Raw genomic sequence first — 72,089 nt, 5'->3', positions numbered from 1 at the left:
CTCGTAACAAGAAACTATCAAGACAAGAACACTATACGACGGAGCATTGAGGTAACTTTAGTTGATTGCAGAGTTTCTTCCATGCATCTCTGCGGAGGGGTGAGGGGGGGGGGGGTCTCGTTTGAGATTCAATGTGATGCACAGTACCTATACACAGTGCTGGGAGTTGCGACCTCTGGTAAAGATTTTAAAGTGGTTTTTCTATTTGAGAGTTATCGTTCCTGAATGTCGATCACAAGACAAACGGCCGGTTACCGAAGCCCTATGAAGTAAATGTTTACCATCAGGATGAGCCCACGTGTTTTAAGTCTGCTGTACATGCTGACGTTAGGTGGGTGGGTGGGGGGATATTTGCTGACGTCGGCTGATTGAACTGTGTGTTATTTTTTTAATTAGACAATACGATAGAGATGTGTAAATGATTAATAATCATTTATCCAATTAAAGAAAAGTCATTAGTACTGATTGTATTTATAAGTGTAGCCTACTCAAAATACAAAGTGCATTCTACATTTTTGATTACCATAGGATGTCGTCAATTTTTACGCGAAACTTTTGAACTGGTTTTAATTGATTTTACCAGAGCCTAAACCCTAGAACTCGCATTATTCACAACCCTAATGGTATTCTAGAAGCCACCGTCCCATAAATCTCCAATCATTTCTTCTATTACTCCTCAGTCAGTCAAGTGGAGCAAAGAGCCATACAACCTTTGCTTCTCTCCCCCACCCCCGCCCATCCACATAAACACAGTAAATCAATTGTAGAAAATAACTTTGCAGTTCCTCTAAATTGCTTGCCTTTTCAACTACTTTCAATTTTGTAGTTTCCATAAAACACCACTCCCAAACGCTTCCAGCTAAAGCCCCTACCCCCATTAGACTCTAAGGTTCCCCTCCCCCACCCCGCACTCTCTCATATATCGTATGATACCACTGTGTTCTGCATATTGTTTGAACGATCACAAATGTAAACAAAAACACCTCCAACCCGCGACCGTTGCACCACGTGATGTTTGATTATAAACACGGGTAAACAAAGTCACGTGACTGCCATTTTTAGATCATTACAGGCCCCGAGTCGCTCTCGACGTTGAGAAGATACAAAGCTTTGGCCGTGGACTGTCTGCAATGAATGCTCATTTCTTGCAGGTGTTAGCTATCACTTTATCATAGTTTCTTTCAGGCATCTCTTCAGGGAGGTAACTCTCTTCCCCCGAAGAAAGTCTACTGCACCCCCCCCCCCCCCCCAACGAAATAGAATTTATATAGAACATATAGACTTTTACATATGTCCCCCCCCCCTCCCCAGAGGAAAAAGTCTTAAAGAAACACGGGTTAGCTATATTTCTTTCTCTTACTCTCCCCCACCCCACCACTTCCATATTTTTTACCCATTAAATCGAATATAACATTATACACAATTTCAAAATTTGTCGTGTATTTATTTTTCTTGCCTGTGAAATACTGAGCAGCAAAGTAGTAGTTTATGAAGAGACAAAACAAAAAGCCAAACATGTAGTGATATCTAAGTAAAGTGAAATCAAGCGTACACCACCTTCGTTCTTAAAACTCTTATATTACATCAAACAGTGGTGAGTTAAGAGTTGAGCAAGGGTTAGAATACGTAAAAACAGCATCAACAACAACGAAGTCTACTAAATGTGTTCAGTTTCGATTTACTTTACCGAGTTTGAATAAAATTTAAAATAAACCGGGAGTGATCTCCCCTAAACTTTCTCGAATATTTTTATATAAAATAACAGGGGATGGGAACTCGGGCTATAGACATGATTTTTAATCCATTTTAAATACTTAAAGTTTTAAAAATAGAATAAAATCTCGTAGACAAATTAGATGCACACCAAGTGAACGCGAAATAAAAAAGCGCATAATAGTGCGCAATATTATTAGTACTTTTAAAATTTACATTAGTTTTTTGAGAAATCGGAAGTAGCGTAAATTACTACTTCCGGTCAACGGAAATTACTCAAAATTTAACAGAAGGTAGAGAAATAGATCTTTTACTTACATGTGAAATTTCATTTATCTATCTGAAATAGTACTCAAGTTATAGGCTTTTGAAAAATTCAAAGTAGAAAAAGTACCACTTCTGGTTGTCGGAAATCGCTCAAAAGTTGATACGGATCTACGATTTTGATATAATACTTATATATGAAATTTCATCAACCTAGCTGTAACGGTACTCAAGTTATCGTGTTTACACACGGACAAACACACAGACACACAGACACACACACACACACAGACATACGGACAAGATTGCAAAATTATGTTTTTCCGTATCAGTGAGGTGTAAAACGTCGAGATTTGTAAAAATCTCGATTTTTTTTTTTGCACGATTACAATACTTTCTCTATACTACGTATATACGAGAAAGTAAAAAATTGAACAAAAAATGAAGCTTGCATTACTTTTTAGCGCAATTTCCATTCTGGAGAATTGCGTTTATTAACTCGTCATTTCTGGGAATGGATGGATGAATGGATGGATGGATGTATGTCCGGGCTTTAAGTCGTATCTCCTCCTCAACGAAGCAATATCGATGACTAGTTTCAAAAGCAATTATGTTAAGCAAGTTACGAGAATGAGCATAGGCCATAAAAATTCCGGGTTTCTTTCATGTATTTCCCGGAAAAGCCAAAAAACCTCGAAAAAATACAGTTTTTGGCCCATATCTCGGCGACCAGACCACTTAGCGACTTGAAACATGTACCAATCGATTCCTGCCATAATTTAGAACAATATTGCCGAAGAAAGTTTTCAAAAATATCCTCTCGTTCGGTCACAAATTTTAAAATTACATAAACACCTACAAACCGATCGTTCTTCTAGCTTGAACGCACCCCAGCAATATACGTCAGAGCTATTTTTAGATAACATAAGGAAATTGCGCATAAATGTCACTAGACTTTTTTAATTAACTTGTTTACTTTCTCGTATAGACAAAGTATTGTAATCGTGCAAAAAAAAAATCGAGATTTTTACAAATCTCGACGTTTTACACCTCACTGATACGGAAAAAACATAATTTTGGAAGTACTAATTTACGCTATTTCCGATTTCTCAAAAAACGCATGTAAATTTATAAAGTACTAATAATATCCCGCACTTTTATGCACATTTTATTAGGCGTTCACTTGGTGTGGACCGAGTGGTCTAGCGGTAGAGAGCTGGACTGCTAACCCGTTAGTCACGAGTTCGAATCCGGGTTCAAGTCAGTAGACCGTCCCAGAGTCCACCCAACTCTGATGGATACCTAACTCCTGTTAGGGAAAGTAAAGGCGGCTGGGCATAGTGCTGACCACACTATCTCTTCATATGCCGAGGCCACAGAAACAAGTGAACTCTACTTCACTTGCCCCATAGACCGTCAGGTTTGAAAGGGAAACTTTTCACATGGTGTGCAATTCTTTTTTTTTACGAGATTCTATTCTATTATAAAAAGTTTAAGTAATTAAAAATGGATAACAAATATTGTCTATGTCCTGAGTTGCCATCCCTCGTAATATTATATTAGAATATTCGAGAAAGTTTAGGGGAGATCACTACCGGTTTATTTTTTGTAAATTTTTCTCCGCAAGGGGGGGGGGGGGGGTATTTTATATTATTTTTTTGGGGGGGGGGGGGTGAGTTTTTCCCAATGAACAAAACTCACGTGAATATTGCGGTAAGAATAATGAGGTAGAAATTAGGACTTTTATTTTTCTCAAAAATTTGAAAAACATAAGTAGGTTACATTTTACACCCAGAATACGAGATCCCGTTTAATTATCCATTAATTATACTATGAGAAACTGTATTTGATGATTATTCGAATAAGTATATAATTGTAATTTTTTTGTAGGCCTATAATTTGAGGAACATTGCATGCACTTATGTTTTAGGATTAGTCAGAGACACTCGGCCTAGCTACTCCACTGGGTTTAGTCCAGTCCAATAGTCAGGTATGACTGAAAGCCTACAGAAAAAAAAAGACTTGAAAGGATAAAGGCGCCATATTGGTGGACAAGGAGAAAAAGCCAACTGACAAGAGTTTGACTATCTTGGGGAACTGCATAGAAAGTTGCTAGACTGGCAAAAGTGGAAAGCTTTCTGTGGTGGCCCCATTTGTCATGCGCACTGAATGAAAATATGATGTTTTATGAATTTAGAATAGTGTAAGATGGTGAATGGGTTTGCAATGTAATGCTAAATAATTTATTCATTAAATTATAGGCTAATATGTGTGGACATGAGTTTTAATGATATAAATTACAAAAATGTGTGATATAAATATGTGAAAATCTGAGTATAAATGATATAAATGTGTGAACATGAGTTTTAATGATACAAATATGTGAGGTGATCATACAGCCTAATTCAGCGACGCGTACTGGCTAAGAGAAAGTTATGTAAATAATAAAATGGCGGAACCGGAAGTGTCGACTGGGCTGCGATATATTGCTACAGTCTAAATGTCAATTCCTTCCCGCTTTCCCCGCGATTGTTGGAAGGTAACACGCCGACATTTCAATCAATTCACCGACTTACTCGCAGCGTGTAGCAGTAAGAAGGAAACAATAGAAGAGACTTTAAGGGAACAGGAAATTTACTTGGCGCCCTTTTTGTTGAGATTTTTTTTTGCTGACGTAACTAAATTTGTTATATTATGCAGCTGGTTCAAGTGTTTGAATTTATTTTTTAGTTTTGACTTGGCAAAAGACATAGAGACGTACTGAAAGGCAGAAAGTGAGGTTATTTATGCACGTCTTGCCATAACATAGCAAATTTATTTAATATTTATTTAATAGCCTTTTGGTAGTAGTGGTCAAATCTATAACCGCTAAAACTGCGGCTCGCGAGCCGCATGCGGCTCTTTTGATATCAAGATGCGGCGCTCCAGCTCGTTGAACAAATACTAATAATCTTAATAAAAAAATAAAATATTTGAAATAAAAATAGATGTTAGTGGCTCTTTAAAACCAGGGAAATTTTGAAAATTGTAGCTTTTGGCTCTTCCGCTTCAAAAGGTTGCCGACCCCTGGCTTAAGTCGATATAGCAGGCTATATTTTAGGATGAAACAGAAGGCCCACGCCATCAAACCAAGGGACAAGGAACATGTTGAGTAACACATAGATCAAGGAACATGTTGTGTAACACATAGATCAAGGAACATGTTGTGTAACACATAGATCAAGGAACATGTTGTGTAACACATAGATCAAGGAACATGTTGTGTAACACATAGATCAAGGACCATGTTGTGTAACACATAGATCAAGGACCATGTTGTGTAACACATAGATCAAGGAACATGTGTAACACATAGATCAAGGAACATGTGTAACACATAGATCAAGGAACATGTTGTGTAACACATAGATCAAGGAACATGTTGTGTAACACATAGATCAAGGAACATGTGTAACACATAGATGAAGGAACATGTGTAACACACAGATCAAGGAACATGTTGTGTAAAACATAGATCAAGGAACATGTTGTGTAAAACATAGATCAAGGAACAAGTTGTGTAACACATAGATCAAGGAACATGTTGTGTAAGACACAGATCACCTGGAACTGGTGGTGAAAACACGTGACATTCACGCATTCAGAGTCTCTTCCAGGCATCTCTAGCACCCCCCCCCCCCACTCCCGGAGAAAAAAAAGTCTGGAAGAAACACTGCACGCATTGAGGGACAAATAATTAAAAGCTATATTACTTGTTGTACGAAGGGAGATCATAAAGTCCCATTAACGGTCGTAAAAAATTGGAGCATTTATGGAACAGACTCGGGATCACGGGGGAACATACTAAACACGAGCTACGAATCATACGCAGCAAATATTCTGCGCTCAAATGACAATTTGCCCCATACTGTTAATAAATAATTACAAATAGTATGAACAAGGGGAAATAATAGGATAATACTGCGTTGACAAAACGATTTAAAAATTACCTCCCGTTGATTGAAATCTTTATCTCTTCTTAGCAGTCTTGTAGCCAAACGTTTTCCACCATGCCCCCCCCCCCCTTTGAAATAAATATAGGCCTATATCTAAGTGTGTTTTTTTTTTAAAAGGGGGGGGGCTTTATTGATTCGTAATAACCTTTGTCTTACACAACTATACCTTTGTCTTTAGCCTAAAAATTTTATTTTCGTAAAAGCGTCTATTCAAACGCAAAATTATTGTGTTTGCAAATTGTTCAAGCGGCTGTTAAGTAGTGTTAAGTAATAGTAATCTATATCAGTGGCGTAGCGAGGTCGGATGTCACCCGGTGCGGCACTTAATGGCGTCACCCCCAGAGGCGCCAGCGACCCTTACCGGGGATAAACTTTCCATTTTCGATTAGCACCCCACCACCCCCCTCAAACTTTCGATTTGCAACCCCCCCCCCCCCCCCCCTCCTCAAACTTTCGATTTCCACCTCTTAAAAGACTCGAATCAATCACTTAATTAAGTGGAATTATCATTTTTCTCTATATATTTTGATATTTTTTGCCTTGGTGTCACCCCCCTGAATGGTGTCACTCGGTGCGGTCCGCACCCCCGCCCCCCCCCCCCCACCACTCGCTACGCCTCTGATCTATACTATTCTGATAACATTGCATAAGACAATTGTAATCGAGCATGAGTTGGTAAACTTTAAACTTTGACCCGTGTGTGAACCGAAACCTGTTGGTTGTGTTAATAAAAGTAAAATGTAACTTGATATATAAAACAGATCTAGTCTAGACTAAACAATACATTACTAGACTAAGACTAGCGCGACTGTTGAAACTCGTGACGCAATGTGTAACTTGCCCTCCCCAGCTTATGTCTGATGGGAAAAAGCCTGTATACCACCCAGTATTGAAGTTGTTATTACTGTTGTTTTAGTGCCATGTATTTGTTTATATTTAAGACATTTTAATCAGGCTGTCTTTTACAAAGTTTTGGTGGTTTTAAATATTATACATGAGTATATTGTAAAAAAATAAATATGCCAGGTGGTAGATCATTCTATAGCAACATTGCTATTAAATTTGTAAGTTCATCATAAAATCAGTGACCTATTTTTTTCTAATACTAATACACCGGGGATCAGACAAAATGGAAGGATATGGTGGGGACCCTATGTTCCACAAGGACAGATTCGTAGCGAGGGGGGGGGGCGGGGGGGGGGGGCATATGTCCCCGGGCGCCGACCTTAGGGGGGGGGGGCAAATTGAAAGTTTGAGGGGGGGGGGTGCAAATGAAAAGTTCGAGGGGGGGGGGGGGGGGTGTGCAAATCGAAAGTTTGAGGGGGGGGGGGGGGTGCAAATGAAAAGTTCGAGAAGGGGTGCAAATCGAAAGTTTGTCCCCGGGCGCCGGGAGGGGTCGCTACGCCTCTGCACAAGGAGCGAAGAGGATAAATCAAGTAAGTCAAGTCACTATTAATAAACAATGTCTAACTTGAAGCTTTAGCAGCTGAAGTCCATTTGTTTAGCTAACAGATAGGCCTAATGGTGTAATTTTATAGGGGAACGGGTTCGGCGTGGTCGAGTCGGTAAAAGCTCATGGTTGCTAAACCGAAGAGTCTCGAGTTCGAACCTCGGGCAGATGAGGCTCGTTAGCTGGGGACAGCCACTCTTCTAGGAGAGACAACTCCAAAATTAAACAACTGCTGCCTTGTAGTTTGTTCTTGGTTGGACAAAGGCTATGGAAGCAAATCCAATAAAATACTTTAAAAAAAACTTTTTAAAAAACCACGTTTTTCTTGTGGACTAAAAAGTAGAAAATAAATTTTTCTTTTGTGCTTCCTCGAGCTGTGCAGGTTCTTGTGATGACTGACAAAAAACGTGGGTACGTTCACCATCAAATTTCCCGACCCATCTGCCGACCCACGTTTTTTGTCAGTCATCACAAGAATCTGCACAGCTCGAGGAAGCACAAAAGAAAATTTTATTTTCTACTTTTTAGTCCACAAGAAAAACGTGGTTTTTTAAAAAGTTTTTTTTAAGTATTTTATTTTCTCCTTTTTAGTCCGTTGCTACACATGAAAAACGTGGTTTTTAAAAAAAGTTTTTTATATAGTTTATTTTCTACTTTATCTAATGACTTGATTAAGTATGACTTGACTAAGTGTTTATAAATACACGGACTAAAAATCTTGAGCGACCAGGATTCGAACCTGGGTTGTCGCGGCCACAACGCGAAGTACTAACCACTATATGATCACGGCCAGCGCGCTCACATCGATTGGGGCCGAAGTAACTGTGTCAATAGGCCTCCAGTCTTGTCGGTATCTTTAGAAATCATGTCCTCAATTTTATGGTCCTTGGGGCGTAATTAAATTAAGCTAATTACGGTCTCTAATTGCTAGTTTTTATGATTGCATCTGAAATTGTTAGGCGAAAGTAGCCTGCATGCCAAATTTCAGATCTCTAGAGCAATCAGAAGTGGGCTAATTTTCGATGTCAATTTTAACAACAAACAAACAAACGCGAAGCTGAGTTAAGAAAAACGTGTTAATAAAATACTTTAAAAAAACTTTTTAAAAAACCACGTTTTTCTTGTGGACTAAAAAGTAGAAAATAAATTTTTCTTTTGTGCTTCCTCGAGCTGTGCAGGTTCTTGTGATGACTGACAAAAAACGTGGGTACGTTCACCATCAAATTTCCCGACCCATCTGCCCGACCCACGTTTTTTGTCAGTCATCACAAGAACCTGCACAGCTCGAGGAAGCACAAAAGAAAAATTTATTTTCTACTTTTTAGTCCACAAGAAAAACGTGGTTTTTTTAAAAGTTTTTTTAAAGTATTTTATTTTCTCCTTTTTAGTCCGTTGCTACACATGAAAAACGTGGTTTTTAAAAAAGTTTTTATATAGTTTATTTTCTACTTAATCTAATGACTTGATTAAGTATGACTTGACTAAGTGTTTATAAATACACGGACTAAAAATCTTGAGCGACCAGGATTCGAACCTGGGTTGTCGCGGCCACAACGCGAAGTACTAACCACTATACGATCACGGCCAGCGCGCTCACGTCGATTGGGGCCGAAGTAACTGTGTCAATAGGCCTCCAGTCTTGTCGGTATCTTTAGAAATCATGTCCTCAATTTTATGGTCCTTGGGGCGTAATTAAATTAAGCTAATTACGGTCTCTTATTGCTAGTTTTTATGATTGCATCTGAAATTGTTAGGCGAAAGTAGCCTGCATGCCAAATTTCAGATCTCTAGAGCAATCAGAAGTGGGCTAATTTTCGATGTCAATTTTAACAACAAACAAACAAATCCACAAACGCGAAGCTGAGTTAAGAAAAACGTGTTAAAAAGAAAAGCAGGCTGAAATCGGAGTCAATGGCCTCAATGGCGCATAACCAGTTGACACGTAACGCTTAATTGTGTTGGAGGCGTGGTCGAGTCGGCAAAAAGCTCATGGTTGATAAAATTCGAACAAAGTCTCGAGTTCAAACCCACTGGCAGATAAATCTCGATCCCCTTCAACACTAATACTTAAGAACGAAGAAGAAGAAGAAAAGATTGGGGAACAAAATCTCAATTGTATTTACTACTTTTTTTTTTTTTTAAATTGTCTCCATGAATTCAAAAGTAGAAACTTTGATAACTAATAAAGACTTAAGTCGTGATCAAGATTTATGTGTTTTTTTGTTTTTTTTTTGTTTTTTTTGCTGTTGAAAAAAAAACAACAACAATTTTCACTATTCTAGATATAAAGGAAAAGTGTGAGTCCAAAAATTCGAAGCCCTGGGTTGTCCAGTAGGCCTACTTACTGACACTAGTAACTTAGTCTTAGTAGTGTCTTCCCACTACGCCACAGTTATCTAACTTACTTTAACTTTAAACCAGTTTAAGAGTTAATGCGGTATCAACCTTTGTAGTATTTGAGCACAGTTGTATTTATATATGACATATGAGTAGATTATATAACTGTTGCTGTAAATTTGAACATGATGATATAGATCTAGTACATCTATAGATTAAATCTAGCTTAAATAAAATATTGTGAATGTAGTATGTAGTAATCGATAACCATACGGCGTAACACTGCTTTAGAGGCAGTTGTAAACGAGCATAAATTGCTAAACTTTAAACTTTGACCCTATGTGAACCGACACCTCCAGAGACTGCTAGATCATTGTTTATTTCAAGTAGAATTTGTAAACCAAATGCAGATTTACATTCTAATCTAGATTTAAACTATTCTTTTTATGACTTTATAAGTTACGCTGGTTAATGTCAATAAGTTAGCCTAACTGTCAATGTGTTAAACTTAGGGTTGCCAGATACCTTTTCCGAAAATACTGGACACCTTTCCATCCTTCCCTTCTCAGGTATGCCGCGCAAAGCAGAAGGGGGTAACAGAGTATTATTCATATACTTGTCCAGTATTTAGAATCTATATTTATTTTATCCTGGACAGTCTGCTCAAATACTGGACTGTCCACCTGGCAACCCTAGTTAAACTAGTAACGGACAACGCCACAAAAGTGATGTAACTTACTGACTATTACTATACTATTAGTATTACATTACTTATTATTACATTATTACAGTATACTGTTATGTTATATTAGTATTCAACTTTACTTTCCATATTACTGAATGTGTCAACATTCAACAAGCCGGACAAACACTTGAAACACTGTCACTTACTGACACTGTGTCCTGTGTTCAGGTTATTAAATATTATTAACAGTGTTTCTTCCAGGCATCTCTTTGGGGGGGGGGGGCAAAGAGAGCCTACCCCCCCCCCTCCCCCAAACGAAATAATTTAGATAGAAAATATATTATATTCTATACTTTTACTTTTAGCAGTGTCGTCGTCCCCCCCCCCCCCCCCCAAATTTCAAGTACCCCCACTGTCTGTAAGAAACACTGTTATTAACTAGATCTAGATCTAGAATCTAGTCCTCTTTTTTAACTACATTAGCCAGTGTAGTGTGTAGTAAGCTACTGACACTACTAATGTAAATAAAAGTGTAAAATTAGTAAATTACTGAAGTGTAAACTCAAGAAGTAATAAGAAGTCTAAGTCTGTAAAATCAATAAAACTTGAGATTAGTCAATCAACTTCAGTTAATTTGATAGTTATATTTATATTTATACAGATCTAGGTCTAGTGAATCGCTTGATAAATGTTTAGATCTAGAATCTAATATCTGTTCTTACTTAAGGAATACTTATAACTAATGGATAACTAGTATTTAATAATTAGATCTAGATTATTCTAGATCTAGACTAAATTTTAAGATTTAAGTTAGTTAGTCTGTTGGTGTTATTATGCAAGGCACTAACTATTTGTAATTGACTGTCAATAATAATAATTCACTGTAAATTTGTCAGATTACTGGCAGTGTTAGTTTAGTGTAGCAGGCCTAAACGAAATTGAAAATTCTAAACCAAATTTAAATAGTCAAAATGACGTCTTACCTACTTTTAGCAGTATTATTTTCTGTAGGCCTAATCAATGAATCATAGTCTACATATACAATATTGTAATTATACGTCAGATCATAAGGCCAACTCTGGTTTCGTTCCATTTCCTTCATTGCTCATTTATCATAGCAAATAGAGGTAAGGGCCTACTAATTTTATAAATATACATAGGCCTTTATAGCTGTGATTTATTACCTGCTATGGTGGGTTTTTAATTTTAAAAAATACAATGTCGCAATTTACGTTAATTTACAAGTTTAAAATTTTCTTTGTAGGCCTAGATTAAAATTTTTTTGTTAGTTGTGAGAATGTTATGCATTCAGTTTTACTAGTGATGTTATCACTAACCCTAAACCTAGAATTTTCTTTCACCAATGTTATATAGTATATATATATATATATATATATATATATATATATATATATATATATATATATATATATATATATATATATAGTATATTATTCTAGCTTCAGTTTTGCTTACTGTAGGTCTGTAACAACTATGGACTCAAATTTACCCAAAGTTTTTCTACCAAGGAAACACCCTCCAGCTGGGTTGGAGAGGTTAAAGAAATTTTGTGAAGTTGTTATATTAAATGAGGAAAGACGCATCACTCGTGATGAATTTCTCAAATCTATACCAGGATTTGATGCTTTATTTATAACTCCTATGGACCGTATTGATAAGGAGGCTCTTGATATTGCTGGCAAGTAAATTAGTTTTTTTTTAAATCTATTTCATTAGTTAGCCATATTCACACATTTGTTTACTGGTGATGACAATTTGATAGCTGATTCTTAAAATTAGTTTAGGTAATATTAAGACTAGGGATAATGATAGGGCTCTATGATCAAACCAGAAGGTGGGTTTAATTTTTTTTTTTAACTTTTACCAGTAAAAATTTATAACTATCTAGATCTTGCTGACTGACCAGTACCCTAAAAGAAGTTGTAAAAGTAAATAGTTTTTTTTGTAGATATCCACTCTTGTGTGCCCTGGAAACTAATATCTTGTATCAGTCATTTGAGTCATGTGGTAAAGCTTAGTCTTAGGGACCTAAACTGTATTTATTTTCAAGCAGTTAAAAATAAAAACTATCAATCTGGTCTATGTTTTAAAATTGTTCCATCGCCATCCATACAAATTATGTGAGTGTATATATATCATAATTTAAATTATGCAAGTTGAATTATATTTAAATCACAATACTAATTATTTAGGTTCAAAAGCCGTTTCTATCACAATAGTAATTATGTGAGTTTTAACGGTGTATCAATCATGTAAACTCTGCATGTCTAAAACTACTCTACCATTGAACCAGGTCCTACACTGAAAGTTGTGTGCACATTCTCCTCTGGCCTTGAGCACATTGACCTTGAGGAGTGTAGAAAACGGGGAATTCAAGTTGGATGTGTTCCAGATACATTAACCAAGGCTGTGGCGGAGATGGCGGTTGGGCTTTTGTTGGCTGCTGCCAGAAGATTCCAGGAGGGTTTGTTCCGTTTCTTTTTTTATTTGACTCAACTCTTCTGACATTAACCTAAATACCATTTTCTAAATATCTCTGAGCCTTGTTTGCGTAATTGAAAATAAACATTCTTGTACACCTGTGTAATTAAAACTTTTACAATTTCACTTATTTTTATCTTTATTTAATTTTTTAATTTTATATATTTTAACAACATAATATTTGAGATCAACAAACTTAAAAACACTTAATTTCATCTGATTAAATTTGCACATAATACAATGTTGACATTGCTGTTGCTTATATAACTCCAATAGTTTAAATAATTTTTTAATAATCCTATAAGTTTACACTTTAACATGGTTAAGTTTAATCAGTAATTGTTTGAATTATTGTCTAATTGGTTTTAAGTTTTAATTTATATAAAAATCCCATCCTAATTAAAGTAATTTTGGACCATAATCCGCTGTACTTAACACTTGTACCATAATCCAATGTACTTAAAATTAAAAAATTTGGACCATAATTCCATGTACTGTAAAAACTTGTTTCTTGCAGGAATTGAGAGTGTCCACAATGGAGTGTGGGGAACCAAGTGGGAAAATGCTCTATGGCTGGCTGGCAAACAAGTCTCTGGTTCTGTCATAGGCATCGTGGGTCTGGGCAGGATTGGTATGGCTGCAGCTAAACGTCTAGCTGTCTTTGAGCCAGCCAGAATTTTGTACTGTGGCAATAGAGATAAACCTGAAGCTAAAGAAGTGAAGGCTAAGTTTGTTAGTTTTCATGAATTACTGGAGACCTCAGATTTTGTTCTTGTGACATGCTCTCTAAACAAGTCTAACAGAGGTATGTTTGATGCTGATGCCTTTAAGAGGATGAAAAATGATGCAGTGTTTGTTAACGTAGCCCGTGGTGCTTTAGTAGACCAGGACGCCTTGTACGAAGCCTTGATGAACCACCAGATTGGTGCTGCTGCCATTGATGTGACAACACCAGAGCCCCTTCCTACAAATCATAAACTGTTGACCCTGAAGAATTTATTGGTCACCCCGCATCTAGCATGTGCAACTGTTGAAACTCGTAACGCAATGTGTAACTTGACAGTGGACAACATACTTGCAGGACTGAGCGGTCAACCACTGCCCTCCCCAGCTTATGTGTGATGGGAACCAACCTATAGATACCAATTATTGTTGAAGATGATATTACTGTTGCTTTAGCAATATTCAATTGTTAATTTTACAAAATGGTGATATTTTTATATTTAGTATATTTTTAATCAGACTGATGTACAAAGTTTTTGTGATTTTCAATATTTTTTACTCATGTAAGAACAAAGTTATCTTATTTTTACTTTACATAATTGTTTTTAAAAAATGCTGCACATAATTTTTTTGAAAACATTCCCATAATACTTTGAAGTTTATCATGAAATAATAATTTTAAAAAATATATAAATGGTTTGTTTCGCTGCCACCTGTAGCTGGAATCATCAAGGGAAGCTACTCTGTTTGAATATCCAGTGACTATTTACATGTGTATGTATCTTCCAATCTTTTTACCATTTTAAGTAATATTTGATTTTTACACTCCATAGAACTTTTTAGAACTAAATATTCTTTTTCAAATGCTGTTTTATTGTAGATTTTCTAATCTTGAAGTACAAATAATTATACTTTAACTCTTTGGACCATTTAAAAATACGAAACAAAATAATTTAAGAAGAATTACGCATAGTGCGAAACAAAAGTTAAAAAAAATATGTACTATGGAGTGAATTATTCAATATCCAACTGGGAATAAGAATCATATTAGTTCCTAAACTAGATTTATCCGCAGGGTATTGAAGGGTAGGATATTCTTTTTTCAAAAATTGTAATCAAACTACAGGGAGATATTTACATTGTATTTAATAATGAAAATGGTCATGATTTTTTATATTTTAACATGTGGTTACCTTTTTATGTCAATTAGCTTTGCTGCTAGTTGTTTGTTTATACAGATACTGTAAAAAAAATGTATACAGATTTTAAAACAATTAAATAGTTTGACAGTAATCAGTAATTAATTCTAAAATTAAATATATTTTATTTGGAAATGTGTTCTTTGAATAAATTTTCTTTTTAATGAAATGAGGAACTTTAATTTAACATGTATTTATTGATAGTATTATAAAATTTGTATCTGAAAACTCAAAAAAGAAACCTGAATTAGTGCCCTTTTAAAACATAAGGAGACTGTACTGTATTGGTAGAGAAATCTTTTGGTTGAATGCCATTATGCTTTTTCACTAATACAAATAACTATATATCAAAATGAGTAGTGGGGAGGGGGGGGGGGGGAGGAGCGCATGATTGATAGTTTGCTCCGTTTCTGTATTAAATACCTTTACTAGAATTTAAGAAGCAACCATTCTGCAATCGACCCTTTCATGAGGGTGGTGTATTTCTTTATGTTAAAATAATCATCATTTTGTAGGTAGGTAGTTAGCTTAGCAATAACCGCATTCGTAGTATACGATAACCGTGTGTAGTTTCGAAAGGTATCGGTTGGACAAAGGCTGTTGAACCAAATCGAAAAAGAAAAGCAGGCTAAAATCGGAGTCAATGGCCTCATTTGCGCATAACCAGTTGACACGTAACGCTTAATTGTGTTGGAGTCGGCAAAGCTCATGGTTGTTAAATTCGAAAAAGTTTCGAGTTCGAAACCTCTATAAGGCTCGATCCCTTCCAACACCAAAAATTAATAATGAAGAAGATGAAGAAGAGAATGATATCCGGCCAGTATGCTACATTTGAATTTGGTTTCGCACTCTGTACAGGTGGCTTCTGTTTAATGTTCTGTTTTTTTCTCTGTTCTTTGACTTTGTTGAAGACAGTAGGCAGTACCTGCACACTTCCTTTGAGGTGATTGTATTTTTGCTGTGTTTGTTTTCCTCTCTTCTGTCATATTTGTACTGATGTCTTGTTTCGTTTTAAACGGTGTGATGTCTGTATCCTTATTCGCCTGTGGCTTTATTGCTCAAGTAGCTCAATGAAACAATTGGCCCAAACCTTCTCCGATTCAACAACAGGAGCTCTAGATCTACCTGAAGAAGAATGCCCAGATGTTTTTCAACTGCAACAGTCTCGCCTACAATATAAGTCCTGATCACATCAAGAGGACAACCATTGCCAGCTAGCGAACCCAGACACACCACAGCAGGTGTTACCGACAACACTAATACCCTAGTTACATTACCTGCTACAAGTTACAGCAGCTGAAACACACAACAGCAAAATAATCATCAATTTAGAAAAGACAACAGTAACAACCGCTATATTTTTTTATTTTTGAAACAAATTTTCGTGATTTTTAGGGTTCCAAAATTTTTAGTTCAAAGTCTATGTAACAACCGCGATATCAACCACGTAATAAATATATGTAATATAGAGAACTCTAGACACTCTATCTAAATCAACCAATTAGGTAACTTATCGTATATCATGATATTGTAAAGGTAGACAACTATGGTTCGAAAAATGTATTTATTCATTGTCCGTAAACCAATACGTTTTTAATGTTTATATTTGGTCGTGATTCTTAATTGTAAAAATTTGCCATATATCTCAGTATAAGTAATTATAAACTACTTGTTACATTTATTTTCTTTGTGCTTTTATACTATAATTTTAATTTATTATAATTTGTTTCCCTTGACATACATGGAAATTCCACAAGGGCAGTAATTGAAAATTACTAAGAATCTTTAAATGCATGTAGATTATAATTTTTTGCTTAAAATGTATTGACAAAAAGTGCCGTGAATTTTTTATTACGATTTTGTCATCAAAAACATAATGCAAAATCATTTAAGAAACCTATTTATAAATATATCACTAATTATATACAATGGTTGAATATATAGGCTACATATGAGGCGAGTTTGAGGGATGATGTCAACTGAACATTGTATAAATCGTATTAAAACACGTTCGTTGGTAATTTTAAAGTTTGGTCTTTTACCTTATGGCTTTCCAGTGGCGTAGCCGGGATCGTCTCAAGGAGGGGGGGTCCAATTTTTACCTGGGGACAAACTTTCGATTTGCACCCCCCCTCAAACTTTCGATTTGCACCCCCCCCCCTCAAACTTTCGATTTGCACCCCCCCCCCCTCATACTTTTTCTATATACCGAGGGGTCTATGGGGGGTTATGACCCCCCCTAACCCCCCTGCCTACGCCACTGTGGCTTTCTCTCGCCCTTTCTTTCTGAGACAAGAGATTTGAATGGTGATGATGAATGCTTTTTTTCTGGGAGGTTTTTATTACAAAAGCAGCAACTGAAGTTGGTTTCGCTGTTGTGTTTTTCCGTGTAGTGTCGATGTAAGTCATTGTGAATTTTTGCATCATTACAGAAGTTGCATTGTTTGAGATAAGTGTGTTCTGTTCTTTCGTGATTTAGTACTTCCTAAACTGTTTGGTACGAGCTGGGGCAGAAGCTGCATGTTAGGTGATCGTGGATTAGTTTCTCGATTTTTTTGGATTTAGTTATTTTTTCTTGTTCTGTGGGACTCGTTTGATATTTCCTTTTTGTTGACGAGGCGGTTTCTATTTCTGAATCCGGGTCTGTTGCTTCTGTCTCTGCGTCTTTTGCTGCGTCCTTGGTTGGATGGTTTTGGATTTTGCTTGATGATGGAGCTTGTGGTGCAGTATTTTGCGCTGAAGATTGGTCCTTGGGCGTTAACTCTGGGTTGAAAGCTTGGCATTGGTTGGTCCAATGAAGAGTTGAGGAGCAGAATTGGCACGCCTGCCTTCTTCCAGCAACTGCTATAAGGATGTTCAGTGATTTATTTATGTAATTTAGTTGAATGTAATGTGGGATGGTTGTTGGGTTGTCGGTGTATACAGTGAAGCTGCGGTTACTAGTGTGGGGGATCGTAGTTATGGATGGTTCTTTGTTGCTGTAGGGTCGTAATGCTTGTATGAGAGTGGCGTTGTTGAGTGTGGGGGGTACCCATCTAAGGGTCCCATTGATCTTGTTTTTTTCGTGTAGTGTGAAGTGCAGTGTGTATGGGCCGTGAGTTTTGTGTGTGTTGTGTAGCGTGGTAACATCAAAGGCTTGAGAGGTGAAAAACCAAGTGTCTGCTCTGCCATAATTTAGAAGAAGGATCTGCTGGTTGCTGATTAGTTGTCTCAAGATGTGGCCCCTCAGGTTTGGTTGTCCTTTAGCGGTGATCAGAACTTGAATAGTGGGTGTTTCTGCTGTGTACAGGTCTGGGCACTCTTCCTCAGGTAGGTTCAGGATTGCTGTAGTTGAATTTGCTGGAACAGATTGGGCCCAGAATTTCATTAAACCACCCAAACCGTAGTCCGGTGGCTCCTCTCCAGGTCTCTCGACTCAGAGGGAACAATCAAGGGTGCAACCCCTCTTTCCTAGCTGGTAATTTTTGCATACGACATCGTAGAGGATTCTAATATATATATATACCTAATATATATATATATATATATTTTTTTTTTTTTTATATATAAAGCTCAGATAAAATCTTAAGTATGTGAAAGCCATCTAAATTTGACCAATTTTAACAATACTTAAATAATAATTAATAAAATAAAGTTAAGGTTTCTGCTTTTTACATTTAAATCAAAAACTGATTTATTTTTTTATAGATTTAAAATTATTTCACAATTGTATAATATATGTGTTATTTTATACGTTATTATATGAAAAATCTTAATAAATATAGTGTATGTTTGATTTCTTGTTCGATTCCCATTTATTTAATTTATTTTGTATAGTTATTGCCCTTGATGTGAACATTTTTTTTTAAAAACTACATGAGGGTGAACAAAAATACGACCAGCGCATTTAAAATAAAAAACAAAAAAAAACTATTAATAACATTTCCTTGATGTATAGATCTACCTGTGTAGCTCCTTTAACAATTCAACCACTATGAGGATAGCGGTGATGTGTTAGTTGTTACGTTTAGAGTATGACACTAGAAATTTGAAAATTGTTTTGTTATGATTATCATAATCACAAAATAGTTGAATGCATTTTGTAAATAATGTCGACTCCTGTACATAAGTAACCTCCTATATTTTTTAGCTAGTATTGTGTTAGACAGACTTAGAAAATTCTTTAATTAAGCACTGAAGAGGAAATACACTTGATTTAATTGTGTCCGTACAGTCAAAGGGAAACAACTGCGGATATACTATGTAATTGAAGAAAGTAGTGTTTCTCTCCCCTACTAATACAAGCCAGAATAATGCAGCTCCCAAATAATATCCACCCAATCACAAAGTTCTTTGATTCTCTTAAATATTTTCTTAGCAAAGTTTGTCTAAATACCTCAACTCACTGCAGTCATCAACGACATCAAATTATGTACCAACCATACTGATGACTTCATAACACCTTCCTTGTTTTGTGAATTAGATGCACCTAATACTATGCAAGTAAATTAATATGTGCTGACTAGTGCTGTCTAGGTTGCTGATGTAGTGAATGTACGGCTAGGAAGTAGTTCATAAACGATACATTTATCTACTCGATACGTGAGGGTTAAGAAAGAGGGTTGAGTTGGGGGTCGACTCGGGAAAAAACGTTTAAGAGACAACAAAACGCCTATGTACGTCAGCATCGCCCATTATAAAAAATTCTCAGGGGAGGTAATTCACAGTAAAGGCCCAACAAGTTTACTATTACATTTCTTGTAAAAGCAAAAACAAGTAACACAGACACAGACACAGACAGAGACAGACACATATACAGACACACACAAAAAAACTATGTTTTTTCCGACTCAGAGAGGTGTAAAACGTCGAGATATGCAATTATTTTTTTGAACGATTACAATACTTTCTTTATACTTCGTATACGAGAAAGTAAAAATGTCTGAAAGAACCCTGATTACAGAAGATTCGCATCCACACTACTAGCCTATTTGCTAAGTTTTTCTTTCAATACTTAATTAATGAGATGGCTTTACTCAACATAACTATTCGACATGTTCGACAAGATAGAGACACCTGACAGAACGACATCGACCCTTTAGCGCTAGAAAAGTTACGTTAACTTAATGACCTCGAACTCCCGAATAAATCTAGATCTATACTGATGTAACTCAACAACATTAACCTTACTTTAAAATCTCTTTTGTCCCATTTCTAAATATATATATATTTTTTTTTTCATTTTTTTCTTTTTTTTTTTTTCCATTTCTAAATTTTAAAGAAACGGTAGAAATGCCGGACGAAACTGGACTTTTAAACAATACTTGAATAATGGTTAATAAAATAAAATTGAGGTATCTACTTTTTGCATGTTAATGAGATTTTAGTTGCATTTTCTTTAAATTTAAAACTGGTTCAGATTTTCTATGAATAATATACAATTGTAATTGTTAAATATGATTAACTTTAATAACTATGGTGTAATTTTAATTGTTGTTTCGATTCGTATTTGTTTCATTTATTTGATGTAGTTATTATCCTTGCATGTGATCATTTTTTTTATATTTTTTTAAAATTTAGGCCTTCATGAGAGTGAACAAAATACGGCCAGCGCACTTTAAAAAATTAAACTATTGATAGCATGCCTTACTGTATACTTGTGTAGCTCCTTTAACAATTCAACCACTATGAGGATAGCGGTGATGTGTTAGTTGTTACGTTTAGAGTACGACACTAGTAGTTATAGCAATTTGGAAATTGTTTTGTTATGATTATCATGATAATAAAATAGTTGAATGCATTTTGTAAATAATGTCGACCCATGTACATAAGTAAGCTCCTGTATTTTTAGCTAGTATTGTGTTAGTCAGACCTAGAAAATTCTGTAAGCGCCGAAGAGGAGATAAACTTTATTTAATTGTGTCCATACAGTCAAAGGGAAACAACAGCGGATATACTATGTATTTCAAGAAGGTAGTGTTTCTCTCCCTTCACCTATGTACCCAATTCATCTCCCAAAGCATTATTATCCAATGTGTATTGTATTAGATCACACGTTCTAATCACTTATTTATTTTATTAATTTCTCTAATTATTTTTCCCATGCAGATACTTTTATTTTTATTTTTTACGCCTCAACAAATAAATAGAGTGAAAAGTTTTAAAATGTTAAAACAAAAGATGTGGAAGTAGGTTGATCAAAGGGGAAAAAATATGTTTTCTTTGTGATTTACCTAAAATTTTATTTTATCAGTCCCTCCCCCCCCCCCCCCTATATCATGTACTCCTTTCGATTACAGAAAAAAGTATATCCGGAATTATTTTAACCAGATTTTTAAAATTTGCACATTTTAATGCCCCCCCCCCCCCCCCACACACAATTATAAGTCTGAGGCGTTTTAAATTAATAAAAACAATCATTACTAATTCTGTCAACATTTCAAAGTGGAGATAAAAACAATCCATAATTTTGACTAAAAGTATATAAAAAAATATCTTTTGAAAATAGTTATCACTTTATGTTGGTTAATCAACCTCCTGAATTTACATGGCTTCATTCCATTCTATTAAAAAAATGTTCACCAATTAACGAAATCTTGACTATTTATAGACCCATACCCGTTAAATACAGATGCACGGAATATAAAGTAGCAAATTCCATCCTTATCATACCCAAAGAAATATTATACAACTTATAGACATATCATTAGCAGACAATTTACCCGATAAAATGTATGGGGCTGAATAATTTCAACCATCGGCTCGCCATAGCTGAATCACTCTCCCTAACAATCTGTGTGTTTTCAATAAGGCCTTAATAGTTAATTTTACCACGCTGTGAAATCAAGATATTATGTTGACAATACCCTGGCCACTATGTACGCCTGACTCGACATGATGGCCCAAACACATTGGGCCACAACATGGGCGGCCATAAGCAGTATAGCTCTCAACCTATTGGCCACGACATGATGGCCCAAACACATTGGGCCACAACATGGGCGGCCATAAGCAGTATAGCTCTCAACCTATGGGCCAAGATGAGGTGGCTTCTGACAAAGGTTTATGGAGGTTGTTGTAGTTTTGGTTGCACTAGACAAGGAGGCTCCTAAATGTATTTCTTTATCAGTTCATTGTCCCATGTATAGATACGATGTAACATTTTACTGTTGGCTTTGTCAACTACTCGCTCTAATAACAGGGGTAAACATAACTTATACATTGAAACTTAAATAAAATCAGCGTGTCTGATTTCATTGATATTGCAATAATTGACACTTTCTACTATCACACATAATGTATTCATATCATGAGATAGGATAACATATTAATTTTAACATCAACTATCACATGTTTCAACTTGAATACAACGATGAACAATTTGGGCATTTAACTTCTACAAACTAACCAACAGTCCTCGCACTAATGTATCGTGGACGAACTGCTGGCAGAAACACTTGGGTATAGCGAGCTATCCAACATACAAACACAGACACAAATAGACAGACAGAAGTGGCTCCATACACTTGCACTTAATATTTAATGTTGTTGTCCCATCGCTGGGATCCAAAATATAGAAAAAGTAAAGTTAAAATATGGTGCTAGAAGAGCTGCAATTAACACAAATGATGAAAAAAAATCTCTATAAAGTCTGCGTATCTCTATTGTAAGTGAAACATATATATAAAACTTATATTTACGAAAACATAATTTATTTTTGCATGTTCGAAAAACACAAATCAATTCGTATAATTAAATTAACAAAAATAATTAATTATTTATGGTCCTCTTTTTCGTGTGTACACGTTAATATTGTAATGTTAAATGAATCAACTTGTATTACTTCTCTCCCTTGTTGTTTGTTCTATACATGTAGGGGAGGTAATGGTAATTGCATCTTGTACTTGGTACTATTGGTTGAGGCCAAAATAGAGTAAAGAGTATCAAAAAATGTTTTTTTTAATATATATAACACAATACTGTCTAAAATATAGGAACTTACTTTATTACATGGATTGGCATCATTTTCAAATTGTATTCAGCCATTTTGTGATCATAATAATCATAAATCACATTACCATAACTCCCACCATATCTCTCCTCGCCATCTCTTATTCCTCACCAAAATACCACTTCTGTACTACCTTTGTCTTTCTCATGAACCAGTCACCAAAATACCGCTTCTGTTCTAAATTTGTCTTTATCGTTAGCCACTCACCAAAATACCACTTCTGTATTACCCCTGTCTTTCTCATGAACCAGTCACCAAAATACCGCTTCTGTTCTAATTTTGTCTTTATCGTGAGCCACTCACCAAAATACCACTTATGTACTACCACTGTCTTCATCATGAGCCACTCACCAAAATACCACTTCTGTACTACCCCTGTCTTCCTCATAAACCACTCACCAAAATACCACTTCTGTACTACCACTGTCGTCATCATGAGCCACTCACCAAAATACCACTTCTGTACTACCCCTGTCTTCCTCATAAACCACTCACCAAAATACCACTTCTGTACTACCCCTGTCTTCCTCATAAACCACTCACCAAAATACCACTTCTGTACTACCCCTGTCTATCTTATGAACCACCCACCAAAATACCTCTGTCTTCCTTATGAACCACTCACCAAAATACCACTTCTGTACTACCCCTGTCTTCATCATGAACCACTCACCAAAATACCACTTATGTACTACCTCTATCTTCCTTATGAACCACCCACCAAAATACCACTTCTGTACTACCCGTCTTCCTCATGAACCACTCACCAAAATACCACTTTTGCACTACCCCTGTCTTCCTCATAAACGACTCACCAAAATACCACTTCTGTACTACCCCTGTCTTCCTCTCTCCTTTATTTTTCTCACTCTTCTACTTGCACACCATAGTACACATACACACTGTTTACTAAACATACTTAAGTGGACTAGCTGTGTCAACACAAGTGATCTAACTACCAACTAAAGCGAACGCATCGTTTGACAGTTGAAACTTTACCCAACAAACCGTCTGTTCTCACCGGATAAGACCGACTTCCGGTAGAATTGTGTAAGGGTCAGCTGAAAGTTGAAATCTCAAACACATTCAAAGTCGCCTCTTGTTCTCGGGTACAGAGAACACCCCTTAATTAAACAATTACATTTTTAAATTATCAAACCTTAATTAATTAAAGTTTTAAAGGCTCTAAAGTTGCATTATTGGGCTAAATGTACATCAAGATACATGAAGCATTCAGAAAAACATTTTTCACCAACATTAATATTTTTTTTAAATGCATCTGCATCTAAACTTTGGGCTATTGCATGGAATTACTGAATTATAAATTAAAAAAAAATAATATCCATTAATAAAGCAGTATGAGAACAGTGATATTGTAATGTAAATGTACAGTGTAAGATCATATGACATGTTTACAACTATACTGTATAGGAACGTGTATCATTTGTATATGAACATAAGACATGTACAACAGAGCTGTATACGAACACATGACATTTATAAAACTATATTGTATAAGTTAGTATGAGAACACATGACATACTGCAACACTAACAAGTCAGAAGACGCACCCACTTAAGAAGGACAACTCCAGTGACAACTTGTCCCTTGTGCGTGTAAACCCATCGCCATACGCGCATCTATCTTGCATTTTGTCGCCACAATTTTATTTCCTAAAAATGTCTGGTGATCGCTGTCCCTCCATGGGTTAGGATTAGTTTGGACATCTAAGTATAGTAATGTGCAGTTCATCTATTCTCGCGTATTTTGGTGAATGAGAACTCAGGTAAAAGTGTTGTTAAAAAAAAATAATTAAATGTAATGTTTTAGTAATGTTTACAAATATTTAGTACTGTTTTTAAGCTAGCTGTTAATTCATTATTAAAAAGAAATTGTGTTAGTTATGGTAAAAAAAAATCTTTGATAATCAAGCTGTTAATTAATAGTTTTTTTGGTCTATTTTAGAAATGTTAATTCTGTTTTGTTTAATGCAGTAAGTAAGCAAGCTATTAGAAATCAAGAAGATTCCTAAATGTTTTTTGTGTAGCTGTTTTAGTAATGCTAGGGATGATGATGCGTGGGACGGTGTGGTTTAATGGAAGAGTGTTTGTCTGCTAAGTCCGTGGCTTGCAGTGTTTCTTTCAAACTTTATTCTCGGAAAGGGGGAATGGCACTGGTAAAATTATATATTTTCTAAATAAATTCTATTTCGTTCGGGGGGTAGTACATGGGGATGAAGGAAATGAACCCACCCAAGAGATGCATGAAAGAAACACTGCTGGCTAGTGTTGTAGCACGTCTCTGTGTCCACACAACTCTGATGGGTCCCTGACTTACATTAGGAAAAGTAAAGACGGCTGGAAATAGTGTTGGGCCCACTATTCACTCACATGCTCAGATTACAGAAACAGAGCAACTCCATTTCACCTACTCCTGGGGCCCCACGGCCGAAAAGGAACTTAACTAACTTTTGCTAGCTTGTTGTCGTGGTAACTTAATGTTTGTATTGTTATAGATCTAGGTTTATATAATTATACCCTCTATATCTCTATATCTCTATATCTCTATATCTCTATATCTCTATATTTCCATACATCTATATCTCTATATCTCTATATTTCTATATCTCTATATCTCTATATATCTATATATCTATATATCTATATATCTATATCTCTATATCTCTATATCTCCATATATCTATATATCTATAAATCTATATATCTATATATCTATATATCTATATATTTATATATCTATATATCTATATATCTATATATCTATATATCTATATATCTATATATCTATATATCTATATATCTATATATCTATATATCTATATATCTATATATCTATATATCTATATATCTATATATCTATATATCTATATATCAATAAATCTATATATCTGTATATCTATATATCTATATATTTATATATCTATATCTATATCGATATACTTATATCTATATACCTATATCTATATACCTATATCTATATACCTATATCTATATACATATATCTATATACATTATGCATATATATATATATATATATATATACATATATATATATATATATATATATATATATATATATATATATATATATATATATATATATATATAAACATTAATAACGAAAATCTTTCTTAAAGTTTAGTAAATGTGCTAGAGATAACGGATGATACAATAGGGCTTGTAAGTCTACGGTGTCGAAATCTACTAGCTGGCAAGTACGAGAACGACAAGTTTTGACCTACTTACAAGCCCTTTAGTTTATAACCCTAAAATAGAAAATTCGTCTTCCCACCCCCTCCCCTTCCAACATTACCACTGTAATGTCATATAGCATTTAACCGCCACACCCACTCCTTAACGTATACCACTAGTATTCCATTTGTAAACGTTTCTTCAAAATAAACACTAAATAAAATACTCTCCCAAATGTCCTTAACTATTTATTTTAATGTACGTATATTATTATTTTAACTTCAAACTTTTAGCTCCTGTAAAGTTTCATGTCTTTTCAAAGCTGTAATAAGAAATACTAAAAATTTCTTAAACTTCTCAAAAAGCCATTTTACCACATTGATATATCGAACTTCGTATAACCCCACACCTTTAGTCTGGGCCTGCACTTGAGCTATTTAAATTTTGACCAAGCTCCACTTGAGATACTTGAAGTCTCGACTATGGGAGACCACTCCAAATGTTATCATCAGATTCTATACATATCCAATTGTAGCATTCTGATTGAAATTATTTTTTTGTCTAGATTTTTAAAAGTACAGGTAATATTATTTAATTCATTTCACGGTGATGGCGCCGGTGTTTCTTTCATCTTTAATATTTCTCAGGAGAGGGTGGGCGTACTTGAAACCAACACACATGTGATCTATCTCAACAGGACATATAAACATGTGATCCATACCATCAGACTTTCAAACATGCAATCTCTCTCATTAAACCTAGAATCAAATGCCAGAGCAAGGAACCACAATCATGCCTAAACCAGGGGTCGGCAACCTTTTGAAGCGGAAGAGCCAAAAGTTACAATTTTCTAAATTTCCCTGGTTTTAAAGAGCCACTAACATTTTTTTTATTTCAAATATTTTATTTTTTAATTAAGATTATTAGTATTTTTTCAAGGAGCTGGAGAGCCGCATCTTGATATCAAAAGAGCCGCATGCGGCTCGCGAGCCGCAGGTTGCCGACCCCTGGCCTAAACAAATCCAAGAAATAAAGGATTTCCTTTTATCAGCAAGGAGAAAAAATGCCAAGTCTGTGAAAATCAAGAAGAACAAGGACAATGTGAAGTTCAAAGTCCGCTGCAGTCGCTATCTGTATACATTGGTGAACAAGGATAGAGAAAGGGCTGAGAAACTAAGACAATCTTTGCCCCCAGGTTTAGCTGTCAAAGAATTGAAATAAATAGATAATAAACTATTAAATTAAAAAAAAGAATCAAATGATCTCTCTCCTTAAACCTATAATCATATGATCTCTCTCCTTAAACCTATAATCATGTGATCTCTCTCCTTAAACCTAGAATCATGTGATCTCTCCTTAAACCTAGAATATGTGATCTCTCTCCTTAAACCTAGAATGATGTGATCTCTCCCTTAAACCTAGAATATGTTATCTCTATCCTTAAAATCGGTAGAATCATGTGATCTCTCTCCTTAAACCTAGAATCAAATGATCTCTCTCTTTAAACCTATAATCATGTGATCTCTCTCCTTAAACCTATAATCATGTGATCTCTCTCCTTAAACCTAGAATCATGTGATCTCTCTCCTTAAACCTAAATTCATGTGATCTCTTTCCTTAAACCTAAAATCATGTGATCTCTCTCCTTAAACCTAGAATCAAATGATCTCTCTCTTTAAACCTATAATCATGTGATCTCTCTCCTTAAACCTATAATCATGTGATCTCTCTCCTTAAACCTAGAATCATGTGATCTCTCTCCTTAAACCTAAATTCATGTGATCTCTTTCCTTAAACCTAAAATCATGTGATCTCTCTCCTTAAACCTAGAATTAAATGATCTCTCTCTTTAAACCTATAATCATGTGATCTCTCTCCTTAAACCTATAATCATGTGATCTCTCTCCTTAAACCTATAATCATGTGATCCCTCTCCTTAAACCTAGAATCATGTGATCTCTCTCCTTAAACCTAAATTCATGTGATCTCTTTCCTTAAACCTAGAATCATGTGATCTCTCTCCTTAAACCTAAATTCATATGATCTCTCTCCTAAAACCTAAAATCATGTGATCTCTCTCCTTAAACATAAAATCATGTGATCTCTCTCCTTAAACATAAAATCATGTGATCTCTTTCCTTAAACCTAAAATCATGTGATCTCTCTCCTTAAACCTAGAATTAAATGATCTCTCTCTTTAAACCTATAATCATGTGATCTCTCTCCTTAAACCTATAATCATGTGATCTCTCTCCTTAAACCTATAATCATGTGATCTCTCTCCTTAAACCTAGAATCATGTGATCTCTCTCCTTAAACCTAAATTCATGTGATCTCTTTCCTTAAACCTAGAATCATGTGATCTCTCTCCTTAAACCTAAATTCATGTGATCTCTCTCCTTAAACCTAAATTCATGTGATCTCTTTCCTTAAACCTAAAATCATGTGATCTCTCTCCTTAAACCTAGAATCATGTGATCTCTCTCCTTAAACCTAAAATCATGTGATCTCTCTCCTTAAACCTAGAATCATGTGATCTCTCTCCTTAAACCTAGAATAATGTGATCTCTCTCCTTAAACCTAAATTCATGTGATCTCTCTCCACAGACCCACAAACATGAGTGAAGGAGACATCACTAACGCTAACAGCTACTTCCTCAAACATTCCCTATGGCCTGCCGTCCTCTACACAGCGGTTCTCATGGTTTCGGGAACCGTCGGGAACATCCTGGTCCTGATTGTCTACAGGCACCAGTACAAGAGGAGCGTGACCCGGATGTTTATCTTCATGCTGGCTGCCCTTGACATTGGCAACTGTTTGATCACCATGCCAACGGAGCTCCTGATTCTAACGAACTACGCGTCGTTTCCGTCTCCGGTCTGGTGTAAGATAACGCGGTACCTGACCTACATCTTTAACGGTGCCAGCTCTATCATACTCATCACGATAGCCTTGGACAGGTAACCAGTTTTTTTTTTAAAATTATCTTTTAATCATCCATTTCGGTCAATATAACTGTGCTGATAAAAATAGCTGTTTAATGTTTATAATGGGGTGGTGTGCTAGTTTACCTGAGTGCTAACCAGGGTTTCTTTCAGGCATCTCTTAGAACAAAATAGAAAAAAAATATATTTTATATAGAAATTGTATACTTTTACAGTGTTCGCCCCCCCCCCCCCCCCACCCCCACCATACCCGCTAATTTAAGGTGCCCCGTCCGGGAGAAAAAATTCTGAAAGAAACTCTAGTGTTAAACGTAGTATCCTGAAATTGCCGGCTCTGGTCTATCTCCTCAACAGCCCCCCCTCCATTCTGTGCGAAATAGAAATAAAATGTTATAGAAAAAATATACCATCCAGTGTCGTCGTCTCCCCGCCCCCCACCAGAGGCGTAGCGACCCTTCCCGGCGCCCGGGGACAAACTTTTCGATTTGCACCCTCCTCAACCTTTCAATTTATTTTTCCAACCCATTTTGGCGCCCCCTAAGGTCGGCGCCCGGGGACATATGCCCCCCCCCCCCGCTACGCTACTGCCCCCCACTTCAGGCCGGGAGAAAAACGTCTGGAAATCAAGCATCATAATGACAGCTAGTCCTAATGCTAACCATATTGTTTCCTCAAAGAAATAGATCGCTTTATTTGTATTTGTATTAAATTATTTATTCACATTATGATAATATAAATCCTCTTTCACCGCAGATATTTCAAGGTGTGTAAGCCAACTAAAGTCGGTATCAACATCAGAAGGGCTCGGATGGTTTGTTTCGGTTCCTTCATATTCACCGCGATCTTCTGTATACCTGCTCTCATCATATACGGCGACATGGCATTCCCGATACAAATATCCGAGGATAAGGTATCGATACTGCCACTCAGTGCTTTGCAAAACCTAACCGTTTTTGAAACAGGTATTGGACAGTTGGGAAGCGATTCTGTAACTCAAAGTACTCGTCTGATAGTTCTAGGTCACTTCTGCCTGCTGAGCACGAGGTACATTGATGGTAATCTACCGAAGGTGTTCTACGCTGCCATGCTCTCCTTGTACGCCACTATGATCTTCTTCGTCGTTTTCTTCTACAGTCGCGTCGCGCGCGCCATGTTTGTTCTGACCCGGAAGCACTCTCGCATGTTTACCTTCTACATGGGCAGGGAAGACTCCGCCCCCAACTCAGCGCTTCCGGAAGAATTGTCCGTCAAGTACAATCGCCAAGGATCAAATGTCATCATACAAGAGGTCAGCACATTCGATGAGGATGGACCTTTCAGACCTGATGGATCTTATTGGAGGCCGGAGTCTAATCTAGAGGTCGATGACCTCGATGCTAAGGTCCATGATGAAAATAAACCTAACGATGACACCGCGAGCAATAACGAACTGAACCGGACTTTCGATGATTTCACCATGAAAAACAAACATCGGTACAGCTCGCACGAGCAACACACAAACATCACGAACAACGAAAACGGGGATGTTCAACCGGGCGGTAAACAAGCCCCAAACGGAGGTCTTATCTCCCCTGTTACACAATCCAATCAGAACAGCGGTCAACACCAGCAGGACAAAGACTCACCATCTCCAACAAAAATCAAACCGAAACCGAAATCCGGAAAAATTCCTAAAATTAAAGTCCAGGACTTAAGTCAACTCCCAGGGCTCATCCACGCGTCATCGACGCGAAGCACGGAGTCGAACGACTCCCCGTATTCCAGCAACAGCCTGCTTCTGCGACGCTTCAAGAGCGCCGAAAGCGTCAACGCTTTAACCCACCTGCACAAGCTCCACGTACCAGACCAGCGCAAGATCGTGCCGGTGTTTCCTGACGCCTACGAAGTCCGTCTTCCCAAGGTCAGTAACCGGAAACAGAGGCGGGACAACAACGCATGCGTGGGACAAGTGACGAAAAGCTGCGTGAACATTGATTACGTCGGGGGTGAAGAGGACGCACTCGATCCTTGTCGGGCTTCCTCGGAGAAAACCTTGACCCTGACGAGAAAAACTTCGCCTCAAGGAAAGAAAAAACTCTGTGTCCTCCCGCTAACAGGACTTTCAACCAAGACAGCCATTCGTACACAAGAGACCAACGAAGTCTCAAACAAAAGTTTGGAGACGGTCGCCAATAAAAACAATTCACAACATTGCGTTGATGGTAAATCTAAGGGAGATAACGACAAATTCAAAAATAACGAACTCGCCTCCCCTGATGAAGAGTCCAACGTCACCCTGCGCGTCAAAACACCGGAAGTCGTCACAACCGCGTTCAACCACGCGTCACTCAACAACATGAAAACACCGGAAAGCGCGCGACAAATCACCACGCCCCGGCAAGAAATCGTCAGCACGGCGGACATCTTGCAAGAACATCACAACCGTGGCTCTCTCCACCCGTTCCGCACCAGCCGAATGTTATTCATTATCTCCCTTGTGTTCGTCATCAGTTTCCTCCCCTTCTTCATTATCGCCCTTGTACGTTCTTCCATTGGGTCGAGCTTTGCATCAACTCTGAGCGACACCGAGTTATGTCTGGTCAGTATCTTCATCCGGTCCTCGCTACTTAGCAACGCCGTTAATCCTATAATCTACGGGCTGCTAAGCTCCCACTTTAGGAAGGAGTGCAGTGGCCTGCTTCGGTGTCTAAGACACGAATAGACGGTCAAATTACAGGACACATCAGCCGTCTAGGATAGTACACATCAGCCGTCTAGGATAGGACACATCAGCCGTCTAGGATAGGACACATCAGCCGTCTAGGATAGGACACATCAGCCGTCTAGGATAGTACACATCGGCCGTCTAGGATAGTACACATCAGCCGTCTAGGATAGGACACATCAGCCGTCTAGGATAGGACACATCAGCCGTCTAGGATAGGACACATCAGCCGTCTAGGATAGTACACATCGGCCGTCTAGGATAGTACACATCAGCCGTCTAGGATAGTACACATCGGCCGTCAAGGACACTCCTAGCTTGTCTAACGAAGAAACAAACTATAACACGAATAGACGGTCAAGTTAAAGGACACGATCGCTGTCTAGAACACACCTAGCGTGTCTAATGATGACACAGTCCTCCTAAAACACACTGTCTAAATATAAACACACACTTTCTACAACAAAAACACACTGGTCAGATTTCAGGATATACTAGCGGACTAGAAACTGTTAGTGTTAGCCAAACAAAACCACTGGATCCGGCTATACACAGGTGCCTCATCCAATACAGTACATCTAATTATAACACACATATGGCTGACAGACAAACACATCAAGGCTAAGACCCCTTGTCTAAATACAAGACCTCGAACCAAACTAAACCTCAGTGTTATCAAATTTCGACCATGAAAAAAGCTCCACCAATATAATAATTAGTAATAAAACAGATAGTATTAGTTACCTCACAAGTTAAAGACAGTTACAAGTACTATGGACGTTTCGACCCAAGGTCTTCGTCAGCACACAACAGTGTGATTACAGATTAGACAAATAAAGACAAACAGTAACACATTTTTTGACTTAGCTCGACAGTGAAAACACTGTCGAGCTAAGTCAAAAAATGTGTTACTGTTTGTCTTTATTTGTCTAATCTGTAATCACACTGTTGTGTGCTGACGAAGACCTTGGGTCGAAACGTCCATAGTACTTGTAACTGTCTTTAACTTGTGAGGTAACTAATACTATCTGTTTTATTACTAATTACATTAACCTCACTGCAGCTACCATTTGTTTTTTTACCAATATAATAATGGTTACAGTGTGTTTATGTTACACAATACGTTAAAGCTCAAGGTTTAGCCTCTAATGCCGGTTATGAGATTTCTCTCCACAGACCTATAACAAGAGTGAAGGGGAGATAGCTCTACATAGGAGTAGGGGGTGGAAGGCAGTGGCGTAGCGAGCGGGGGGGGGGGGGGGGGCGGGGGTGCGGACCGCACCAGGTGACACCATTTAGGGGGGTGACACCAAGGCAAAAAATAGCAAAACATATAGAGAAAAATGATAGTTCCACTTAATTAAGTGATTAATTGGAGAGTTAAAAAGTCTATTAAGAGCAAATTTGACAAATCCCGACAAGGGTGGAAGGGGGGGGGGGGGGGGGGGGGGGGGGGAGTGCAAATCGAAAGTTTGAGGGGGGTGTGCAAATTGAAAATTTGTCCCCGGGAAGGGTCGCTGCGCCTCTGGAGGGGGTGACACCATTAAGTGCCGCACCGGGTGACACCCGACCTCGGTACGCCACTGGTGGGAGGGATGGTCGTCTTCTGCCTGTTGGACCGTGACAGCAGTTCTACATCAGGTCTATGATTGACCCTATCCATCGTAGATTGTATTTTCGAAATAAAAAAAAAAAAAAACCTACTGCTTGGTGGAAGCCATGCCTTCTGTGGCATAAACTAGCAGCACACACACACACACTTGACACACACACACACACACACATATATATATATATATATATATATATATATATATATATATATATATATATATATATATATATATAAACATATACATAAACATATATATATATAAACATAAATATAAATATATATATATATATATAATATATATATATATATATATATATATATATATATATATATATATATATATATATATATATATAGGGGTCATCCATAAATGACGTCACATTTTTTTGACGATTTTTACCTCCCCCCTCCCCTCCGTCATACGTCGTCACAAAATGCCAGACCCCCCCCCCCACTAAATTGACGTTACACCTCAACCTACAACCCCTTCCCCTCAAAATTGCAGTTGAATTTCTTTTAAACATCGATATTTTTCCAAAATCTTGTCTAAACTATTACGATTTATTAAAACAGTTATCTAAAACGCGAAATAACGTCTAAAATTCGTTTTCTAACATTGCTTTTTTTTATAATGCAATAATGTGACGTCGCAACATCTGAACCCCCCCCCCCCCCTCCCCCTCATCATACATCGTCACAAAATTACGGACCCATCTCACCCCTACGAGTCTGACGTCATTTATGGATGACCCCATATATAAACCATCTCACAAAATCTCACAGTATAGCCACTGTTCGCCATTGAGTCAGTTATTCACTTGTGGTTAGTTGTGACTTGGTGTGTAATGCAACTTGACACTGATTATACAAATGTCGCTAGAATCGACCATATCTCAACCGTTTGATGTAAGATAGTTTTGTGGATAGGGTGTGTATCACTGTATGGCTGAAAAATAAACACATAATGGGATGCTACAATCTACAGGAAATGGATTATCTCTCTATTAATTCTGAAATTTGTAACTAAGGGAGACTACTTATAGCTAGAATCTTGAATAGAAAAAAATTGAAAAACCTAGATTTTTACTAAATAAACAAACATAACTAAGATGTGTATTGTAACTAAAATTACCACACATTTTAATAAAAATACAAACAATATATTTTATTGATTATTAACAACTAATATTGTACTATATTTTAAAATAAAACACATTTCACACATCGCATTTGCTTTTTTTTTTAAACATTAGCTGAGTTAAAAAATAATTTATTCCTTCGCATGGGATTATTTTCGGATATAGATCTAAATCTTATCAAATTACACAATCAAACGGCTATTCCTGCCTAAGTTTGGCATGGCAGGACATGTGCCAAAAACTCTAGAGATTTTCATAGAAGAGGGTTTTTCTTTAGCTACTCTCACAGCTGACGAACTAAAAAGAGAGCTATGTATGTTATGTAGCCTATCACCAGCTGAATTTGAAGGTCTGTATAACTATGGGACACTGCGTAAATGGTATGTCACCATTAGATCAAAGGAACTATATGAGAAAATGCACCTAAAAGAATTTCACAGAGATTTGCCACCTGGGGTACATCCAGATACAGAGTGCAAAGAAGATCAATAACCCACGCCGATAAATCTGGGCAAAGGGGCGTGCTGAAATGGCTGTCTTCCAAGACAAGCGACGATGATATAATGGAACTTAACTTAGCCTATAGGCCGTCAGGTTTGAAAAGGGAACTTAACTTACCTCCTTAATTAACACTGAACTGTATACACCAGTGATTTATATATGTATCACCTTACTTTTTTTTTTTTTTTACTAAAATGCAAGCATTTACGATGTACATTACTAAGGGAAAAGACTTGTACAAATTATTTTTTGTGTATTGTTTACTTACACAGGCTATAGTTCATGACCTCCCCCCCCCCCCCACATTTTTTTTACCTCTAAAAAGAAACTCCACATTGCTTTTGATGTCATGACCCCACCTCCTTACCCCTACCCTTTAGGACCTCACCCCCTTTTTGTACCCACTCTATGTCATGCTAATCAACACTGTACTGTATATATATCAGTGTTTTATATAGGTATTACTTTACAAAAATGCAAGCATTTTAATTAAGATGTACATTACTAGATGTACATTTTTTCTCTCCTCTTTCTTCTTGTATATGATTAATATAATTACTTATTTATTAAATGAAATGTAAATTGTTACTGTAAATATGTTTTATTTTGTTTTATGGAAAATAAAAGTATTTAAAAAAAATAATTTACAACAGTTTTTGATTCCAAAAAATAATTAGTAAAGATTAAGTAATATGTTGAAATAAGAATGAATAGATTGATGAAAGCATATTTACTTAGTTCTTACCATACCTTAATTTTATCATGTGTTTCTAATCTGCTGGATTTCCCTTCCCTGTCCCGACTTTAAATCTTTATTTACAGAAATTTGAGAATACTTATCAAAAATAAAAAAGCTGCAAAAATAAACTTAAAAAAAAAAATTCCTGCATAATACCTACACATTGGTAGAAGAGTGAAAGAAATAGCTTTTAATGTAAATCTACTCAAGTCCTTATATGTTGAATAATGAGAGAGTAATGCAACAGCTGAAGACTTTCAGATAAGGATAATATGTGTTATCAATATAAAATGTATTTTTTTTTTAATAGTAGGCTACATTGCAAACCATTGAACATTTAGCTCAAATATTAATAACATAAAATTTAGCATTAATTATAAATCTGTCTAAAAATAAAAACATTATTTTTAGGATACTAACAGCTTGATTGAAAATATTGTTTTCATTTGAACATTGTTAAAATAAGCATATATTTTTAAATTAAATTTTCAAATTAAAATAATTATAGTAATATGGTTTAACCAATCTACAGTGTTTTGTGTTTATGTTATATTCATGAATGTTGTTTTATTTATAACTTATATTAATCAACGAACCAATAATTCTAAAGGTATTTGAAGGATGTTTAATTCAGAGATTATGTTTTATAATAAAAAACTGAGGGCCACTCAATTGACATATGCATACAGTTAGATATTTCTAGGAATTCTTTTAATACTTTAAATGCTTTACATTCTGTGATGTTTTAATAATGTTATTCTTTTAATTAAGAAATGTCATTCATTACAGAACTAACTCTTCAGTAGCATCACTAGGCATCCATTGAATAATACTAATGATCAAATATATTAATATTATAGCATTTATAATGTACCCAAGTTGTATAAGTATATATAATTATATTGCCGCCAAAGTATACAAGTATTTACAGGAAAAAGGGTACTGTGACACACTGTCGACTTAAGGAATTGAGAATGGGTCAGAAACAATAACCCTCACTTATTTACCCAACCAACTTGCTCAGTTAATTAACTTTTGATTTGCCGAAAAATGAATAAAATAAAATAATTTATAACATAGTAATAGAGAATTATTAGTTAATTTAATGACATACCCTGTACAAAAAAATAGAACATAAAAATAAATTTACATTAAAAATTAATTTAAATATGGTGTGCTATCCACCATCAGAGGTCATTGTGGTTCTATTTAAAATGCCATTCAAAATATTTTAACATACTGAGAACCAAAGTCGATATATTTTGAAAACTAATTTAGCCACATTTATGGTTAATATTTGTGACACATTAAAAGGAAATTTGAGGAATGTTAATGTGACAAATATCTGTCAAAAGTCAAAATATGATTATTATATTTAACAAGAATACTATAAGAATCACAAGCTGAGAAATGATATTTAACATCTTTTGAATTGAAAAACATGAAAGACAAAATCCTCCTTGAGCTAGTCCCCCCATAAGTCATGACTGCATTGTAATAAATAATTAGCGGTGCCTCATTTTATTATATTTTAAACTCTATATCAGAAAGTTAAATATGAATTTGCTAAATTCATCAGTTCTTGTTTTTGTATTAGTCAGTCCGATTAAATACGCTAAATATAAACATAACGCCATTTTATGAAATTGCATAATCAACAAGTGCATTTTATTAAAACAATCATAACTGATGACTAGTACCTATATGCTAGTTCCCATCAGACATAAGCTGGGGAGGGCAGTGGTTGACCACTCAGTCCTGCAAGTATATTGTCCACTGTCAAGTTACACATTGCGTTACGAGTTTCGACAGTCGCGCTAGCTATGTGGGGGGTGACTAACAAATTCTTCAGAGTCAACAGTTTATGATTTGTAGGAAGGGGCTCTGGTGTTGTCACATCAATGGCAGCAGCGCCAATCTGGTGGTTCAACAAGGCTTCGTATAATGCATCATGGTCTACTAAAGCACCACGAGTTATGTTAACAAACACTGCATCATTTTTCATTCTCTTAAAGGCATCAGCATCAAACATACCTCTGTTAGACTCATTTAGAGAGCATGTCACAAGAATAAAATCTGAGGTCTCCAGTAATTCATGAAAACTAACAAACTTAGCCTTCACTGCTTTAGCTTCAGGTTTATCACTATTGCCACAGTACAAAATTCTGGCTGGCTCAAAGGCAGCTAGACGTTTAGCTGCAGCCATACCGATCCTGCCCAGACCCACAATGCCTATGACAGAACCAGAGACTTGTTTGCCAGCCAGCCATAGAGCATTTTCCCACTTGGTTCCCCACACTCCATTGTGGACACTCTCAATTCCTGCAAGAAACAAGTTTTTATCGTACATGAAATTATGGTCCAAATTTTTAAATTTAAAGTACAACTAATAATGGTACAAATGTGTAAATAGATGGGATTACAGTCTAAATTTGTAAACTTAAAGCAATTGAAAATTTTACAGATAAAATTAAATAATGAAAAAATTTAAACAGACAGAATTTAAAAAAAGAATGTGTAAATTTTAAAGGCAAATTATCAAAGAAAAAGATTTAACATATGTATGAAACTGAGCTGGAAGTTTGAACATAGTAAATTCTAAAAAGAAATTAAATAATTAAAGGAAACAGATGGAATTAAAAAAAAAATTTAAAATTTAAACCAACATAATTCCTTACACCAATCATCCAAAAATACCAATAATTAATTTTAAACCATTCAAGAAATAAAATTTTTAGTGAGATAAATGTTTAAACAAGAATGTAATGGGTGAAGAGGGTAAAGGTGAGACTATCTTGAGTCTGTGATAAGCGAGACATCCTTGAAACATACAATTGGTTGAAAAAAGTTTCTTTTTTATTTCTTACTACAACATATTTAAAGTGAAATACAGCAATTTCAATAAAATACAATTAGATATCAATTTACTATTAATATAATTTGGTAATGCTATACTATTTAAATAGCTTGTAAACAGAGAAACCCGGTATCAGAGTTAGGAATAGAGTGTATGAGAACCTGGTGAGAGATCAGTTAGCAACAAGACAAATGTGTTGTCAGAAGAGTTAAGTCAAATAAATAAAAAAATGGAACAAACCCTCCTGGAATCTTCTGCCAGCAGCCAACAAAAGCCCAACCGCCATCTCCGCCACAGCCTTGGTTAATGTATCTGGAACACATCCAACTTGAATTCCCCGTTTTCTACACTCCTCAAGGTCAATGTGCTCAAGGCCAGAGGAGAATGTGCCCACAACTTTCAGTGTAGGACCTGGGTAGAGACATAGAAATAGTTTGAGACATGCAGAGTTTATATGATGTATACAACTTTCAGTGTAGGACCTGGGTAGAGACATAGAAATAGTTTGAGACATGTAGAGTTTATATGACGTTTATAACTTCAAGTGTGGGACCTGGTTGAAGTGATAGAAATAGTTTTAGACATGCAGAGTTTATATGATGTATACAACTTTCAGTGTAGGACCTGGGTAGAGACATAGAAATAGTTTGAGACATGCAGAGTTTATATGATGTATACAACTTTCAGTGTAGGACCTGGGTAGAGACATAGAAATAGTTTGAGACATGTAGAGTTTATATGATGTATACAACTTTCAGTGTAGGACCTGGGTAGAGACATAGTTTGAGACATGTAGAGTTTATATGATGTATACAACTTTCAGTGTAGAACCTGGGTAGAGACATAGAAATAGTTTGAGACAGGCAGAGTTTATATGATGTATACAACTTTCAGTGTAGGACCTGGGTAGAGACATAGAAATAGTGTGAGACATGCAGAGTTTATATGATGTATACAACTTTCAGTGTAGGACCTGGTTCAATGGTACAGTAGTTTTAGACATGTAGAGTTTATATGATGTATACAACTTTCAGTGTAGGACCTGGGTAGAGACATAGAAATAGTGTGAGACATGCAGAGTTTATATGATGTATACAACTTTCAGTGTAGGACCTGGGTAGAGACATAGAAATAGTTTGAGACAGGCAGAGTTTATATGATGTATACAACTTTCAGTGTAGGACCTGGGTAGAGACATAGTTTGAGACATGTAGAGTTTATATGATGTATACAACTTTCAGTGTAGGACCTGGGTAGAGACATAGAAATAGTGTGAGACAGGCAGAGTTTATATGATGTATACAACTTTCAGTGTAGGACCTGGGTAGAGACATAGAAATAGTTTGAGACAGGCAGAGTTTATATGATGTATACAACTTTCAGTGTAGGACCTGGGTAGAGACATAGAAATAGTGTGAGACATGTAGAGTTTATATGATGTATACAACTTTCAGTGTAGGACCTGGGTAGAGACATAGAAATAGTTTGAGACAGGCAGAGTTTATATGATGTATACAACTTTCAGTGTAGGACCTGGGTAGAGACATAGAAATAGTGTGAGACATGCAGAGTTTATATGATGTATACAACTTTCAGTGTAGGACCTGGGTAGAGACATAGAAATAGTTTGAGACATGTAGAGTTTATATGATGTATACAACTTTCAGTGTAGGACCTGGGTAGAGACATAGAAATAGTTTGAGACATGTAGAGTTTATATGATGTATACAACTTTCAGTGTAGGACCTGGGTAGAGACATAGAAATAGTTTGAGACAGGCAGAGTTTATATGATGTATACAACTTTCAGTGTAGGACCTGGGTAGAGACATAGAAATAGTTTGAGACATGTAGAGTTTATATGATGTATACAACTTTCAGTGTAGGACCTGGGTAGAGACATAGAAATAGTTTGAGACATGCAGAGTTTATATGATGTATACAACTTTCAGTGTAGGACCTGGGTAGAGACATAGTTTGAGACATGTAGAGTTTATATGATGTATACAACTTTCAGTGTAGGACCTGGGTAGAGTTAAAGAAATAGTTTGAGACATGTAGAGTTTATATGATGTATACAACTTTCAGTGTAGGACCTGGGTAGAGTTAAAGAAATAGTTTGAGACATACAGAGTTTATATGATGTATACAACTTTCAGTGTAGGACCTGGGTAGAGTTAAAGAAATAGTTTGAGACATGTAGAGTTTATATGATGTATACAACTTTCAGTGTAGGACCTGGGTAGAGACATAGAAATAGTGTGAGACATGTAGAGTTTATATGATGTATACAACTTTCAGTGTAGGACCTGGGTAGAGACATAGAAATAGTTTGAGACAGGCAGAGTTTATATGATGTATACAACTTTCAGTGTAGGACCTGGGTAGAGACATAGAAATAGTGTGAGACATGCAGAGTTTATATGATGTATACAACTTTCAGTGTAGGACCTGGTTCAATGGTACAGTAGTTTTAGACATGTAGAGTTTATATGATGTATACAACTTTCAGTGTAGGACCTGGGTAGAGACATAGAAATAGTTTGAGACATGTAGAGTTTATATGATGTATACAACTTTCAGTGTAGGACCTGGGTAGAGACATAGAAATAGTTTGAGACATGTAGAGTTTATATGATGTATACAACTTTCAGTGTAGGACCTGGGTAGAGACATAGAAATAGTGTGAGACATGCAGAGTTTATATGATGTATACAACTTTCAGTGTAGGACCTGGGTAGAGACATAGAAATAGTTTGAGACAGGCAGAGTTTATAATAGTTTATGTGATGTATACAACTTCAAGTGTGGGACATGAATGTATTTAATGGATACAACTTTGGGTCAAACATGTATTGTATAATGGGACGGAGTGGTCTAGTGGTAGAGAGCTGGACTGCTAACCTGTAAGTCTCGAGTTCGAATCCGGGTTCAGGTCAGTAGACAGTCCCTGAGTCCACCCAACTCTGATGGGTACCTAACTCACGCTAGGGAAAGTATTTCGCTTGCCCCATAGACTGTCAGGTTTGAAAAGGGAACTTTATTTACTACTTATTTATATATTGTACAGTTTTTAAAATAGCTTTAGAAATGCAGAATTTAAATGTTGTAAGTATACACAGCCTTCTGATGCTTAATTTACAATAAATGATAATATATTTATAGAAGTAGCCCTTCCAGTGCTACATCTAGAATGGTAAATCCACTTATGTTAAGACCTGTACAAGCTCAGGTGAGATTAGAATCATCTTTAGATCTACATAAATTAAATTGTGATATAAACAAGTTCAAATTTAATATTGATAAAAGACTTTAAAAATCCTTTGTCACTAAAAATATTATTATGACTTAAATTAGTAAGTAAATTAACAGTGTCATTAACACATAACAACTATATCATTGTTAGCTAAACAAACCTAGATCTAAGAAAATGGTGTCTCAAGCTAAACTAAAAGATAACAGGTATAACTAAAAATAGAACTAATATCTGATATGTACTTGCCAGCAATATCAAGAGCTTCCTTATCAATACGGTCCATAGGATTCACAAATAATGCATACGTTCCAGGGATGGAATTTAGGAATTCATCCCGAGTGATGGGTCTTTCTTCAGGAAATATAACAACTTGACAAAACTTCTTTAACCTGTCCAAGCCAGCTTGGGGGTACTTTCTTGGTAGAAAAACTGTGGGTAAATGTGTTGAGTCCATAGTTTTTGCAGCCCTACAGTAAGCAAAACAGAAGTTAGACTACAAAAAATCTAATCATTAGGGTAAGTGAAAACAGGTCTTACAACTAATAATTATTATAATAGTTGGTAAAAAGTTATTAGATGTGCGGTAAGTAAGTACAAAAGAGGATAAAACAATGTTGTTAATATTTCTATTACTTTTTTATTCCATCATTAATCGTTAATATTAACTCAAGTTACAAAGATTTAATTCTAGCCTAGTACAAGTTATAAATCTTAAATACTAGCCTAGTATTATTTTTTCTCACCCATGTACTATGTAAGTTTTTCTATTGTATTTAATATTAGCATCCAGGATTCACTGATTTACATTATCTTATTATTTGTCATGTGTTCCTATTGATGTTTTTATTTTTCAGTATGTTGTGGCTGCTGACGTATGCTTTTATGTGTTCAGAAAAACATCTACATAAATGATACACCAAACCTTTAGGTACATTGGTGTCACCCCTTTCCTGCATGGTGTTATTTTAGTGTTTTATTATTTTTGTGTATCACAGAACCCATGTAATTTAAATGTTTTACGTTTTCCTAATAATGTAATACCAATATGGATATGCAAACTAATGGAGCAGTATGTTGCAAAAAACAAGTTGAGGTTCTCAAAGTCTCTTATAAATACTTTGTTGTTATTATTTCTCTAGTATCAATATGTATGTTTCTACTCTAGCTATCATCTCCAATGTGATGTTAAACAACATGCAAGTTAGGGAAATCCCTTGATGTAGCCCACTTCTGTTGAAAACTCTTGGACCTTTATTTTACTCTTTGTGTTTGTTTAAGTTACAAGTATTAATATTCTGATCTTGTTTTGTATTCAAAAGAAGAGTTTCATAGATATATTTTCTCCGATGCTGTCATTTTGTTTCCCACATAGAATTGGTGTAGTGGGATGTTAATAAACATTGCACTTTTCCATTATTTTTGTATGTTTTGGTATTATTAAGCTGCTTCCCAACCCTAGATTTCATACAGTAATAAAGAACACCTTAGGGAGAAAAGTGGTCACTCTTTTGAATGTAAAAATAAATATTCTAAAACTTAACAATTTAACAGTTTTTTTTTAAAATTTCATGTTTTAAACCTTTCATAAACTTTTTGTAATATAAATTAAACAACACACCCAATCATGACCAAGGTCAATTACAATCTAATACTGCAGAGAGAAATTATTGTTTTGAAACAAAATTATAGTAGTAATGTAAGTGGGGAAGTGATAGGGAGTTTCTGACTTTGACAATATGTGACAATGGAGACAGTGAGAGATAACTGATACAAGAGGATGCCTTTAACAAGATGATGCCTTACATAATGATTTGAACTAAAGGACAGAGACAGAACATGCAGTGGATTGTATTCCGAAGGTGACTGGAACTATTCTACTGGCTAAGTAATTATGCTAGTGTTGATCATAACAAATAAAAAGAAATAATTAGTCAAATATTTTTATCAAACGTAGGCCTACTTACAATTTTTTAGATGTGGTTCTATTTGATATAGGATTTAATGAACAAGGGAATAATATTTTCTTAAAGCAAACTCAGAAAAGTGTAAGACCTAGAATGGCTTCACTTTTCAGTAGTCTAGTAGGTTTGTAACTAAAGTAGGCCTAGTATTTCACTGGGTTATTATAGCTAAAGAAGTTTAGATTCTAGAACAGTAGTGTAGTAGGCCTAGTGTATACTGTGTATACTGTGGCAAACATTGCACTAACTGCTTGGTCTAGTAACCTAATTAATTAATTATAATCTACACAGATGGAAGAAATAAATTCAATTTAATAAGACTAGATCTGTCTGTAGCCTATAAAGGACTTTAGCAGGCCTATTTATTTAAGGTAAATTTAGGACTAGAGTACGCTACCAGTAATAAAAATAAATATATAAAAAACATTGATGATAAGGCGCTTTTAAAAGTACTGAAAATATTAAAATAAAACAATTTTTTATTTTTAAAAGAAGCATTGGTCACTCATGACACAAACTCATTCATTTTAAGAACGTTTGTTTTATTCTCATTTATAAATGTTTTGTTTTCTTTTTTTTTTGTAAAAAAAAAAAAAGGGGGGGGGGGCTAACTATAAATTTTAAAAATTGAAATACAAAGTCAATATTAAAAATTATTTAGGTTTATAAAAAACAAGTCAATGGCCTAAATTTTTGCATTCTGTTATTTTTTTAAAATCAAGTCCATAGATATGTAAAAAAAAATTTGCTTTATAATCTGATAAGAAGCCCGCAATCTCTAAAAAAAACAATTATCTGCCAGTTTGTACCTCCATCTGGTACAACACCAACCATCAGTGAACAATAGTTCACAATTGTCAACTGCTACATGTTATCTCCCTTTTTGTTATAAAATTCAGTAATTTTTAAATTAATTTTAATTGTCTATCTAATTAGTAATTAGACAAGATCAATTAAAAAAATGAAATATTTTTTGCATTGTCATCAATATCTAGAAACAAGAAAGTTCAAAATCACTGTATTAAAAGTGGAGCAAATTTTAGTTAGCCACAGACATTGTGATTGTGTAGTGTCAGTGTAGGCATACTAAATATTTAGTAAATAAAGAGCTTATAATCAAATAGGCGTTATAATAATAGACTAATACGAGTAGCCTTCTAACTAATATCCCCAGTAACAAACTGTAGACTTAGTAGTAGGCTATTATATAACACAGATTGTCATAGACTTGATTTTTATAGAGTATGTAAAATGTATTGTATACTAAATCTACCAGATAGAGTGCTATAGACTATATAGTATAGAATCTAGCTAGTCATAGGATATATACTAGCTAATTATAATTATTTATACTAGATCTAGGCCACTATTAAAAATGCATATTAGACTATAAATAATAAATATACTTAGACCTAGATCTAGATCTTATGTATTATATATGTTACGGTCAAAGCCCGAAGTCGGTCAAAGTCCGAAACTTTACTTCATTTCGTCCTTTGGGCAGCCAATCCATGGACTGACCAAAGTCTGAAATGTCTATTGATTTCGGCCTTTGGCCGGCCCAGTCCACAGTCCGCGGACTGGCCATGGTGGACCGGCCAGTCCGAATTAGAAGATCATCTTGCTAGGGACAACCGGTCAAAGTCCAAATTAGAAGACCATGAGCAGATTTAGGTTTTTTTAATACCGTAAGGATCATAAAAATTAAGTCTTTGTTGATTATTATTTAGAATTACATTGTTATTTTACACTTGCAGCGATTTGTTGTGCACTAGATTGTGCAATTGCAGTAAATGTAGCCTTGGCCGCCGGTCAGTGATTGTGAAGATGCGATGGTTTGTAGTGATTTTCCTCAGTGCCAATGAGAGTAGTTTTTTCGCAAAGAATTGAAAACTCACTTCTAGCATATAGTTGTTTCAATACACCATGTTCCGTTCCTAGCTTGTAGAAAGCGCCCTTGACGCACATGATGACTACAATGACACTTCGGAGATCACTGCAACCTCTGTCAACATCTGGTATACGGATGTGAACATTATCTCCCACTTCAGCTTGCTTAAATTTTGTTAGCATCTGAGCACCTTGAGTTTACAAGCTAGTATGAGCTGCTGACCTGTTGTCCATGGTTTATTGTGACATATTCTGCGAGTACTGTTGCCTACATGCCCTTTGTCTGCTTCATTGGCTATTCCGCATATTGCATGGACATTGTTGCCACGGCAACAGATGTGTTAGCTGAGGATGTCGTTGCATTTATGGCAACCTCCATTTCTTGTTCAATGTTCTAAAGATCTTCCTCGGTAGCTAAATTATTGAGAATCTCTCTTGGTATATTTGAAGTGCTAAGTCCCACTTTTGCTTTGCATCCAAACAAGGTTTTGTATGGCGATTGCTGGATTCCTTGATTCATAAATTGAATGAATTTAAAGGGTTCGGCTTTGTTGAGTCGGTAAAGCTCATGGTTGCTAAACCGACAAGTCTCGAGTTTGAACCCTCGGGCAGATGAGGCTCGTTAGCTGGGGACAGCCACTCTTCTAGGAGAGACAACTCCAAAATTAAAACAACTGCTGCCTTGTAGTTTGTTCTTGGTTGGACAAAGGCTATGGAAGCAAATCCAAAAAGAAAAGCAGGCTGAAATCTGAGTCAATGGCCTCAATGGCGCATAACCAGTTGACACGTAACGCTTAATTGTGTTGGAGGCGTGGTCGAGTCGGCAAAAAGCTCATGGTTGATAAATTCGAACAAAGTCTCGAGTTCAAACCCACTGGCAGATAAATCTCGATCCCCTTCAACACTAATAATTAAGAACGAAGAAGAAGAATGAATTTAAGACTCAGCCCAATAAGCTGATTCATTTGTCTGCATCTTTGAATTCTTTGTCATAATCATGTTTTGAACATCTACTGTCATTGGCTTTGGCTATGCCTTGGTTTTATGTGAACATGTTCATGCCACATGTTATTTAGTTCAGAAATAACTTGATTCACAAATTCTTTTCCATTAGGATTTGGATTATTTATTTAGGCAGCCATCTGGTTTGTCTGTCTCTTGGTCTGATGGTTCTTTTGGTCCATATTGCATTGCATATAGAATGCTATACAAACAAAAGCCAAAAAATACGCTACTCACAAAGAAACCGCACCCAGAATAATGAAAACGCGATCACAACTTAGTCTAAATAGAACATTGGCCAGGACATCCCGGCCAGTGCGCGCATTGGCCGGCCAATGTACAAAATACGCTGTCAAGTTTAAGCGCTTCGGTCTTTGGCCAGTACATCCCAGCCAGTGCGCGCATTGGCCAGCCAATGGACGAGATATGCTATTAGTGCTAAGTTCTTCGGGCTTTGGCCAAGAGAGCCAACCAATGCACACATTGGCTAGCCAATGTGGGCTTTGGCCGCACTTCAGGCTTTGACCGTAACATATATACTACTAGAAACTAGATCTAATAGGGCCTATATATTACTTATATTACTATGACCTAACCTAATAATTAATTAATAAATAGGCCTCGGCCTATTCATATATTATTAATTATTATAAACTTTTACTAGATCTAAACTAGAGTTTACTAGATTCTAGATCTATTATCTATTAAAGACTATATAATATCTAAGAAGTAAGACTTTTATTTATAAACTTTATTATTATTAGGCCTAACAATTATTAATTAGTAATAATTAGTCTAATATCATGGGTGGTCTCCTTGTTATAATATTATTAATATTAGGCCTACACATATTTAAAAACTAAAAGATTGGAATCTAGATTTTTTATCTAAACTTATACAAAAAAAAAATGTATTCAAAAAAATTTATTCAAACAACGGTTACAATTGTAGGCACAAAGGCCTTTTTTCACATTGGCCGTTTAAACAAATAAAGCAATTCAATAACACATAGCAGTAACACATAGCACTGAAAACGTGGAATAAAGAAACAATGGTACATAGCTATCATACATAATGAGATAAAAAAGAGAATATAATAGATGAATGAGAAATGTTACAATGAGTCAGTTAGGTCATTAAATAATTTTAGTTTTAGTTTAGATTTGAATATATTTTCAGATCTAGATAGCTTTATTTTATTAGGAAGATTGTTCCACAAATTAGAACCAGAGTAGGCGAAGCTATGTTTTTGGAAAAAGGTTGAATAAGGGAATGGTAAATTAAGACGACGATTTAATTTTATGTTAAAAGAAAATAGATCTGATAAGTAAGAGGGGGCTGTTTCGTGGAATATTTTATATAAGAAAATTGATTTAGTATATATTATCTTTTTATTTAATGGAAGTATTTTAGTAGTAAGAAAAGAATCCAGACTACTAGACAAGCCAGTAATACAGGATTAGATAAGGCAGTGTAAAAGATAGATCTAGAATTTTAGAATCTAGTTCTAGAAATGTATACAGTATACATTGTTATGATTGTAAGCCTATATGTAATTATATAATATATATAGATCTACTATAGTAAGAGTAGCATATAGGCCTATAGAGTGCGGTTATAGAGTATAGTTAGTATATATAGGCCTACTCAGGGGCGTAGCGAGGGGGGGGGGGGGCGGGGGGTGCGGACCGCACCGGGTGACACCATTTAGGGGGGTGACACCAAGGCAAAAAATAGCAAAATATATAGAGAAAAACTCGAGGGGGGGGGTGCAAATCGAAAGTTTGAGGAGTGGGGGGTTTGCAAATCGAAAATTTGAAAGTTTGTCCCTGGGAAGGGTCTCTATGCCTCTGGGGGGGGGGGGGGGGGGTGACACCATTAAGTGCCGCACCGGGTGACACCCGACCTCGCTACGCCACTGGGCCTACTAGATCTAGTATTCTAATTGATTATGATCTAGAAATTTAGATCTAAGATTCTAGAATTAGAATCCGAGCCTAGGTCTAGGATGTGTACTGTCACAGTACTGTGTCTAGCACTCAGCAGAGATAGATATCTAGAAGTCTAGTGGTGAGATAGCGTAGGCATACTCATAATATTATTAGGCCTTAGGCCGGCTTAGTCCTTACTGACCCTTGCCTTAGGCCTACTTACTACTTAACTTACTAGATCTAGATTCTAGACTAGAGTCTGATATAGATTTTCATTATAGACTATAGTTTATTATTTATAGACTAGATCTAGTCAATTCTAGTCTAGATCTACTAGTCCCGTGTAGGCCTAATAAAAATATTTTAAGCTCCAGTTTTTTTGTATTGTGCCTCTATTCTCTAGATCTAGATCTAAGTGTAAAACTGCACAAAAGATAAAAATTAGGCCTAGAGATCTAGAAAATAGATCTAGATTCTAGATCTATGCTTGATTACTCGGTCCAATCTTCACTTTGTTCAATATCGTATTTTATGAATAATTCAACTGCAATTTTTAGGGGGGGGGGGTTGTAGGCTGAGGCGTGACGACATTTTAGGGGGTAGGTCTGGTTTTTGTGACGATGTGTGACGGGGGAGAGGTACAAACCGTCAAAAATTATGATGACCCCCAAGATTGTATACAATAGAATTGTTAAGATTTAGTTATACAAAAATTCTTTTAAGATGCAGAATAAATCTTTTCTGTTGTGATTTTTTCCTTGTAATTCTAAATTATATATTGAGATCTTGCTTTAAATACCCGATATCATCACTGTATGTCGTTAGGTCTATAATATAATTATGACCTATGGTATGAACTTCTATGACCGAGCGAATGTTGAGCGCGCATGTAAAAATGTGTTGTTTTTTCTTCTGTTAAACGTAATTTGATTTCATAGGTCTATCCGTCCAAATATATACATACACACACACACACACACACATATATATATATATATACACATATATATAATTGTATAAGATAGCTCATATAGGCTGCAGACTACAGCTTTTGGCCAGTTTTCTTGAACACGAATATCTCGCATGCGTTGCAGTACGCTTTAATAGAAGCAATACGTAACATTTGAACTCACAATGACCCCAAATCCGTTTTTCCCTCTTGCTGGGTTGAGAGGGGAGGGGGGGGGGGGGGACTACGGCGACGACGAATCTCGACAAGCTCATAGCCATGGTCTTGCTATGACGTATGCTATACGCCTACACTGTTCACATCTTAACCAATCTGAACTCACAGTGACCATGGCTAGACCGTGTCGGTATTTTTCTTGCGCTGACCAGAAAACGCGAGCGGGCGATCAATGGAGCAACGATGTTTTTATAGGGCCTAATTGGTGTGTTTAAAAACCTAAATCTAGAAAAAAAAATAATCTATTTAAAAAAAAAAACAATTACAAAAAGACACTCTTGCAAACAACTCAATGGAATGTTAGACTTGGATAAATACACTTTATTTCACGCAAAAACGAGAGCTTTGATAGGTTCCGATCCCGTACTGATCGAGATGCGGGAGGTACCGCGTTCTCCACTCGACCACGACGTCTTCCGATAATTGCTGTATATTTAATGATTTTGTATATACAGCTAAATATAGGGTATTTAGTAATAGCAACACAAGAACTAACGCTAGATAATCCGCATAATTACACTAAAAGACAACAAAATACGAGCAAATCCACAAGAAAAATCAAATAAACATAAAAGGTATAAATTTAATACAGGTTGTACAAGTGCTTAACGAACTTAATGCCGGGTCCCAATAGCGGCCGAGGCTATTAGGACCCGGGTCCCAATAGCGGCCGAGGCTATTAGGACCCGGGTCCCAATAGCCACTTCCTTAAATTACGGCATTTCCCCCCCCCCCCCCCCCTACGAGTGTAACGTCATTTACGGACCACCCCTTGATGTGATCTTTTTCCAGACATGTATAGATCTAGATCTAGACCTAGATCTAGATCTAATCAAGATCTAGATCTAGATCTAGAATAGATTTAGAATCTAGATTCTAGATCTTGATCTTTTTACCTCAAAGCCAAAGCTTCCTTGTATACTGCTGCATTACGTCCTCTAGGCTTAGCACCTCGTTTTTTAGCTCCAAATTTATATCCTCTTCTTGGCATGTCGATAAGCTAGAATAATTACTAGATTCTAGATCTAGATCTAGAAAAGATATATAGATCTAGATCTACGCTGTTGATCGGCCACGAGGCTTTATTCAAAGTTTCAAACTGAGCTATGTTGACAAAAGCGTCTATATTTAGACATCCGGAATGGGAAAACCCCACATGCGCACAAATGTTATTACTTAGAAACCGCTTGAGGAAACAAATACAACCAATGGAATTACTCTCTTTTTAGAATCTTTTATTGATGAAAAAAAATTAATAATTAAAATGTGTCTGTTCGAATATGACGTTTTTTTTATAGAATCTAGGTCTTTTTATAGACGAACAAATCTATATATAAAAACACTAGTTTTAATGCCCGCAAAATCCCCCAAAATTAAGTGTTTTTAACGGACACAAATTTTGAACATTTATAATAAATTATTTTGAAGATATGCACTTAAAAGTTTTAGCTGTGTACCCCAAAATATGGTAGAAGATTATGAATTCATAAAAACCTACGAAGGGGTTATAATATAATTTTTCCAGATGGCCGTCATAGTCGTAGTTTCCATGATTTTTCGACCATTTTTTATGGTAACGCATATAGATCTATAGATGCACCTTAAAAGATGTAAAAAATAAATGTTTTCTAAAGAGTAGGCCTATTAAAAAAGATTTTTTTGCCGGCGCGTATGCCCTTAAACAAAAATAAATATATATAGGCCTATATATATTTCATTTTCTCCAGAAGAATATAGGGCTACATTAATGAGCAAATTAATTTGCATATTACATAGTCAAACATCCTATTAAGAATATCCTTCCATAAATGAGCTTCGTTTTTTCTTCACCCAGAATAGAGTTCTGTGTAATACATAGTTATAGCACACAGCTGCCATATCTGGGCGCCCGGGGACAAACTTTTCGATTTGCACCCCCCTCTCAAAGTTTCGATTTGCAACCACCCCCTCAGACTTTCGATTTGCACCCCCCTCAACCTTTCAATTTATTTTTCCAACCCATTTTGGCGCCCCTAAGGTCGGCGCCCGGGGACATATGTACCCCCCCCCCGCGCTACGCTACTGGCCATATCTTTTAAAGTGTGTACTGAAGTTACAGATATTTGTTTATTGGTAATTCATTGGTAGTTTTTTTTTGTGTTTGAAATAATGTGCTATCCAAAGCATTTTATTTGCACATGCGATTTTTGTAAATTAATGAAATCGTTCTTCGATGTCATACTCTTTATTTTTCATAAACCGTCATAATATTGATAGTTATTACATTTTAAAATGTAAAAATTAAATATGTTGATCGCTGCATCAATGGGGTAATTCTTGCAATCTAATGTTTATAGCTGTTAAAAAAGAAGCGCTCTTCCCTTGAATGTCCGCACTGAATGCTTTAGACAGCAGTGTAAACCAGAATGGGCTGGCGACGTTAAAGAAGAATGTAGATCTCAGCATGATTTCCCCCGGGCCAAGCTCCAGAGTGCTGACCGTCTTGTAGAAGTGACATCCGCGCACAACCAAATAAACTCGATACCCGATGAGCGGAACGTAACTTACAAAATAGCTGATTAAAATGGCAATGATACAAAATTTAGTGCGGGATACATATTTACTGAAGCTGGTAGGCAGAGAGGTATTATTCTCATCGGGTTCTGTATCGATTCCCTGGGAAATGTTGACACGTTTCTCCTTCGAATAGTCCTCAGATATGTCTGTTAAATTCGCGGATGTATGCTGTGCTTTATGGAACTTCACTACACTTCCCGTCTGTTCCAATTCGTTATTTGTATCTGCGTCCACTTCACTCGATGCATTTTTCTTGCAATATTCGGTTAAGCCGCGATCGACGTCTGTTTCCCGGAGGATGCTTCCCGATTCGTCGCTGAGCTCGATGCTTACACTTTCAGTCATTAGGACCCGCTTGGCAAACACCCCTGACAAGCTTGTGAGGTTACTTGATCTGGCTGACACAATGTTGGAACTTACGGCGAAGATTGGGGTTTGTAAGCCGTCCATCCGGCTGCACAGGAACACATTGTTTTTCATGGCGTGGAGAGTTTTGATGACCCGGGCGTAGAGAAAGGTAACCATGAAAAACGCCAGGGCGTTGCACGAAAAAGTTGCGATGAAAAACGCGTTGACGAAGACGGTGTCGAAGAAGTGCTCGGTCTTGATGGCGCAGAGCTTGGCGTAGAAGTGGTACTCGTGGGTTCTGTTGAGCGTTCGGTTGAGCGAGCCGGCGGGGGAGATTTCGAGAAGGTACTGGTTCTCTCCTGATGTTTTGGTGGCGTGGACGCTGAGGCTTTGCTCCCCGTACAGGAAGAGGACGGGGATGTTGACCACACAGCTGACCACCAGGGACTGGACGCAGACCTTCGTGGCCTGCTCAACGCTGATCCCTTGCTCAGTGGATCGGCAGATCTTGTTGTACCTGAGGGGAGGAATCAGATACAAGTTGACGTATACCACGCAGCAAGGGCGTAGCGAGGGGGGGGGGGGGGGCGGGGGGTGCGGACCGCACCGGGTGACACCATTTAGTTGAGGGGGGGTGCAAATCGCAAGTTTGAGGGGGTGCAAATAGAAAACTTGAGGGGGGGTGCAAATGGAAAGTTTGAAGGGGGGGGGGGGTGCAAATCGAAAACTTGAAAGTTTAACCGCGGGAAGGGTCGCTACGCCTCTGGGGGGGGGGGGGGGGTGACACCATTAAGTGCCGCACCGGGTGACACCCGACCTCGCTACGCCACTGCCACGCAGGCACGTTTAGGAGTACTGGTGATACAAAAGACCATTTTTTTCTTTCAGACAGTTTTCTCAGTAGAAAAAAATTTGAGGGGTGGGGTGGGCGCACACAAATTTCCGAGGGGGGGTGGTGCAAAAACAGATTAAAGTATATATTTTATATTTAAATTATAGGCTTTAACACAATATAAAATGTAGGCAAATGGGACAACTATAAAAAGGAAAACGGGACAGTATCAAAGGTAGGCAAACAGGACAATATATAAAGTAGGCAAATAGGACAACTACAAAAAGTAGGAAAACAGGACAGTTTGTAGGCAAACAGAGCAATTAAAAAAAATTAAGCACATATTAGACATCAATAAACAGTACAACATGACTCATATAAATACAACAAACAAGAAATCTTTCTAAAAGAACATCAAGCAAGAATATAAATACAACAAACAAGAAATCTTTCTAAAAGAACATCAAGCAAGAAACACGCATACATGATAAATCACGATTACCTTTCCACTGCGATGCCAACAAACACCAAGGTCTGATAGGTGTTTAGCACAGTCTGTGTGTATTTGGAGGCCTGACACAGGTAGGACGAGGGGAAGTTGAGGAACTTGACCAGCATGACGATCTCCAGAGGGATGACCAGCACACAGGTGAGAAAGTCCTGGCACGCGAGGACAAACACACACATGCGCGTCACGCTAACTCGGACATGTTGCGCATGCGTGACCAGCGCCACGATATTCCCAATACACCCGGTGATTAAACAGACGGCAAGGTAGGTGACGGCAGGGAGAAGAGCGCGCTTGAAGAAAAAGAAGTCGACCCCATGGTAGGGTTGGTAGTGTAAAAACTCGTGGAAGAGAGCTGAGATGCTGATGTTTACTGGGATTGAAACGTTGCTGTGGGCGGTGAAGTTTGGGTGGTAGTTACGTTGCTGCATTGGCGTTTGGCGAGGAGGTACGACAATTTGCTGAAGCGTTTTGTGGTGTCTATTAGGTACAAGTGTTCATCTGTCGTTCTGGAGATAGGCCTACACTGGTCTTGACGTAGTATCTGGTGGAGATGGGGGAAGCTTTGGGTGCTGTGTGCAGCAACTGGTGATGGATATATCTGGGATAAAAGAAATGTCAGGGTCATTGAAATATTGGATTAATCATTCAGTCTCGTTAACTTACCCAAAAGCCAGTCTTGTAAGTAACATAACCTTAACTTGAGCAGTCTAGTAACATAACCTCAACTTGAGCAGTCTGGTAACATAACCTCAACTTTAGCAGTTTAGTAAGTAACATAACCTCAGAGGCGACCCTTCCCGGCGCCCGGGGACAAACTTTTCGATTTGCACCCCCCCCCTCAAGATTTTGATTTGCACCTCCCCCCCTCAAACTTTCAATTTGCACCCCCCCTCAACCTTTCAATTTATTTTTCCAACCCATTTTGGCGCCCCCTAAGGTCGGCGCCCGGGGACATATGTCCCCCCCCCCCCTCGCTACGCTACTGTATAACCTAAACCTTAGCAGTCTAATAAGTAGCAGCCTCAACTTTAGCAGTCTAGTAACATAACCTCAACTTTAGCAGTCTAGTAACATAACCTCAACTTTAGCAGTCTAGGAAGCAGGGGCGGAACTACAGTGCCGCCAGACCCCGCAATGCGGGGGGGGGGGGGGGCACGCCATTTAGGGGCCCACAGCCGACCATAATAAGTCTAGTAAGTAAAATAACCTAAAATTTAGCAGTCTAGTAACATAACCTCAACTTAAGAAGTCTAGTAACATAACCTCAACTTTAGCAGTCTAGTAACATAACCTAAATGTTAACAGTCTAGTAACATAACCTCAACTTTAGCATTCTAGTAAGTAACGTAACGCCAACTATTTCAGTCTACCCAGTAACTTAATTCATACTGTAAAAGTTGAATGTAAAAACAGAATTTAATTTAAAAAATTGTAATATAAAATCTAAGACCCGGACGGAACGTGTGGTAAACGAAGTTGAACTTATTTCTTTCCTTGACTTCCGCATTTACCACCTTCTCCTGGGTCAGAGCTGGGTGGACTCCTGACGTTCATTTAACCAGAGCCGGGGAACCGAACATGAGACTGAACATTTCAAGTGCTCTACCACATCACCACTTGAATTTCGTAAAAGCGTATTTTAAATAATTTTAAAAATTTTATGTAATAAACCAGAGTCGTATAACATTAGGTTCATTAAATTTTTTAGAATTTTTCCATAGTAATATAATAAACGAAACCGCGATAATATGTTTTGTTTGAATCTCTTTAGTACTAGATTCTAAATCCTTACATGTACATCTAGATCTATTAACTATTGATATTTTAGGGTTAAACTAAAAACAATAACTTGATCTATACAACATAAACATCGAATACCTATCAACAACCTCAACTGGGCCGCATTGAGGTTATGTTTAGCTGGTGTCACAACTTACTCTGGCCTGTGGTCAGTTGTTATTATAGCTTCAAGCTTGGCGATGGTGATCAACAAGACATGAAATATTTCATCTTACTTTTAGAGAAACACGAAATGTGTTACTGTATGTACAGGAAGTAGATAATGAGCCATGTTGTGTGATATTGTGTGCACCGGTGTCGCAGTAAATGTGTAAACTTGAGGTGCGAAGTTTGTTTATTTAGTGCGTGTTTCTATTGACTGCACAAGACGCAAGCTTGCAGCGTGTGATTTGTGTTCCCAAGTTCTTAAATTAATACTAATGTTATCCCCCTTAAAAGTAAAAATTCCTCTTTAGACAAAGCAATCCATTGGGCAGATGCAGTAGAGTTCATATGTTTCTTGACTTCGGCACATTAACGGATAATGTAGTCAACCGGTTTTACTTTCCCTAACATGAGTTAGGTACCCTTCAGAGCTGGGTGAATTCTGGGACGATTTACTGACTTGAACCCGGAATCGAGCTCGAGACTTTGGGTTAGCAGTCTAGGGATCTACAGCCCGGCCACACCTTCCCATGTCCCCCCCCCCCTCCCTCACCCCTACAGATTCGTTAGTTTTGAGATTTTGTTTAATCGAACCATGATCTAGTATTCTAAAACTGTCTGATTTTAATTATATAGATGGCGCTGAGACAGGTACATGCAACTTTAGTCCAGTTTTTTGTATTGTATTTGAGCAATCTCAATTTTTTTTTAAATTAAATAACTGGATCGTAAATTTGGAAGAACTAAGGAACTGTAGTAACTGTCGGCTTATATGGTGGTCAGTAGCTGTAAGTAATGAAATAGAACCTTTTTATCATTACTCAGCCAAGTATTGTTTGATTACTTGCTTGCCAGCCTTAACGTTGGTACCACCTAAGATAAATTCCTGATCATGTCGCCAAAAGTCCTGGATTGTAACAGCAAGGGTTGAGAAAATAGTACTGTAAAAATAAAAAAAATAAAGCTGACCCTGACGTGATTTGAACACATAACCTTCTGATCTGGAGTCAGACGCGCTACCGTTGCGCCACAGAGCCACTTACTATTGCTGGTTTGTATATATTTATATAAGCCAATACCCTTTAAATGCTATAAACACGACACAGCTATACATTTCCTTATTTATTTATAGATATCTCTACTAACCCACTGGAAAAGATCTAGTCAGGTAGGCATTGAAATTTTCTAGGAAAATCCCCCCATTCACAGGGAGACAACTCATAGTGATTAGCTAACAATATCTGTCAGTCTTACTTGCTTGCTGCTATTTTGAGATCAGTAATCAGGGAAATACTCTGATGGGTACCTAACTCACGTTAGGCGGCTGGGCATAGTGTTGACCACACTATCTCTTCACATGCCGAGGTCATGGAAACAAGTGAACTTTACTTCACTTGGCCCCATAGACCGTCAGGTTTGAAAGGAAAACTTTACTTTTACTATAATCTGGGAAATCGCATCAGCATTAGAAGAGGCTGCTTAATATTTTTTTAAACAAAGTCCGCATTGAAATTAAAGTAGTATTTGACCATTCATAAATAAAAGAATAATGAATGCCTGGTCTTCAGATATTTTTAGCAACAATAAAAAGTTTTATAGTTAGTTTTAAATATTTTTTGTTGGGAGGTCAATATTTTATTTTGGTTCTGTTTATTTGAAAGGGTCTCATTAGTGTTGTTATGTGTTCAGAATATTTTGTGCTTTACACTAATTAAACAGTTGCGATAAGATTACCTTAATCTCGGCCACTATATGTAGACATAAAGGTAAATGTCAATTTAAAATTTTGCTACTAACAAAAAACACATCGATTTTTATGCGTTTTAATTCTGATGTCATTTTATGCCAAAAATAAAGATGTCATGCACATATATAAGTGGTCTCTATGGTAGTCACTAATAAGGTCAATTGCACAGTTTAAGATTGATCCATCTATTCGAGGATCTCCGGGCATAAAGTCTTAACATAAACTTAATAAAATACCATGGCATATCTTTAACTTTATATTGTAAAATTCGATTCTGACACGAACACAGTACAGCTATGTGTTTGTTATTCAGCTAAGCAGGTTTCATTAACATCGTCTTTTCACTTTCGTGCTTAAGACACATGGGGGGGGGGGGGTAGATTAAGCAGCACTATACCCAGCTGCCTTTCGTACTAAATGAATAGTAAATTTGGTAGAACAACGGAAGTGTAGTAGTTGTCGGCTTATATGGTGATCTGTTAGCATAAGTACCCTTTTTGACAATGCTTAACCAAAACACTGGTACCACCTAGTATAAATTCCCGATCATGTCGCCGTAAGTCCTGGATTATTTTGAACAAATAGTGATGCAGATATACAAAAACTTAGCTGACCCTGACGTGATTTGAACACATAACCTTCTGATCTGGAGTCAGACGCGCTACCATTGCGCCACAGAGCCACTTACGGTAACTTGTTTGTATGTATTTATATAAGGCGAAATCCTTTAAATGCTTTAAACACGACACAGCTAATCGTATCTCTATTTCCTTATTTATTTTTAGATTTTTCTACTGACATAGTTTTACCCAGGTAATGGTTGAAATTTCCAGGAAAATTCCCACTTCACAGGGAGGCAACTCATATAGATTAAACAAATGGATTTACTCTTACTTACTTGCTGCTATTTTGTTATCAGTAATCAAATAAATCGCACCCGCATAACGAAGAGTTGTATAACTAAAAAACCAAACAAAACAAGAACATCGATGAAATTAAAGCAATATTTGCCCATTTATTAATAAAGTGTTCTGATCAATCTCATAAGCCATAACATTTAAGCACCAATAATACGTATTATAGTTTGATTCCCGATTTAATGTTGTTCCACCATCATCATACATCATTGAATCACAATATTTAAAACACCAATGTCCGCTTTCTATTGTTTATATTCGTTATGTTCTTATGAAAGGCTTTATATTAGTGAAGTGTATTCAGTATATTTTTATGTTTTACATCATTCGTAATAGTTCCGATAATATTACAAACATTACGCCCCAAAATGTAGACACACTGTATAATTCTAGTTTAAAATTTTAGCGACTAATAAAAATATATACATTTTTACAAGCTTTTATTTAACTCACTTCCTCTGTCGTCAGTCTAGACGGAAACGCAGGAGTGAAAATTCGGACAGTTCTACTTGACCGATACGATTCAAAGTTGGCACGTGGGTCAAGACATGAAGACAATGCAATCTGAAACTAAATTTGACTTAATTGGATGCCTAATTAATTTTTTATGAATTAATAAAAATTTGGACCGAATTAGTAGGCATGTCTAGCCAACCACACCACACGCGTCATCATCTTCAATAGCTGCGCCATCACGTAATGGCTGCGTTCAAAAACCATTGCGCGCCTACTGAACGTGATGTTCAGTAGGCGCGCAATGGTTTTTAGTCATGTAACTATTGTAACTCTATTGTAAATAAAACATGTAAAGTACTGAAAAAAAAATTCATAAAAAACGTTTTAATAACAAGCTTTTATGTAATGATGCACTAAAAAGTAGAAAATAAATTATAGACTACTATTTAAATAACTATAAAGAAAAGCGTGGGTGTCTTCCTTAACATTAGTAAAGGTATCCAATACTGCAATAGGTACTAAAGTACTAAAGTGACCCACGCTTTTCTTTATAGTTATTTAAATAGTAGTCTATAATTTATTTTCTACTTTTTAGTGCATCATTACATAAAAGCTTGTTATTAAAACGTTTTTTATGAATTTTTTTTAGCGCAATTTCCTTACAGGAAGTGCGATTATTAACTCGTCATTTCTGGATGGATGTGTGTCCGCAGCTTTAAGTCGTATCTCCTCCTCAACGAAGCAATATCGAGGACTAGCTCCAAAAGCAAATATGTCAAGCAAGTTCCGAGGATGATTGTGGGCCAAAAAAATTCCCGAAATTCCTTCCTGGATTTCCCGGAAAAGCCAAAAAAACCTCGAAAAAATGCAGTATTTGGCCCATATCTCGACCACCAGACCACTTAGCGACTAGAAACATTTACCAATAGATTCCTGCCATAATTTAGAACAATATTGCCGAAGAAAGTTTTCAAAAATATCCTTTCGTTCGTTCACAAAAAATTAATTAAGGAAATTGCGCTTAAATTGTCACTAGACTTTTTATTAACTTGTTTTATATCGATTCTGTTGCGTTTTGTTTCTGATGTCATGTTATGACAAAAGTATGGTAAGGGGTGGAAGCAGGCGTTGTAACTGAAATAGCAATATAAACATAAAGTGATATTTCAACGCCAAGCGTAGACAAAGGTACAGAATATAGTCCAAGTAAAGACAGAACAGACAGACCCGACGGGTTCCGAACCTACCATTCCACACGGCACCGAATCGCCTCGCCTTCCATGCCTCAAGTCAGACGTGTAACCGATTCTACCAATCAGCTCTACACAAAATAGAGCTTTCTTGGCAGACCACTATCATAGCATGTGACACGGAAGACGCGGGCTGGCGTGACCTCTGAACCCTAAAGGGTCTGACCGCTAGCCTCATAAACACAACAAGGACTATTATTCGACCAGACAAGCGACACAAGTATAGGGACGACGATACAGACAAATAGTAGCTTCCTTGAATGGGTATAGTGTAAACATGGTAAGGGGTGGAAGCAGGCGTTGTAACTGAAATAGCAATATAAACATAAAGTGATATTTCAACGCCAAGGGTAGACAAAGGTACAGAATATAGTCCAAGTAAAGACAGAACAGACAGACCCGACGGGTTCCGAACCTACCATTCCACACGGCACCGAATCGCATCGCCTTCCATGCCTCAAGTCAGACGTGTAACCGATTCTACCAATCAGCTCTACACAAAATTGAGCTTTCTTGGCAGACCACTATCATAGCATGTGACACGGAAGACGCGGGCTGGCGTGACCTCTGAACCCTAAAGGGTCTGACCGCTAGCCTCATAAACACAACAAGGACTATTATTCGACCAGACAAGCGACACAAGTATAGGGACGACGATACAGACAAATAGTAGCTTCCTTGAATGGGTATAGTGTAAACATGGTAAGGGGTGGAAGCAGGCGTTGTAACTGAAATAGCAATATAAACATAAAGTGATATTTCAACGCCAAGGGTAGACAAAGGTACAGAATATAGTCCAAGTAAAGACAGAACAGACAGACCCGACGGGTTCCGAACCTACCATTCCACACGGCACCGAATCGCATCGCCTTCCATGCCTCAAGTCAGACGTGTAACCGATTCTACCAATCAGCTCTACACAAAATTGAGCTTTCTTGGCAGACCACTATCATAGCATGTGACACGGAAGACGCGGGCTGGCGTGACCTCTGAACCCTAAAGGGTCTGACCGCTAGCCTCATAAACACAACAAGGACTATTATTCGACCAGACAAGCGACACAAGTATAGGGACGACGATACAGACAAATAGTAGCTTCCTTGAATGGGTATAGTGTAAACATGGTAAGGGGTGGAAGCAGGCGTTGTAACTGAAATAGCAATATAAACATAAAGTGATATTTCAACGCCAAGGGTATGACAAAATAAAAAATAAAAAAATCATACATACATATGCGGTCTATATGGTAGTCACTAATAGAGGCGAATGTACTGTTTATGAATGATCTTCCTATTTGAGAATCTCCAGGGATGTAGTCTTAACATAAAATTTATAAAATAACTTATTATCGAATTTCTATTATTAGGTTGTCTTCGCATTTTAAAATTCGATCTTGACACTAACAAACAGAGGCGTAGCGAGGGGGGGGGGGACATATGTCCCCGGGCGCCGACCTTAGATGGGGCGCCAAATTGAAAGTTTGAGGGAGGTGGAAATAAAAAGTTCGAGGGGGGGGGGTGCAAATCGAAAGTTTGTCCCCGGGCGCCGGGAAAGATCGCTACGCCTCTGCTAACAAAGTATATTTATTTCTTGTGGTTACAGCTATGTGTTTGTGATTCAGCTAAGCAGGTCACATCACCATCGTATATTACCGTATGTGCCCAAAAAGTAGGCAGATGAAGTAGAGTTCATCTGATTGAATGAGTGTGAACAGCACTATGCCCAACTGCCTTTGTTCAGAGCAGGGTGAACTGAGTGACGTCGTACAGACTTCTAATATTGGTTCAATGTAATAAATTTGTGTATATCCTTGCTGGGTATTTTCTTAGAACAAACAAATATTAATTAATTAATTAAACGATGTATACCGGTGTATTGTTACTAAATTGTTGGATAGTAAATTAGGTAGAAGAAAATAACCGTAGTAGTTGTCAGCTTTTGCGGTGGTGAGTAACCACTACCTTGTTGTCAATGTTCAACAAAGTCCTCCTTGATTCCTTGCATGTCTGGCTTGCATTATTTTCATTTCATTCACGTTGGTACCACCTAGTATAAATTCCCGATCATGTCGCCTAAAGTCCTGGATTATTTTAATATCACAGTGGTTGAATAAATAGTGATGCAGACAAACAAAAACAAAGCTGACCCTGACGTGATTTGAACACATAACCTTCTGATCTGGAGCCAGACGCGCTACCGTTGCGCCACAGAGCCACTTACGGTTACTTGTTTGTGTATATATTTATATAAGCCAATATCCTTTAAATGCTATAAACACGACACAGCTATTCATTTCCCAATTTTCCTATTTATAGATTTTTCTACTGACATAGTTTTACCCAGGTAGTGGTTGAAATTTCAAGGAAAATTCCCACTTCACAGGGAGGCAACTCATATAGATTAACTAAATGTCTTTTACTCTTACTTACTTGCTGCTAATTGTGGATCATTAATCGAAGATGTATCTGCTGTTTGATATTTATTTAATTAAAATATTATTTAATTAAATTTTTAAATAGTGGTTTAACCATAAACGTTCCAAGATTCATCTCGTCTTTCAGATTAACTTAAATAAAATATTTAATTAACCTGTCCAACACTGATTTCACCATAAACGGTCAACCCCCTGCATCTTTTCTTACTCACACATAATGTGCATGTAGGTTGTTCACCTTTTATCAAAGACAATCCTGTAAGACATGGTGCCGGGGGAAGAAGACGAGGGAGACAAAGGAGAAGCTGGCATGACCATACTATGGACTGGACCTGACTGTCATTTGCTGCACATTTGGACTGGACCTGACTGTCATGTGCTGCACATTTGGACTGGACCTGACTGTCATTTGCTTCACATTTGGACTGGACCTGACTGTCATTTGCTGCACATTTGGACAGGACCTGACTGTCATGTGCTGCACATTTGGACTGGACCTGACTGTCATGTACTGCACATTTGGACTGGGACGATGGCACGGTGTTGTGAAGAAGACAGAAGTCCCGCAGCAACAATACTGGTTTATGGTAAAATAGTAACCTCCACTGAATGACCATTGGTCAACTGATTTTCCTCTATTGTTTACAAGGCATAGCCTCCAGGTTTCATATTATAGTGTGTATCATCCAGAATAAGGGGAGAAAACGTATGCCCTTGTATTGGTAGTGATTATACAAGGTTAATCTCCCCTTGTTGTGCAGCCGTGTGTTGCTTCAAGGCTATGTAACTTTACCCGGTCTTGTGTTATTTTCTTTTTATTGCCCATTTCTTATTACAGCTATTAATATTCTAACTTATATTGCATTAATAAATTTATGTATGCCCTTGCTGGATATTTTCTTATATATTCATTTAATTAATGTGAACCGGTGCATTGGTACTTAGTTATGAGACCATGGCAATATTTTTTATTGATTCTTTCCTCTTTTTAATTATCATTAAAATATAGGCCTTTGTGAAATATATAACACGCATCAATAGATTCGTGAAATATTACTACAATGTTTCTCGGTAGAGATGAGGTAATGCTATCCCTTCTATCGTTTAAATCATTTCTCTTCAAACGTAATGGGGAGATGTTTACATCATTTGACTACACATTTAAAATATTTGTTAAACTAATTATTTAGACATTTTTATTTAAATAATAAAAAAAAAACTTTAAAAAAAAAATGAAGTTGTACAATTCTGTAATGGATGTGTTGATGCTGGGGTCTTACACACGCGCACAAACAAAAAAACCGACAAACAGAAACAAGTACACGTGTCCCGTATTTCCCATTAACCGTCTTTCTTTATTCGCGTGCTGTAAATACACCAGTGGTACCACTTCCCGGCATCTCTTCTACGGCCCCCCCCCTCCCCGAACGAAATGAAATTTATATAATTTATATTGAAAATATAAACTTTTAACAGTGTCCCCCCCCCCGTGAAGAAAGTCTAACGCCCCCCCCCCCCTCCGAAAATTTCAAGTGCCCCCCGGAGAAAAAAGTCTGGAAGAAACACTGGCAATAAAAAATACATTTATTTCTTGTGGTTACAGCTTTGTGTCTGTTATTCAGCTAAGCAGGTTTCATTAACATAGGTTTTTCACTTTCGTGTAAAATAGGGGGGGGGGGGGGTAGATTAAGCAGCACTATACCCAGCTGCCTTTCATACTAAATGAATAATAAACTTGGTAGAACAACGGAAGTGTAGTAGTTGTCGGCTTATATGGTGATCTGTTAGAATAAGTACCCTTTTTGACAATGCTCAAGCTCAACCATTTCCTTCTTAATTTCTTGCATGTATGCCTTGCACAATTTTTGTATGATTCACACTGGTACCACCTAGTATAAATTCCCGATCATGTCGCCATAAGTCCTGGATTATTTTGAACAAATGCAGATAGACAAAAACATAGCTGACCCTGACGTGATTTGAACACATAACCTTCTGATCTGGAGTCAGACGCGCTACCGTTGCGCCACAGAGCCACTTACAGTAATTTGTTTGTATATATTTATATAAGCCAATACCCTTTAAATGCTTTAAACGCGACACAGCTATTCATTTCTCTATTTCCGTATTTATTTATAGATTTTTCTACTGACATAATTTGAGCCAGGTAATGGTTGAAATTTCTAGGAAAATTCCCACTTCACAGGGAGGCAACTCATACAGATTAAACAAATGGATTTACTCTTACTTACTTGCTGCTATTTTGTTATCAGTAATCAGAGAAATTGCACCAGCATAACGAAGAGTTGTATAACTAAAAAACCCAAACAAAACAAGAACATCGTTGAAATTAAAGCTTCTTCTTCTTCTTCTTCGTTCTTAATTATTAGTGTTGAAGGGGGTCGAGATTTATCTGCCAGTAGGTTTGAACTCGAGACATTGTTCGAATTTATCAACCATGAGCTTTTTGCCGACTCGACCACGCCTCCAACACAATTAAGCGGTACGTGTCAACTGGTTATGCGCCATTCATTGACTCCGATTTCAGCCTGCTTTTCTTTTCGGATTTGCTTCCATAGCCTTTGTCCAACCAAGAACAAACTACAAGGCAGCAGTTGTTTAATTTTGGAGTTGTCTCTCATGAAGGAGTGGCTGTCCCCAGCTAACGAGCCTCATCTGCCCGAGGGTTCGAACTCGAGACGTTTCGGTTTAACAACCATGAGCTTTACCGACTCGACCACGCCGACCCCCGAAATTAAAGCAATATTTGGCCATTTATTAATAAAGTGTTCTGATCAATCCCATAAGCCATAACATTTAAGCACCAAAAATACGTATTATAGTTTGATTCCCGGTGGAATTTTGATTCTACGCCACAACTTATCGTCGAATCACAATATTTAAAACACGCATTCTCTTCCACTGAAGGTGCTCTCGCATACATTTTTTAGGAACAACATTCTAAAAATCTTTTAAAATGACCGCCCTCTGGAGACAAGTTGGACTAAATTACATAAATTACTCTCAGATATGTGCTAAAGTTGTAAGAAGGGTCCTTTAAGAGCCTCACAAGACAAATGTGTTTGGAAGAGATGACAGTGTCATTAAAACAGCCAAATGGGAAAATGGAAAAATAGTTAAAACAGTTGCAGCACAAGGAAAAGAATAGACTTTTTAGGACAAATTTATATATGGATGTTGAATGGTCGCCACCTTGGATTGCTTGTCGTCATGAATGGGACTTTTTCTTATAGCTAGCTCTGTAAACAATTTTACTGCAAACTTCCTGTTTTCTATTATGTTATTCAATGGAAATTTGTCAGTGTTCTTATGAATGAATGTTTTATTCATATGAATAACAAAATAAAATTATTAAAAAAAAAATAAAATAAATAAATTAAAATAAATAAATTAAAACACCGATTTCTGCTTTATATTGTTTATATTCGTTATGTTCTTTTTGAAAGGTTTTATAATATATTAGTGTTGTGTATTCAGTATATTTTTATGTTTCACATCATTCGTAATAGTTCCGATAATATTACAAACATTACGCCCCAAAATGTAGACACACTGTATAATTCTAGATTAAAATTTTAGCGACTCATAAAAATATATTTATTTTTTGGATATCGATTCTGTTGCGTTTTGTTTCTGATGTCATGTTATAACAAAATAAAAAATAAAAAAATCATACATACATATGTGGTCTATATGGTAGTCACTAATAGAGGGTAATGTACTGTTTATGATTGATCTTCTTATTTGAGAATCTCCAGGGATTTAGTCTTAACATAAAATTTATAAAATTAATTATTATCGTATTTCTATGATTAGGTTGTCTTTGCATTTTAAAATTCGATCTTGGCATTAACAAAGTACATTTATTTTTTGTGGTTACAGCTATGTGTTTGTGATTCAGCTAAGCAGGTCACATCACCATCGTATATTACCGTTGGTGCCCAACAGCACTATGCCCAGCTGCCTTTGTTCAGAGCAGGGTGAACTGAATGACGTCGTACAGACTTAATATTGGCTCAATGTAATAAATTTGTGTATATCCTTACTGGGTATTTTCTTAGAACAAACAAATATTAATTAATTAATTAAACGATGTAAACCGGTGTATTGCTACCAAATTGTTGGTTAGTAAATTAGGTAGAAGAAAATAACTGTAGTAGTTGTCAGCTTGTGCGGTGGTGAGTAACCACTACCTTATTGTCAATGCTCAACAAAATCCTTGATTCCTTGCATGTCTGGCTTGCATTATTTTCATTTCATTCACGTTGGTACCACCTAGTATAAATTCCCGATCATGTCGCCTAAAGTCCTGGATTATTTTAATATCACAGTGGTTGAATAAATAGTGATGCAGACAAACAAAAACAAAGCTGACCCTCACGTGATTTGAACACATAACCTTCTGATCTGGAGTCAGACGCGCTACCGTTGCGCCACAGAGCCACTTACGCTTACTGGTTTGTGTATATATTTATATAAGCCAATATCCTTTAAATGCTATAAACACGACACAGCTATTCATTTCCCAATTTTCCTATTTATAGATTTTTCTACTGACATAGTTTTACCCAGGTAGTGGTTGAAATTTCAAGGAAAATTCCCACTTCACAGGGAGGCAACTCATATAGATTAACTAAATGTCTTTTACTCTTACTTACTTGCTGCTAATTGTGGATCATTAATCGAAGATGTATCTGCTGTTTGATATTTATTTAATTAAAATATTGTTTAATTAAATTTTTAAATAGTGGTTTAACCATAAACGTTCCAAGATTCATCTCGTCTTTCAGATTAACTTAAATAAAATATTTAATTAACCTGTCCAACACTGATTTCACCATAAACGGTCAACCCCCTGCATCTTTTCTTACTCACACATAATGTGCATGTAGGTTGTTCACCTTTTATCAAAGACAATCCTGTAAGACATGGTGCCGGGGGAAGAAGACGAGGGAGACAAAGGAGAAGCTGGCATGACCATACTATGGACTGGACCTGACTGTCATTTGCTGCACATTTGGACTGGACCTGACTGTCATGTGCTGCACATTTGGACTGGACCTGACTGTCATTTGCTTCACATTTGGACTGGACCTGACTGTCATTTGCTGCACATTTGGACAGGACCTGACTGTCATGTGCTGCACATTTGGACTGGGACGATGGCACGGTGTTGTGAAGAAGACAGAAGTCCCGCAGCAACAATACTGGTTTATGGTAAAATAGTAACCTCCACTGAATGACCATTGGTCAACTGATTTTCCTCTATTGTTTACAAGGCATAGCCTCCAGGTTTCATATTATAGTGTGTATCATCCAGAATAAGGGGAGAAAACGTATGCCCTTGTATTGGTAGTGATTATACAAGGTTAATCTCCCCTTGTTGTGCAGCCGTGAGTTGCTCCAAGGCTATGTAACTTTACCCGGTCTTGTGTTATTTTCTTTTTATTGCCCATTTCTTATTACAGCTATTAATATTCTAACTTATATTGCATTAATAAATTTATGTATGCCCTTGCTGGATATTTTCTTATATATTCATTTAATTAATGTGAACCGGTGCATTGGTACTTAGTTATGAGACCATGGCAATATTTTTTATTGATTCTTTCCTCTTTTTAATTATCATTAAAATATAGGCCTTTGTGAAATATATAACACGCATCAATAGATTCGTGAAATATTACTACAATGTTTCTCGGTAGAGATGAGGTAATGCTATCCCTTCTATCGTTTAAATCATTTCTCTTCAAAAGTAATGGGGAGATGTTTACATCATTTGACTTCACATTTAAAATATTTGTTAAACTAATTATTTAGACATTTTTATTTAAATAATAAAAAAAAAACTTAAAAAAAAAATGAAGTTGTACAATTCTGTAATGGATGTGTTGATGCTGGGGTCTTACACACGAGCACAAACAAAAAAACCGACAAACAGAAACAAGTACACGTGTCCCGTATTTCCCATTATCCGTCTTTCTTTATTCGCGTGCTGTAAATACACCAGTGGTACCACTTCCCGGCATCTCTTCTACGGCCCCCCCTCCCCGAACGAAATGAAATTTATATAATTTATATTGAAAATATAAACTTTTAACAGTGTGTCCCCCCCCCCCCCCCGCGAAGAAAGTCTACCGCCCCCCCCCTCCGAAAATTTCAAGTGCCCTTCGGAGAAAAAAGTCTGGAAGAAACACTGGCAATAAAAAAATACATTTATTTCTTGTGGTTACAGCTTTGTGTCTGTTATTCAGCTAAGCAGGTTTCATTAACATAGGTTTTTCAGTTTCGTGTAAAATAGGGGAGGGGGGTAGATTAAGCAGCACTATACCCAGCTGCCTTTCATACTAAATGAATAATAAACTTGGTAGAACAACGGAAGTGTAGTAGTTGTCGGCTTATATGGTGATCTGTTAGAATAAGTACCCTTTTTGACAATGCTCAAGCTCAACCATTTCCTGCTTAATTTCTTGCATGTATGCCTTGCACAATTTTTGTATGATTCACACTGGTACCACCAAGTATAAATTCCCGATCATGTCGCCGTAAGTCCTGGATTATTTTGAACAAATGCAGATAGACAAAAACATAGCTGACCCTGACGTGATTTGAACACTTAACCTTCTGATCTGGAGTCAGACGCGCTACCGTTGCGCCACAGAGCCACTTACGATTACTTGTTTGTATATATATTTATGTAAGCCACTATCCTTTAAATGCTATAAACACGACACAGCTATTCATTTATCTATTCCCCTGTTTATTTATAGATTTTTTTCTACTGACATAATTTAACCCAGGTAGATGTGAAATTTCTTGGAAAATTCGCATTTTACAGGGAAACAACTCATACTAATTAACTAAATGGCTTTCTCTCTTACTTACTTGCTGCTATTTTGTGATAAGTAATCTGTGAAATCGCACCAGCATAAAGAAAGGTTGTATAACTAAAACATAAACAAAACAAGAACATCGTTGAAATTAAAGCAATATTTGCCCATTTATTAATAGTGTTCTGATCAATCTCATAAGCCATAACATTTAAGCACCAATAATACGTATTATAGTTTGATTCCCGATTTAATTTTGACCCTACACTAAAGTTTATCGTCGAATCACAATATTTAAAACACCAATTTCTGAGATGGCAGATAAAATCAGTTGAATTTTGTTAATTTAATCCAATGTATATTATTTAAACTCGTGTGTATTTCCATTTGGAACCTTGTGTGTGTGTGTGTTTTTTCTTTCACATTTTATACATTGTAAGTACTTTTTTTTCTGTTTTATTTCTTGTGTGTGTTGCCTGGTCCCGGATGGGCCTCACGCACAACTATGTCGGAAAAATACATCAAACGGCTATTCCTGCCTAAGTTTGGCATGGCAGGACATGCACCAAAAACTCTAGAGATTTTCATAGAAGAGGGTTTTTCTTTAGCTACACTCACAGCTGACGAACTAAAAAGAGAGCTATGTATGTTATGTAGCCTATCACCAGCTGAATTTGAAGGTCTGTATAACTATGGGACACTGCGTAAATGGTATGTCACCATTAGATCAAAGGAACTATATGAGAAAATGCACCTAAAAGAATTTCACAGAGATTTGCCACCTGGGGTAACATCCAGATACAGAGTGCAGAGAATATCAATAACCCACGCCGATAAATCTGGGCAAAGGGGCATGCTGAAATGGCTGCCTTCCAAGACAAGCGACGATGATATAATGGCGATTCTGAAATCTATAAGCAGTCAGGACTCAACACCAACATTTAAGAGAATAGACCAATCAAATGTGGTCCAATTCACCATCTCTCTGGAGAAAGAAGATGTGGAGAGTGTGCCACACTATATTATACTTACAAATGAGGCCAACAAGGAGAGCAGAGTCCTTATAATCCTCAATGGGAGGAGGGTGCAATGTTGCCACTGCAACACAGACAGACACCTGCCTAAAATGTGTGAGCATTTGAGGACTCGCGCTCTTGACGGCGTCCAGCTAGTAGATGGACAGTACAGGGCAATTGAGCCTTGGGATGCAAATGATAAAGAAGAAGTTAGGGAGCATCTAAGTAACAATAGAAATTTCTTAAAGCATTGGGACAGTTATGATGTTGACGGAGAAAGACAAAATGAAATGCTTAGAGAAGCAAGGCATAGAGAGGTAGAAGATGCCTTTGGAGTAGATGGCCAAACTGAAGCACATCATACTACTGCAGAATCACAGCAAGTTAACGAAAGCGTAACAGAAACCACCATAGAGGCCGAAGCCATGGAGACAATAGCGATCAGAAATTCCATAGTAACAGGGTCTCAAAAAGATGGGAATCAAGAAAATTTGGAGGCTGTCGACGAAACAATAAATGATATTCTTCAAGATAACACTAGTTCAGAAAACATAACGAAACCGCTAAAGAAAATTAAAAGCTCACAAAGTATATCAGCAACAAAGGTATCAGGTCAACTGTCATATAGTCAAGCAATCAGTTTCAAGTAAAAATCAATTACCTACAGTAAAGCCACCTCAAAGGGTCGTGACCAGGGCCCAACGGGATAGCAAACCAGCGGCTGGAAAGTTTGGCGTTAAAAGACCACCACCATCCAGCCCTCCAGAAACAGATGTTCGAAAGAAAACCCCAAATAATTCATGCTAACTCTGGCAACATTGAACATCAGGGGGGCTAGGGACAAACACATTATATAAACAACATAATAAATAAACACAATATTGACATCCTACTTTTACAGGAAACTAACATTTGAACTACAGAAGAAGCAAATAAACTAGATGCATAATTAATATCGACAGTCTCAAGCTAAACATCACTTGATCAGCCCTCAAGTAAATTAACATTAGAACAGTCTTCTGTTTCCCAGGTTTTTAAAAGTGCACAACCTGAATGGTAGAAAGAGATACACACCTCACCCCCCCCCCCCCCCACACACACACTTCCCCCCACTCAACCGGACTGGCGGATTTTTCAAGGTAGCGTGACCTCTTTGCCAAGGGTCAATTTTATGTCATGGAAAGTTTTGGAATGATGGATCAGTATGTGTACTGCAGAGACACTTCTCCCAAGGTCGTTTCTATTTCTGTTCATGGGCGGCTACAATGTGAACTTTTGACTCCTCAGCTAAGGACAAAGCACAGTAAACTAAGCAGTCAAGAGAAACCTAGTTTGCACACCTTATTTTAGTCTAGTTCTTATGCCATTTTATTTTCTCCATTTGATTATTATATATGCAATTGATGTTCATGTCTTTGATGCTGTGTAAAA

General features: G+C 36.8%; 4 protein-coding genes and 6 non-coding genes across 12 annotated transcripts; 2 read left to right on the top strand and 8 right to left on the bottom strand.

The window, feature by feature from the left end:
* The first annotated feature begins 11,931 nt into the window (after positions 1-11,931).
* LOC131955468 (glyoxylate reductase/hydroxypyruvate reductase-like) lies at positions 11,932-14,925 on the top strand. Its single transcript, XM_059319606.1, has 3 exons — positions 11,932-12,140; positions 12,756-12,929; positions 13,464-14,925. Exons 1-3 carry the CDS (start codon positions 11,939-11,941, stop codon positions 14,066-14,068), a joined length of 981 nt encoding a protein of 326 aa, XP_059175589.1. The 5' UTR covers positions 11,932-11,938; the 3' UTR covers positions 14,069-14,925.
* A 13,767-nt stretch (positions 14,926-28,692) lies between these two features.
* On the top strand, positions 28,693-31,729 carry LOC131955463 (uncharacterized). Its single transcript, XM_059319600.1, has 2 exons — positions 28,693-29,031; positions 29,770-31,729. The coding sequence occupies exons 1-2, from the start codon at positions 28,772-28,774 to the stop codon at positions 31,715-31,717; spliced, it is 2,208 nt and encodes a 735-aa protein (XP_059175583.1). The 5' UTR covers positions 28,693-28,771; the 3' UTR covers positions 31,718-31,729.
* A 5,068-nt stretch (positions 31,730-36,797) lies between these two features.
* Positions 36,798-49,120, bottom strand: LOC131955475 (glyoxylate reductase/hydroxypyruvate reductase). 3 transcript variants are annotated; one of them, XM_059319614.1, is made up of 4 exons: positions 49,106-49,120; positions 42,073-42,293; positions 38,812-38,982; positions 36,798-38,036 (listed from the first exon to the last, which is right to left on the bottom strand). In XM_059319614.1, exons 2-4 carry the CDS (start codon positions 42,278-42,280, stop codon positions 37,432-37,434), a joined length of 984 nt encoding a protein of 327 aa, XP_059175597.1. In that variant the 5' UTR covers positions 42,281-42,293; positions 49,106-49,120; the 3' UTR covers positions 36,798-37,431. The 3 variants fall into 3 exon arrangements, with proteins under 3 accessions (XP_059175597.1, XP_059175598.1, XP_059175596.1); XM_059319615.1 differs by lacking the exon at positions 49,106-49,120 and adding an exon at positions 48,770-48,836; XM_059319613.1 differs by lacking the exon at positions 49,106-49,120 and adding an exon at positions 43,791-43,993.
* A 2,892-nt stretch (positions 49,121-52,012) lies between these two features.
* On the bottom strand, positions 52,013-56,079 carry LOC131955464 (uncharacterized). Its single transcript, XM_059319602.1, has 3 exons — positions 55,981-56,079; positions 54,035-54,641; positions 52,013-53,217 (listed from the first exon to the last, which is right to left on the bottom strand). The coding sequence occupies exons 2-3, from the start codon at positions 54,469-54,471 to the stop codon at positions 52,098-52,100; spliced, it is 1,557 nt and encodes a 518-aa protein (XP_059175585.1). The 5' UTR covers positions 54,472-54,641; positions 55,981-56,079; the 3' UTR covers positions 52,013-52,097.
* An 873-nt stretch (positions 56,080-56,952) lies between these two features.
* Positions 56,953-57,024, bottom strand: Trnaw-cca (transfer RNA tryptophan (anticodon CCA)). The gene has a single exon. It is a non-coding gene; the product is annotated as a tRNA-Trp (tRNA).
* Positions 57,025-58,344: 1,320 nt separating this feature from the next.
* On the bottom strand, positions 58,345-58,416 carry Trnaw-cca (transfer RNA tryptophan (anticodon CCA)). Its single transcript has one exon. It is a non-coding gene; the product is annotated as a tRNA-Trp (tRNA).
* Positions 58,417-62,499: 4,083 nt separating this feature from the next.
* Positions 62,500-62,571, bottom strand: Trnaw-cca (transfer RNA tryptophan (anticodon CCA)). The gene has a single exon. It is a non-coding gene; the product is annotated as a tRNA-Trp (tRNA).
* A 2,184-nt stretch (positions 62,572-64,755) lies between these two features.
* Trnaw-cca (transfer RNA tryptophan (anticodon CCA)) lies at positions 64,756-64,827 on the bottom strand. Its single transcript has one exon. It is a non-coding gene; the product is annotated as a tRNA-Trp (tRNA).
* A 2,356-nt stretch (positions 64,828-67,183) lies between these two features.
* On the bottom strand, positions 67,184-67,255 carry Trnaw-cca (transfer RNA tryptophan (anticodon CCA)). The gene has a single exon. It is a non-coding gene; the product is annotated as a tRNA-Trp (tRNA).
* A 2,150-nt stretch (positions 67,256-69,405) lies between these two features.
* Trnaw-cca (transfer RNA tryptophan (anticodon CCA)) lies at positions 69,406-69,477 on the bottom strand. The gene has a single exon. It is a non-coding gene; the product is annotated as a tRNA-Trp (tRNA).
* Positions 69,478-72,089: the final 2,612 nt, after the last annotated feature.

This window comes from Physella acuta, unplaced genomic scaffold (genome assembly GCF_028476545.2).
Source record: "Physella acuta isolate Inbredline_101_S28 unplaced genomic scaffold, ASM2847654v3 ptg001068l, whole genome shotgun sequence".
NCBI lineage: Eukaryota > Metazoa > Mollusca > Gastropoda > Physidae > Physella > Physella acuta.
This window is presented reverse-complemented; position numbering and strand designations above follow the sequence as displayed.

Coding starts and splice junctions, on each gene's coding strand:
- LOC131955468 (XM_059319606.1), top strand. CDS start 11,939: ATGGACTCAAATTTACCCAAAGTTTTTCTACCAAGGAAACACCCTCCA. Junction 12,141..12,755: donor TAAGGAGGCTCTTGATATTG/CTGGCAAGTAAA, acceptor CTACCATTGAAC/CAGGTCCTACACTGAAAGTT. Junction 12,930..13,463: donor TGCCAGAAGATTCCAGGAGG/GTTTGTTCCGTT, acceptor TGTTTCTTGCAG/GAATTGAGAGTGTCCACAAT.
- LOC131955463 (XM_059319600.1), top strand. CDS start 28,772: ATGGTTTCGGGAACCGTCGGGAACATCCTGGTCCTGATTGTCTACAGG. Junction 29,032..29,769: donor ATCACGATAGCCTTGGACAG/GTAACCAGTTTT, acceptor CTTTCACCGCAG/ATATTTCAAGGTGTGTAAGC.
- LOC131955475 (XM_059319614.1), bottom strand. CDS start 42,280: ATGGACTCAACACATTTACCCACAGTTTTTCTACCAAGAAAGTACCCC. Junction 38,983..42,072: donor GGAAGCTCTTGATATTGCTG/GCAAGTACATAT, acceptor GTCTCTACCCAG/GTCCTACACTGAAAGTTGTG. Junction 38,037..38,811: donor TGGCAGAAGATTCCAGGAGG/GTTTGTTCCATT, acceptor TGTTTCTTGCAG/GAATTGAGAGTGTCCACAAT.
- LOC131955464 (XM_059319602.1), bottom strand. CDS start 54,471: ATGCAGCAACGTAACTACCACCCAAACTTCACCGCCCACAGCAACGTT. Junction 53,218..54,034: donor GTTGGCATCGCAGTGGAAAG/GTAATCGTGATT, acceptor TCCTCCCCTCAG/GTACAACAAGATCTGCCGAT.